The 72,089-nt window shown below is 39.4% G+C and overlaps 2 long non-coding RNA genes across 4 annotated transcripts; one reads left to right on the forward strand and one right to left on the reverse strand.

Moving 5' to 3' along the window:
* Window positions 1–3,685: 3,685 nt before the first annotated feature.
* Window positions 3,686–18,646, reverse strand: LOC122230943. The gene is made up of 4 exons (XR_006207968.1): window positions 18,572–18,646; window positions 13,789–13,890; window positions 7,099–7,220; window positions 3,686–3,824 (listed from the first exon to the last, which is right to left on the reverse strand). It is a non-coding gene; the product is annotated as an uncharacterized LOC122230943 (long non-coding RNA).
* A 105-nt stretch (window positions 18,647–18,751) lies between these two features.
* Window positions 18,752–39,259, forward strand: LOC122230945. 3 transcript variants are annotated; one of them, XR_006207970.1, is made up of 5 exons: window positions 18,752–18,857; window positions 18,944–19,040; window positions 24,754–24,836; window positions 35,233–35,479; window positions 38,461–39,259. It is a non-coding gene; the product is annotated as an uncharacterized LOC122230945 (long non-coding RNA). The 3 variants fall into 3 exon arrangements; XR_006207973.1 differs by lacking the exon at window positions 24,754–24,836; XR_006207972.1 differs by lacking the exons at window positions 18,944–19,040; window positions 24,754–24,836 and having other exon boundaries at window positions 38,461–39,258.
* The last annotated feature ends 32,830 nt before the right edge of the window (window positions 39,260–72,089 follow it).

Here is a 72,089-nt window from a genome sequence, read left to right on the forward strand (position 1 = left end):
AAGAGAGAGATGGTTGGGTCTTCTGTAGCCCCTGCTAAATAGAATCTTTAAAGTGCATAGTACCTTTCCTTTAAAACCTTTGGTACTAACATATCATAAAGATGAATAGAGGCTGAATCACCAGATAAATCTTTAACATTGAAGATTTTATTCATGCATCAGCAACCAAGTTTTTATGCCTTCTGCTGTCTTGTCCTCCCCTCCCCCCTACTTGCCTCCTCCAAGCCCGTGCAGGGGTGCCTAGGACAGGGATCCCAGACAGACCCTTTCTTAAACTGACCTGACCACTTGCGGTAATTACAGTCCTAGAGTTCCACCATTTCTACTTCTTCTGTACTCTCTTCTAGAGCCTTAGTGTTATTTTTCCAACTGGATGACTTCAAATAGCCTTTATTTCAGCATTGCCAAAGTCAGAGGAATTAGCTGCTTCTGACCACCGCTTTATGCCAGGGAGATGCCTAAGTGAAAGGTTGAGCAGAATGATCTTTCTGTCATTATCACTCAGAGCATCCTCAAAGTCAGTCCTGACTGGAAAAGAAAGAAATACAAGCATGAGTAATAAAATTGTGCCTCTCTGAACAGCTGGAGAGAGAGTGCACAATTGGAGAAGCTCTATCATTCTCGGGATTCCAAGAAGACCGATTCCTTCCCAGGCTGTTTAAGTGTCTCCCCTGCTCCCTCTCAGAGATGCTATTAAGATGTGGAAACACCTCTCCACCTCCACATCCAGCACAGACTGTTGTTCTCCCAGAAGTTCGAGCAGCTACAAGGTCAAAGTCAACCCAGAACAAAATATTCCACTCAAGTTTCTGCCTTTATCTGGGCCATTGGCAGTCAGCCCAGCCATGAAAGAAATGTAGCCGGGATGAGGCAAGGGATTCCGTCAAAAAGGATTATAGAAGAAATGAGCTATGGGGGAGAGATTGTGTTTAGAGCTTTAAGCTGAAGGAGGATAGGCCTATCCTCAAATGAGAGCGGTTACCACCCGCAGAAGCCCTCAGGCATTCATTCACTTTCACAGGACTTTAGTGGAGGCTGGTGCTGGTCTTCGGCTGGTTTATCATGTGTGATAGCCCATTCCTCACCATAAATTCAAACATCTCCCTTAGATTCATTGACATTCAGGAACATGATTTTATACTCCTTTCATTTAACAACACTTATTCCAGGCTTACAGTGTTAACACAGGCAGGACCTACTCTAGGCTCTGAGCTTCTTCCTTGAAACCAGAAAGACAAGGACCTGTGTCACATGGAATTTTGCATTTTAGTGGGGGGTCATCGAGAATAAACAAAGAAACAAAGATATTAATAAGGTCATCTCATATTTTAATGGATAAGGAAAATAACATAGGGCTATGTGATACAATGACTGCAATAAAAATGATGACTTTTTGTTTGCCACTTTGTTTTTATTTGCTCTGGTTTTTCCTTAGGGATGAGTGATGGAGACTGTTTCTGCTGAGATGACCTTTGAACTTTGATGTCAATTAATAGGAACAGCCACCAAAGATATCTGTGGGCAGGAGACTGTACAAGGAGGGTACAAGAAGTAGAATATCTAAAATGGAACTAAAACTTACAATTTAAATATGAAAAAATAGACGAAAATGGACAGAAAAGAAAAGGCTTGACACATATAAAAATGGCCAAAGAAGGTAAGATATATGAAAAATAAGATATTACAAGTCTAAAATTTTATAGATATGAAGTCCATGATTTTCATATATGTTATATATATCACATGTATATCTCATAAGCATGTATATCTCCAAGTAAAACCCATTTAACAAAAATTATACGTATACTTGTAAAAAAATAAATTTAATTCTATTTCATAACTCACTTCTGTTTTCAGATTAAAGATATAACAATGAAGAGATACTAGTCACCAGATTTAAAACCCCGTGATGATCTTGCATATGCCAAGATACTGACTACAAGAGTAAATTCCCAGAAATCAGCAGATCTGTACAGAGGCAATTGCAAACTTTGTCCTTAAGGAATTCAAATTTTGACAAGATGTTTGCTATCTTATAAAGAGATATTAAAGACAAGACATAATGGCTATAAGTGAGCCATAAACAAAGTTGCCTGAAAGCATCAGGATGTAGTGATTCATTCCAAAAGAATTTGAGAGGCATAAAAAAGATATTTAATGGGGTACTATTCAAAGCCCATGGAGAGTGATCTCGTTGAGAATTGGAAATCTATTGTTATGGTAAAACATTAGGAGAGCTGACCACAATATTTCTAAATTATTTACCTTTCATCTTAACCAACTGATTGGCTTACCATTCAATCCAGAATCTAGGGTCTAGATTGCATAGCACCCAAAGTTCCTTTTGATGCTCTGATTCCACAAATATTTCTATTTTTTTATATTTTAACATTTAAAGATGGATTTTAAAATATTATTTGTAAAATAAATTAAGTACAAATAATAAAGTTGATTTTTGTTATACATGTTATTTTATTTATTCAATGTATATTTACGAGAATCTACTAGGTATTCAGTGGAAATACAAAAGAAGGATGTAACTTTTCTTTCATTTGCTTCTGGTGTATCTGGGAAGACAAGCAAATGCTGTAAATGCAAAACTTGGAAGACAAAACACTGCAAGTCACTGACAAATTGAATGATACACGTCAATGTTCACTCCAAGTTTTTAAATTGTGAACCATGAGACTTTAAGTGTGAAGTTTATTCAATGGCAGCTTACACAGTTAATTTGACACCAATTTGATGAGATGCATAATATTTTGCTACACGGCAAAAAGGCATAAATGCTAACTAACTGTATAAATGACTGTTCTTGGTATTTTTTAATATAAGCAAATAAAACTTTTATCAGTTTTCTCTTCTAACTTTTGAACACCTTCAACATCTATAATCAGTATTAACAAGCTCCCTGATAAAGGGTAAGCTCGGCCATGCAGACACCCTGAAAACCTCACGTGCTCTATTACAAGTTAAATTTATTCACCATGACCTTAGGGCACAGTTTACTTGTGAGTTCTCTCCACCTATAGCCCCAGCACCAGATCCAGCACCATTATCTCTAACTCTTGCCCTTGAAATGCTGGGAATGGTGGCCACCTCCTTGTGCAGGCAATATGGATCAGAGTAGACCTGAGCTTCAATAATGTGGGCTCCATCCTACGGCTGAACTTGGATGAGGCCAGGGTTACCAAAGCACAAATAATCCAGTCCTGAGTAGCTGAAGGATGTCACCTCTGACAATGCCACAGGACCGAATTTCCAAGCCTTGGGGAGAGGCTAAAATAGGTTTGACCTCTGTATTAGTCTGCTTGGGCTAGCATCACAAAATGCCACAGACTGGGGGCTTAGACAATAGAAATTTATTTCTCATAGTTCTGGAAGCTGGAGGTCGAACATGAAGGTCCAGCAGGGTTTGGATTCTGGTGGGAGTTCTCTACCTGGCTTGCAGATAACTGCCTTTTCATTGCAGCCCTCACATGGTCTTTCCTCTAAGCACAAGCTAAGAGAAAGAGGAAAAGAAGGAGGAGAGAGAGAGAGGCCATCAACTCATAAGGCCATCAACTCGATTGGGTTAGACCTACTTCCCCTAATGGCCTTATTTAACCTTAATTACCTCCTAAAGTCCCATCTCCAGATATAGTCACTTTGAGGGCTAGGGCTTCAACATACGACTTTTGGGAAGACACAATTCAGTCCTCGGGTGGCTTACATTTCAAGGAAAATTCATGCTCCCTTTTGTTTTACTTTCCTGCACTACTGTCCATTCTCCTCTCCACACCATCCATATTCTGGAAGCCTGAGGCTCTTCTTGAAAATTGCACCTGGTCAAAGTTATAAATCAGTATGAATGAGTTGAAGTCCAATTCCTCCAGGTTTTAGTAGGGAAGAAAAGAATAAATCAGAAATTGGGATATCTGAACTGAAATAGATACAACTAAGTCATGAAAAACATAAAAAGAATAGGCTAGGGTTTTGAAGAAAATTTCCTGTACTTCACTCTGAAGTACAGTGCCCACCTATTTCACACCTGTCATGTATAAGCAGAAACCATAACTTTGGGCATTATGCCGTGCTCGTTTAACCTAAGATATGCCTAAACAGAGAGGAATATCTTTTAGGGGAAAGTTTTGCCCACCCAAAGTTCCCTGAATCCTGGATACAGTGCAGGGAACACCTGGTTCTTACAGAGAAAGAAGAGCATCTCCCAAGTATGCTCTACAGCGCTGTGGTCCCTGCATGAGTACATGTAAGTATAGGAAAGAAGGATGGCCCGCAATATCTCTATTTTGATCATTCACAATAATGTCAGTGGAACAAAAGCACAGAGAATTCATAGCATGAGGAGACCTATAGAATTTTGGTCAACACGGTGTTTTCTAAACTTATTTGACCAGTCTTCTTCTTGTTATAGCTGTGGTAAGCATTATTTGTGATCACCGACACTCAGCTCTTCCCCCTCTTCTCCCTGAGCACACTTTTCAAGTCAGACAGGGTCATGTGACTGGTTCTGGCCAATGGGGCTGTGAGCAGAAGTGGCAGGAAAGGAGGTCAGAGTTCCCTTTTGACTATACTTCCCCCTCCTTGGAGAGATCAGAGGCTGTGAATGCTGAACACCAAGACAGTGCAGCAAAAGTAGATCAAAAAAGCCTGGATTGCTGAGTATCCCCATGGAGGATGAGAACCTTGGAGAAACATCCTATCCGCAGTAAGCTTTGCATTAGATGTACAAATTAAACCATTGAAATTAGAAGTAAATTTTGTTGCGAGGCAAAAAAAAAAAATTTGCTATTACAAGTTAACTTATCCTATCTTTTGCTAGTTTGCTATTATAAGTTAACTTATCCTATCCTGATTAACAGTCTGTAAAAGACTAGAAGACTCAGCGGGATGATATGTTTCTGAAAATAATGTATTAAGGAAAAACATCTAATTTGGGAAACCATTTTGTATCTTCAGTGCAAAAATAGCATATTCCATGAAAAAGGAACAGAAATCCATAAAGGAAAGTAATATAATATAAAAAGATAAGGGTGAGAAACACTGGGAACATGTTGAGATAAGAAAAGATTCTAATAAAATTGAAATTAGATACTAGAATTAAAATTCAACATGCTCTCCCATAAAGCAGGGGAAGAGGCAAATAAATGAACAAAAAGAGAATGTGGTAAATGTGAAAATCAAGGAAGAAAGAATAAATCAACAGAACTAATAACCAGTGACATAACTGAAGAAAATGTTTCTCAGTTGAAATTTTAAAAAAGTAAGTTGGCAGACTGAAAGAATTTGCCAATTAATGATGTATTTAGATATATTATGCTATATTTTAAATAAAAGGATAAAAAATATCATAAGATATTGACCTATCTCCAAACGGTGCTTTGGCTAGAAATGAGGACCCACAAAGTTTACTATTTAAAAGGCCTCCAAATCTACCAGAGAGGGCACTTTTAAGGTAACCCATATGTGGTTCTCCCTCTTCTCTAGTAACTAATCAACACAACTGAACAGCTTCCACTCAAGAGCTCTTGCTTCTGGACTGATCTGGCAGAGACTTGATGACAAGGTAGAGCATCTGACAGATGTACCGACAGAAATACGCTTTTTTTTTTTTTTTTTTTTTTTTTTGCTCCCACCACTTTCCACCTTCAACTCCATTCCTAGAACTTCCCCCTTTCTACCTAAATGTCCTTCTCTTTTCGGCATAGGATATCTGGCCTCAGTTTTGTGATTGCTTTATTGTGTGTCGTTATTTCTCATTGGGTATCATTATTTTTTCATTCTAATCAATAAAATGATCCAGAGGACTTATCTCTGGATGCTCAGAGAACTATTCTGGGTGCTCAGCTTTCCTCTTGGGACATTTGGCTAGTTTATCATTGTGCAGCATAATGTTGGGTCTTCTTGTACCTGATTCTTATGGGTGACCTACATTCTCCATCAGTTCTTCCTTCATATGGTATGGTTTCTCTACTTTTCTGGAACTCTGGTTTATTCCCAGTGCCTTACACCCATCCTTCATTATTTATACTATAGGAAAAATATCTGTCCTGTATAGGAATGTTTGTGCTTAAGAGATGAAACAGAAGCATGATACATGTCAACAAAAGTACACAGATGGTAAAAAATTAGGTGGGCCTCAAAGCTCTCATTGGCCATATGAAATGCTAGATGATAACAGAGCAATACGTGTGAAACCATTGAGAGGAAAATGTCATGAGCCAAGAATCTTATGTTCAGTCAAATTGTTCATGTGCAAAAACAAATAGTCCCTGTCATATAACTTCCTAAGAAAAACTTTCTGATATAATTCATTTGACCAAAAAAAATTAATAATCTCCAAATGGGGAAGTATCCTATAGGCTATAAATGAGTTAAACAGAGTTTAGTCTCGATGACTTTTGTAAATATGGTCAGTAGTTATAAGGCAAAATGTAAACATTAAAAATCTTTTCTGAGTAAAATACGGGGTGCAAAATGTAATCTTAGGTTCAATGCCCAGATTAGGTTACCAAAGACTGGGTCATTGCTAGGGTGGAGACAGAATAACTGACCATAAATTCTTCATCTTACATGTGGGCACCCAAAAGATACCATTACTTCTTGACTTTTCATACTGAGAAAAATACAGGGGTGTATTGTGGGATTGTTTATTTCTTTTGCTCATTTAGCAATAAGATTTGAGACACTAACTTGTTGCATATTGGAATTTACAAAGAACAAAAATGATATATGAAGGAATTTTGATTCAAAACCAATTCTTCTGACTTCTGGGTATTTCCCATCTTATCCTAATCTTCTTGATGACCCCATCCCTATCTCAGAACTAATTCCTCCTGAATCTTCCAGCTTCTAGTATATACCTACAGAATCAGCCTCACTCTTGCTTTTCTCTTCATTCACTTGGGAAAATAACTTTTTTGCCTGCACAGCCCTACCTCTGCCCTAAGCTTCTCAGTTGACAATCTTCCTTGTATTGTTTGCATTAACAGGTTGTCTATCTGTCTTCCTAGAATACAAGGCACACAGCACCCAGAAAAATTGCCCATTTCTCACAGGCACTTAATCCAGAGCAGTAATAAGCAGTATTCCACTCACCTGTTTCTGCACCTGTTTCCTATTTCTCCCAAGATGCTCTGATATCTATCTAGATCCTGATATAATATGTCCTTAAAATGGATCCTTCCAATAGTTAATGCTCCCCATCTCATCTCCTCACACTAATAAAAGCAAAAAAGAGAATAATGTTAACGGTGAACAACAACAGCCAAAGGAAACCCCAAAGCAGCATGCTGGCCATATTTTCTATTTGGATTATACTGTCTATTTGCCTAGATCATTATTTCTCCCAGGCTTAATGCCTTGAGGTATGTGCTAATTTGCCAAGCTGCTTTAATATTTAGTGAGGAGCCACAGCCGGCCAATAATTTTTAATAGCTTGTCCTCTATTGATTTCAACCCACACATTAAAGCGCCTAATAAAAATTTTAAAAGGATAGGTGAAGGGACATAAGGACAACAGAAAGTTAATAGCCTTGTCCACCTCCATTTGAAGAGAACAAGAGGATTACTTCAACTTCTGTGTGGTTTGTATAAGACAATTGCTTTCTGCAAGCATTTTCCAGCAAAGTTTTTTAAGGTGGGCTTACACAATGCGTAAGTACTTTATTTAATATGGTTGTATTCCTCAGCAAACTCTAAAATAAGTAATTTCTGATGAGTGTATAGATGGCTTTGTTTTATTTAAAAAAAAAATTCCTAGGGTGCCTAGGTGGCTCAGTAAGTTAAGTGTTCAACTCTTGGTTTCAGTTCAGATCATGAGCTCAAGGTTGGTGAGACGGAGCCCCGTACTAGCTCCACGATGACAGTGTGGAGCCTGCTTGAGGTTCTCTCCCTCTCTCTGTCTCTCTCAAAACAAACAAATAAACTTAAAAAAAAAATCCCGATAATTGAATGGCACTTCAAGTGTTGACTCCACCGCCACTACCACCATGTGATTCAACTGGGGGTTGCCACAGGTGAAGCAAAAGATGCAGCCTTCAAACTGGAGGAACGTATTTGCAGTTCCAGCCAAGTTCCCTGAAGCCCCGGCCTGAGGCTTCATGAAAGACAAGGCCTGTGCTTGTCCCCAGATTTGACTTGGGAAGAAGTAAGTGAGCTACCCAATATACATCATTTTAGAAAGAAAGGGTTGGGGTGCCTGGGTGGCTCAGTGGGTTAAGCATCCGACTCTTGGTTTTGGCTCAGGTCATGATCTCACGGTTCGTGGGTTCAAACCCCACATCGGGCTCTGTGCTGATAATGCAGAGCCTGCTTGGGATTTTCTCTCTGCTTCTCCCACGTGCTCTCTCTCTCTCTCTCACTTTCAGAATAAATAAATAAGCAAAAAAAAAAAATTGTAGGAAGAAAGGGTTCACTCTGAAGCAGCCTTCAAACTTAGTATAGGAAATGAGTGCCCTCAAAGGATTTCTTTTGGATTATAAATACGGAGGTTTACCCAAAACCAAACATAGATTAAATCCTCCTTCAAGCAAGAAACTCTCCATAAATTCTACACAATAAAGGATAGGCCCTGTCCTTCGTGAAACCTCTGGCCTGGACTTCAGGAACCAGGCACAAGCCCTGAAGACAAATGGCTCAAAGTGTAAATCAAAGGTCTTCTACAACTGCCTCTACAACTGCCTCTGGTAAGTTATTTAAAACCACTCTTTGTAGTTTTTTTTCTTATCTAAAAGATAGATTTAATAGATTATAGATTAAAGTAAAGATAACATATTAAGGCACCTTGTATACAGTAGGCACATTTTATTATGGGCAATACTATGTGCTTTAGACAGAAAAGTCTCAATGGATTCTAGAGGGAAATAATCACTGTAGTTTGGGATATAAAAGGAAAGATTCATAAGTAGAGTGACCATATCATTTCTCTTCCAAAACAGGACACTTTTGAAGGACAAAGAGGGAACTTATTCTAAATATAATGAGGTCACAGGCAAAATTGTGCATGTTCCAGACCAACCAGGAGGTATGGTCAGCAAATGCTTGATTTAAGGTTTGAGGAAAGAATGGAAATGAAGTGGCAGGAATGTCTGAGTTGCAAGGGCTGGGTGCCATGTAGGTTTTTTATGAACTGTGATTAAAAAAGCCTGATCAGTCCTTGTTAAAGAATTCTTTCAAAGGTATAGGATATGATAAGGATAGAAGTAGACAGAAGAAGGATCTAGGTTGAAAAATATTTTATTTGTATATTTTTTATTTATTTGAAAGAGAGAGAGAACACATGAGTGGAGGAGACAGGCAGAGAGAGAGAGAGAGAGAGAGAGAGAGAGAGAAAGAGAGAGAGAATCTCAAGCAGCCTCCATGCTCAGCAAAGCCCAATACAGGGCTTGATCCCATGAATGTGAGATCATGACCTTAGCCAAAATCAATAGTTGGACACTTAATCGACTGAGCCACCCAGGTGCTCTGCAAAATATTTGAAATTCCAAAATAACAACTTTGGTTTTATCTCTTAGACCATAAAGAGACGTTGGAAGTATTTCAGGAGAATAGCATAATGCAAAAATAGTATATTTAGATCAATGTGGCAGACTGGAAAAGGGAAAGAGTATAGAATCTAAAGGGATAGATACTGAAAGCACTATTCAGATATGAGGTGAGGTAGGGATGGTCTGGGACAGTAAAGAAATGGCTAAAGTAAGAAATGTTTGAGATGACTTAATCATAACTAATTATGAAAGAAGTAAGAGGGAGCTAACATTACTCCATGAGTTGAAAGTTATTTGATAGAAAGAGAAAGCCAATACGGTTGATAAAACTGATGACATTATATGTCACGTAGTTTTCAAAAGTATCTCAGCATGAAGAATAAAATACAGAAGAGATTTCTTTCTTGTTAATTTGTATTCCCCGAGAAGTTCTCAGCAGGTGATAATATCATCATAGATGAAGATGCCTTGACAAGATGCATCCCTGAGACCTTGACTTTGTAATATACATTGAATGACCATTGGAGAAAAGAGCTGGCGCTGGAGTTAGGCCTAGGAGTCCAGTTGGTCAGGAATGATCTGATCATACATCAAGGTCACCAAAGCCAGATAAGAAAGAGAAAGTTAAGTTTACTTATGGATACAAGGAGGGTAAGAAAGGAAAGATTCTATCTAGGAAATCAGGTAATAGAAATGAGGGACATATACAAAGACCTTGTGAAAAAGTTCTCTGGGCCAAGAGTGAAAAGATGTGGGGAGGGGGTATGAATAGAACAGGGAAGATGAAAGGTAAATCCAAAGGAATTTGACAGTTATTGACGAGTCACCTATAATTATCCTCATGAAAGGGATCAGAATGTGCCAATCCACATGTGTCACTTTGGCATAAAGCAATTGAGAATTAATAGATATAGGAAGAGTTCTCTGCCCTCCCTTTGTCTGTCTAAAATCAAGGCATAAATTTCCCTTTGAGGGAGGGGCCTTTCTCTCCCCCTCACTTCATTCCCTTCACCCCCATTCCGGGTAGAGAGGAGCAACTCTTGTCATTGAAGATGGAGAGTTGACACCAAGATGAGCTTGCATAAATGGACCTCACAAAAATAATTCTTAACTGCCATTAGCTCTCCCATATATTTCCTGGTATCTTCCCCACAATTTATTGTCCCTTGAAGCCCAAACCTTCTTCTTTTTGTTAAAGGGGTATATAAGCACCTAAGTCTAACCATTGCTTTGACTTTCATTTCTTTTCTGTAACTCCTGTGCATGAAAAAATTATAAAAAGTGTGTTCCTTTTCCCCTATTGATCTGTCTTTTCTTATTTAATTTTCAGTCCTCAGGTACAAAACTAAGAAGATAGAAAAACATTTTTCCTCCTCAACTCATTTTAACCATCTGTAAATCAAGGAAATTCCAACTTACCTAACTGAAAATCTCTTGCCCTTTCCAATAAATTGTACTGGAGCTCCCTCCTTATTTTATCTCCTGGCATGGGCAGGAAATGGTTTCAGAGGACAGATGACCTTGAAGTCACAGGAGACAAGGGGCTAATCGGGCTAGGTGGGAGAGAAGTCCTTGAAGAACAAAGAGCTTCTGACTCCAGCAGGATTGTCCGAAAGCAATTTGCCACATAATTTCTCCACAGGTAAAATCCCTAAGGGCCAACAAATTAGCTGAGAAGGGAATGACTGCATCTACTAATTCTTTTATTTTTATTTTTTTAAATTATCTGAATTGTGCCCTTTCTCTGAGCCAGTCCATTGGATCAGCTGGATAGAAAGTCATACTGAATGAAGGAGTCATAATGAAACATATTAAGATGCTGTCCTGTCCTACCCATCCCCCCTTTCAAAAATTAATTAATTAATTAATTAAACGCTGAAGGAATTGATGACCAGTGACAGTCTCTACAGAACAGTATGGAAATCAATTAAACAGAAGCTGAAAAATGCCTCAGGGTGTAATTGATAACATGATGAGGCAGGAAAAAAAATTACAAGTATGGAGTCAAATCCAAAAATTCTTACTTAGAGAAAACGCAGAGGCTTCTCATATCCCACAGGACCAATCTGGAAAGCTATTAGTGTTTGGAGAAGCGAGAACCAGAGAATAATTGTTGTTGTTTGTTTATTCTTGACAGTTTTAAAGGACAATTTCTCTTGGGGGAAAATTTCTGTTTCCCACTTAGAAGTTCCTTCTAAATGCAAACCATTCTGGAAAAGTTTTTTTAGCTCTTTCTTGAACTTTGGAAATGGATTTTGTGTAAACTTGTGGATCTGTGTATTTAACTGCTTCAGTAGATTATCATTCTTCAAATTCAGAGGTTTAAAAACATCACTGGATATGAAACACAATCAGAAAAGAAAAAAAAAAAAATCAATGTGACAAAGATTAGATGCCAGACCAGTGAATGAAAGGCCAGGATTTTGTCCATGGTGGTCTCTGAATTGAACAGCTGCCATTTTCAGTATTGAAACATATTCATTGTTGCTGTGATTTTTCATAAAATGTTAAAATGGTCCAAGTGCTTTCTTGAATTATAGCCCAGTCAGTTTAGGCCCTTAGATCTGGCTCCCAGATTTTCTTAGTGTGTTATCCACTAAGCCACACATACTGCTACAAAAATCTAAATTCTTATTAAAATTTTTAAAGTCGGTCAAAAGATTTTGGTTTTTGTAGAAGAACACAATTGTCTGTTGTTTCCCTTGCATTATTAAAGATTTAATGATTTCTAACATGAGAATTAAATTATTAATGCATTTGGTACTAACACTATATAGTATTTCAATTCTTAAAGAACTTTTCTGAATCATGAGGTTATTTCAGGGAAAATAACTCAGGAACATCAGATACCTGGAATGCATTGCTCTAAAATTAAGGTAAAATTATTGTACCCCATTAAAATTTGTAATCTCTTGTTAATGAAGTTTAAAAAGACAGCACATTTATCGCAGGGGAGCCTGGGGAAAGGAAGTAGTAATTATCAGAATATATGCACCAAATCATTATTCTACCTCATTCCTTATGCATTTAAACTGTCTCTCTCCACTACACAAGTCTTTTGTAATAAAAGCAGAAGATTTTGATAGCCTACTTAATGTAAATTTAGATGCAATTCACAGCTAGTTTTAAAAGAAGAAAAATCTTAAATTTTATTACCATAGTTCCCAGATTAATTAATGGCAGAAGGGTTAAAAATTCCAAATACATGTTGGTCTTGTTAACACATAATTGATTCCAACTCCTCAAAGACAGTTCTGCCTTTTTACGCCAGACATGTAGGTTGTAAAGTAAAGTAATGTTCGTGAGTAATACAGCATAGCAAGACAGGTCTATGCAGGCTTTGTTCATTGATACCTATCTAAAGTTCTTTTTAAAAAATTTTTTAATGTTTATTCATTTTTGAGAGAGAGAGAGACAAAGAGACAGAGAGAGAGAGACAGAGGGCAAGCAGGGGAGGGGCAGAGAGAGAGGGAGACACAGAATCTGAGACAGGCTCCAGGCTCTGAGCTATCAGCACAGACCCCGACGTAGGGCGCAAACCCATGAACTGTGAGATCATGACCTGAGCCAAAGTTGGCTGCTTACCCAACTGAACCACCCAGGCGCCCCTTTTCTAAAGTTATTTTTAATCATAATAAAAACAACAAATACTTGAGTGCCTACTGTGTGCCAAACATGTTATAAGCACTATCTTGTGTAAACCCGACAGCAATTTTATGTGATATGAATGAGCATTTTCTTCATTACACAAATAAAAATCGTGTGACTCAAAGAAGTAACTTGTTCAAATTAATTCAGCTGGTAAATAGTATACCTGGGGTTTGAATGAGCATAGCTGACACTTGAGTCTATGGCTTATCACTGTGCAAAACTGCAGTCATCTGATAAATTTCTTCTGCAAAGTCAGAAAACTTTTCAAATTGGACAAGCGATTTCACTAACATTTTTCTTTCATTACTACCTATAAATGAGGAACCCGCCAGCAAAACCAGGCAAGAGCTTATCAGCTGCTTCACTTTTAGCAGAATAAGACTGTCAAGATATGTCTATATATTTAAAGTCCTGTATCACTTCTTCATCATGCCTATAGCAATTTTATGATCTATATGAGAAAAAAGTTCCCATCTCTCCCCTCTGACTGGCTGGCCAATCCATAGTGCACTCCCCCGGTCATATCCCTATCTGGAAAAGCACAAGAACACAAAGACATTTCAAACACCATTACTGTGAAGCTTGCCTTAGCTTTCCCAAACAAAATGAGGCAGTTCCATGCCTCTGTATCTTACCACTCAGTTCTTACCTCCATCAGAGCAAAAACCACGGAACATTCTAAATTATCTGAGAGTGAATCATCTTCTTCGCTAGACCACACTCCAGGACTGTCTCTTAGTTTTCAGTGAATCTGTTGGTGAACACAGTAAATCTATTTTTCAATCTCTCATTTTTCTAAAACGTGTTGCAATCACTGATTATTATTGCAATTTTCTCCTCAAGAGCCGGCCTAAATTATTATTCTAAAAAACAAACAAACAAAAACAGTTCGTAGCTTTGTAAGTGGGAAAACCAAAAAATAGCCACAAGCAATTGATCACAAAGTCACAAATTGCCTGAAGTCTCTGCTTGAGGAAAGACTCTTGAATAATGGAGAAGTCACAGTACCGCCTGGTGTACCATTTCATACTACTCTGTACCATGAACGTTTCAAAGAAGTCTCATGATTGAGAAAATGCAAAATTAATATTTAGCCTTTTGCAAAGTAATTTCGAGAATAATTTCATTTTAATAGCCTAAAACAATGGTTATGAACGAGGAACCACTTTAGAAATTAATACATTGGTTGCTGAACCAAAAAAGTGATTAACTCTATATCATCAATTAAAATGTATGATAACACTGTATCACTTTCATGTAGAATAAACAATGAACATCTTGAAAACTGTAAATTATATACATCCCGTAGAACCTAAAATAAAAAGGAAATTAAAAGCTGCTTAGCAAAAGCAAACCCAGTTTTCCCTTAAGGAAAGACATAAAGAACTTTTTAAAAGACTAAAGATTCAGGGTGCCTGGGTGGCTCAGTCGGTTAAGCCTCTGACTCTTGATTTTGGCTCCGGTCATGATCTCACAGTTCATGGCATCAAGCCCCACATCAGGCTCTGTGCTGACAGTGTGGAGCCTATTTGGGATTCTCTCTCTCTCTCTCTCTCTCTCTCTCTCTCTCTACCCCTCCTCTGCTCAGGTGCCTGTGCTCTCTCTCTCTCAAAATAAAGAAACATTTATAAATAAATAAATAAGCAAGCAAGATTCATATTTGAGCTCTTTCCTGATAATTCCTCTGAATCATTTAGTCTTATTGAAATGTACAATTATTACTTATGTTAGAACATTCTCACATATATGTATGTGTGTGTGTGTTGATTTTTGGTTTTTGTAGCATCAGTGTAACCAGAGTTTTAAACTTTGTTATATCAAAAACGAATTATTTGAGATTTTAGACAGTTCCTATTCTGCCTGGAGCCATGTCATAAAGGGTGGACGCAGACAAGATGTCGATATTCCAGACATGGAAGGCTCTCTGTAGTACAATGTAGTCAGAAAATTATATCTAATGATGTTCTCAGAGAGATCCTGAGGATTCAGGAAAGCTATTTCCTACCTCAACAATTTCTGAGATGAGAAATCCCAAGCTGGATGAGCACTCCACTGCCACAGATGCTACCGGGAAAGGGCTCAGAAGGGAGTTCACTTTTGCCACTGTGATGAGGTCTTTGTCGAGTTTGTATGTTCATGTGTAGACACATGCATAGCACAGGTGTAAGTGCCTAAGTGTTGTCCATAGATAAGGGAAGAAGGAAAAATATGCAAGCAAGTGCATGAATGTAATGTTAATGTACGTTCAGTAGCAGATGGACAACACAAGAGGGCCAAAGAGAGGGAAGCAGGGTGAAATGACTGCGTGGTGTACTACTAACCTCCATTCTGTCTTTCAGCATGCACGGGGTCATATTTCTTACCTACTCAAATAAATCTTTTATTCAACACCAGAAGCAATAGTATGTGTGATAGGGAGAAATAATGAGCCGCTGCATATATCCCTGCCCTAATCCACAGAACCTGTATATGTTACCTTACGTGGCAAAATGGGCTTTGCAGATGTAGTTAAGACCTTGAGATGGGGAGATTACCTTGGATTATCTGGGTGAGCCCAATGTAATCGCAAGGGAAGCAGGAGGGGTAGAGATAGGGAAGAAGGTGTGAGGATGGCAGCACAGGTTGAAGGGATGTGGCCATGAGCAAAGGAACATGGGCTGCCTCTGAAAGTTAGGGAAGGCGAGGAATGGATTCTCTCACAGAGCCTCCAGAAGGAGCAAGGCTCTGCCGATACCTTGATTTAGCCCTGCCGATACCTTGAATTCTGACCTTCAGAACAGTCAGATAATAAATCTCTGTTGCTTTAAGTCACTAAGCTTGTGGTAATGTGTTAGAGCAGCCTTTGGATACTGTCTTTGTTAATTTTTTGGTTGTGATTGCCATCATTCTCTTCAAGATAAATATGCATTTTCTTTCCAGATGGAGTGCTCTTTGTTAGTACCTTTTGTACCGTAATGTAGAAAACTTAGTGTCAGAATATGCTCTTATACATCAGGGCATCTCCTTCAACTTAAAAGGCAAGAAATAGTTAAAAAGTCCTGAAATCTCATTCAGGAAATGCTATATGCTAACTCCTATGTCTTTGTAATACATGCTTTATCTCAGCTCAACTCTCATTCTCCTCCACACACCAAAAGAATAGGCAAAGAATTCAGATACTATGACAGACAACGATGCAAGGCAGTGTAAGTAGGGTGGCATCGAAACTCTGAACAGGACAGGGGTGGTGCATGGTTAAGTGGCAAACCGTGCCAGAAAAACTAGTAGATCACCAGAGATTTCCATCAGCCTTGCAGAACCAGTCATGAAGCCATCACAAAGTTCTGCTGCCTAAATATCGGGAACATGCAATGATAATGAAATAGAAAATTAATTTAAGTTCACAATGACCTTCAGGAGACTAACAGAAAAACCAGTGCACCAATGTGATCTGCAGCCCAGCAAGCCTTATTCCGATGGGAAATCAAATTAGCTGTTCTCTCGTTATCTTGGAACACTACCACAACTTGGTAGACCAATTGGCTACCTAGGCAGGTGGGTTCACTCAAGCTTTGAAAGATTTCTTCTAAGGTCTTCAGTGACCCTGATAAGAACACGTAGATTTGGGAGTCCTTGAAGGTACCAATAGTTTGGGTAATGACTTGTCCCTCAGAATAAGTGCTTTTCTTCATTTTATGTTTCTCTTCATCTTGGATCCAGCCCCATCACCTATCAACTCATTAGCAAATCAGCGGCCCTAATAGTAAAGTCTGCACTGAGAATTAATGTTAATATTCCCTATTCATGTGCTCTCCTACAAATGCACCAGGGATTATTCTTACCATTATGGTGATTGGTAATAGACCTCATGAGGAAAGGGGACAAATGAAAGGGTAAATGAATGATTTGAAAGGCCATGTAGAATTCTGGTACCTACCAGATGAATAGTTACATTTTTTCCTTACCCCTCTCCCAAAAGAGGTCTGTCTCTCCACTGGGATTTCTAACTCTAGGGGAAAAGATTGGATCTTGTTACAGGTTGGAAGGATACTTCCTCAGAGTCAGTAATAGTCCCTGTGTCTCAGAAGTTAGAACAACAGGGACAGAGAATATGCTGGATTGTCTGTGTGGGATACAACTTCGGTTGGACAAGAAAACCTACGTAGATTATAGTCAATTATATTCCTTGGGGCACCTGGCTGGCTCAGTCAATTAAGTGTCCAACCTTAGCTCAGGTCCTGATCTCATGGTTTGTGAGTTCAAGTCCTGCATCGGGCTCACTGCTGTCAACACAGAGGCCGCTTCAGATCCTCTGACCCTCTCTCTCTATGCCCCTCTCCCATGTACACACACACACACACTCTCTCTCTCAAATGTAAATAAACTTTAAAAAAAGTATAGCTATTATATTCTTTAAGATGGCTGAGTTTATTAAAGGGAACTTTCAATTACTTGGGCAGCTGAAAATTATCTGTTATAGGTCCTTTATGTGTCAGGCACTCTCTTCATATTGGACATACAGACATGATTAGGACATAACTCTCTACAGACACAGGTAAGGAGAGATACAATGTCATGAGTTTGAGTCATGGCTCCATCTCTGAGTAGCTGTCAGACTTTGAGAAAGTTCTAGTGTTTCTTTCTCATTTATAAAGTGAAGCTATTAAAATCCCTATCATCTGATTCGGGTAGTAGTTAGCTGTTGCTTCCACTGAGTAGCTCAGAAACCAGTGTGGGGATAAATGGACACACGGATCCCTAAATGCTACGAGGGAGGTATATGCACATAGAGGGAAGCACAGGAGACCTGGGTGAAAGGGGACTTGATAAAGAATTTGTGGATATGGTGGAAGGCCCTGCAATCAAGACAGCACCCTGATTTATCAGATTTAGGGACTAAAGTTCCCCTATGCTCACTTAGCCAGACAAGTTCTAATAGAGCATCCTATCTACACAGCCTAAAGGTGCAGGCTGACCATTCATGGTGCTCTTTCTTGTTTGAGAGTAAATTGGAACCAGTAAAATAATATACACTTATTTATTTATTCATTTATTCATTCAGCTATTATCTGTTCAGCGAAGTAACAAGCATCAGCCAGGCTGAGGGTTTTACTGAAATGCTAATGCTAAGACAGGAGTTCAGCTGCCCCTTACTCCAGGCATTGGTTGAGCCCAACTGAACTGATTAGCATAGATTACTTTCTCCTTTCTCCACATAAACCTGCTGGTGTAGATTCAATGTTAATCAAAATATACTTCAAACAATAAAATTGGACCAACTTAAGTAGAGAAACTGAGAAATAATTCCTGTAATTATAATAAAATTGCGATCTACTTAAGAAATTTAAATTACATTGGGATTCTCTAACCGGCTGCCCTTTGTTGACCATTTTATTAAGTGGCATAATTCGATCTGTATTAGTAGGCCTACATTTATCAAATGAGAAGCTTACTGTCAGATCAGTGTATATCGTATCCATGAAGCAACACTCCTTACTAAATTGCCTTAGTCTTTTGTATAATTTGAGTGATATTCAGGGCATATGACTTATTGGAATGTTTTATGGTCTTCTAGAATCCTAAATCCTTGTATCTATGCAACAGTTGTGTTGAGAGTCCGCTTCTCCCTTCTACCCAGTCCTACTTTTCTCACTTCTTTACAGGGTAAAGAAGTGCTCCCAAGAGCATTTCCCAGGACGCGCTCCGCAGGCAACTTTACATCTCAAAGTCTATCTCCAGGTAACCCAACCTAGCATGGGATTGTCAATCAAAATGACCCCTTTGGGAAGCTTTACACAAAGTTTAATCATTCTGTCCTTGCTCAGAACCTACGGAGAATTCCATTTGATGATCTGTTTTTAGAACTACAAGCACATTTTGTGCGAGATCTACCCCAAAGTGCCAAATTTTTACCATCTGGGGGTACGTATGTATATTTTTTGGAAATAACCAGAAGTTATTCTAAGCTGAGTCTAAAAAATAAGTTTTGTGATTAAGCTAGAGTCTACTATTTAGGATACAAAATTAAGTGCAGCTAAAATGTGTTGGGTATAATTTGCCTAAATGGCGATCAGATTGGTTTGAAAACAATATCTAAAAAGATGCTAAAAAATGTTTTTTAACGAGAGCAACATCAGTGAAATAAATGTGTAGACTCCCAAGAGAATTACTTAGAATGATAAATCTCATGTCCATGGATAGCTTCCACCATTCATATTAAAAATGCCAGTTCCAACATTTTATAGTTATGATGAAGTTGCAACTATAAGACACTAGTTAGAGCCTATTATTCCCCCTCTAATTATACTTTAAGGACTAAAGAGCTCAATGGAAAAATGGGACTTTTAAGACCTATGTTGTAGGTTCTGAAGAAATGAGGAGGTATAAGGAGAATTTGGTACTTTTTCCAATACAAGGGCTTGAGCATATTTGTAGGTTAACGGCAGGAATTCTGTCTTATCCATCTGCCAATCTCAGTGCTAACCCAGTGCCTTATGCATAGTAAATTGTTGTGCAAGTAACTAAGTTATTCAATTACAAGAAAAATGCTAGAGATAAGCAGCCTTTCTGGGTTGCAGCTGGTAAACAATATCAGAAATGATAAATAAAATATTATAAAGATAATATTATTCCTTATATTTGTGTAGCTTATTTTGTGTATCTGTGTAGCATCCCTGTATTTTCCTTCAAATTCATATTCCCTTTAGTTATTAGCTGAGCCCTAAAAATTTAAAAGAACTCTATGCTTGTTTGCATAATACAAGGGGCTGACTTCAGCCAGTGTTAATAGTAAAAGAACCCAAGAAATAAAGTAGGTAGAGGTTATTGCAAAGACGAAAGAAAGGCTGAGTTATCCCTAGGGCCTGAGAGTGGAAGAAGGGAAACATAAGGACGCTCCTCAGCCTGAAAACAGGCCCCAGGCTTCTCAAAGTAGAAAATGCTCACAGCTCACCAAACATGAAGTACTGATGTGGCTATAACCAACAGCATACAGTTAAGTGTCAAAAAGGATAGAGATGACAATTTGTGCTGCGCAGAGTAGGAAGGGCGGAGATCAATATACACCAGAAAAATCTTCGGGAGAGAAAAAGAGAAAGAGCTGTGGTTGGCAAGAAAGATCGGCAGATCATCAAGGACTGTACAGGATGCGCTAGAGGGAGGGAGCATTCCCAGCAGCAAATGAAGGCTCGGGGGCAGAAAGGACCCTGACAGTCTGGGGCTGTCCCACTGCAGCCACATCCTATTCATAAGGCATTGATAGAAAGTATGTGTACCAGACCTGGACCAGTCACTGGAAAAGCCATAGATGTGTATAGATGAGCATTCCCTCCAGAGTCTCCACAGCAGGGCTGCAGAGAAAAAAACGATACACAAAAACCATTGACCTTAAATGTAATTATCAGGGAACAGGGACTCAGAAAAGTAAGACACAAATCTGAGAAAGCCTCATGGAGGAAAGAACGCAAGCTAAGCCTTGAGAGGTGCTCAGGATTTTGATAGGTTGCTCTGAGCAGAAGGAAGAGCACCAGGGGCACCAAAAATAAGCATGATTTGTGTTCTGCAGGACAGAAAGGTCACACCGGATAGTAGGAAAAAGTGTGACTGAATACAATGAATATAGGGGCCAAACTGATGAGAGAGTCAGGGATCCGGGAAACAAGCTCCTATGCACGAGGGACACTCCCTGGTGACTGTTATCACTTTTCTTGTAGAACAACCTGCTGGCAGCTATTGCTTTTTCTTGCAGAGCAAAGCACCAGCCAAGAAGCAAGCCTAGACCCTTCAAATTAGTCCAAGACAAGATGGCTGCCAAGTGTGACTTTTCACAGACGTTTCCCCTCATTACAATGCTAAAAATCATCCCCAGAGGTGAAGACTTAACATGCAAATGCAATATATGATGTATGAATAAGCATGTTTTGTCAACTGTTCCTGTGTGCCCAACTCCCTGTATTTTCCCGCTGTTGTTCAGGGAGTCCATCTGGCACCTTTGTCGTGATTGTGTCTCCCTTCCACTGCAGCTGTTGCCCCAGTTAAGACTTGCCAGTGCTTTTAAATTTGGGGTCCAACCTTGTTTGTATAATTGCTGGGTCTAAGGATCCAAACCTGGTAACAAAATGACAGGGCTTTAAGAGAACAAGAGGACTTGGATTTGACGTAGATGGCGAGCAATCATGTCATGGAGGGTCTCCAGTTGGGAGACAGGAAAGCAGGCAGCTGCATTTGCCCAAATCAAAATTGATGAGGACCCACACTAGGCAGCAGACATGGGAGCAGAAAGGGAGATTCTAGCAAACATTTCAGAAAGCTCAACAGGATGACAAATTAAGGAAAAGAGTGGAAATAGAGATGACTCCAAAGGGACGCTGCTCACAGAAACTAGATTATTGGGAAGGGAACTCAGTCTAGGAAATATATAAAAAATTTGGTTTAAAATATATTAAATTTGGCAAGGACACAGGCTCTGGAGCCAGAAGATCTTGCCTGTTTATTTCAGCCAGAGGCTCAGTCGCCTCACAGCCTCATGGAGATCCGTCTTCAGCACCTTTTTCACTGTAACTCTGTAGTCTGGTCTGTCATCCAACTGATCTCACAAAACCTCCAGGCTTAGACATGGAGCCAGGAGCAAAGCTGGCAAGACAGACTCTTCCTTAGTGTGGACGAGGCAGAGTTTTGCCAAAGCTTGTGCACTATTATTATTTTTTTGTCCAGATCATATATAGTAAACAATCACGAAATACTATTATTAGGTTCATTATAGCACATCTACTATGTTCTAAGTATTGACCTAGACTCCTTTTCTATCATATCTCACTTAAACACTAACCCAGTGTCAAAGATATTAACCCAATTGTTTGTTAAGCCGATTTGTTACAGAAAATAAAACAACTTTAGGGAGACTGAATTTCAAATTCACGAACTATAAAAGTGGAGCTTCTAACCCAGCTTTTTCTAAATCCAAAGACTGTGGTCCTTCACTCAAAGGCCCACACAGAGCGTGCTGGTCAAAACATAATTAAGAATACTTGCATATGGTATGATTTAAAATATATTCTGGGGAGCACCTGGGTGGCTCAGTCAGTTGAGTGGCCGACTTTGTCTCACGTCATGATCTCCCCGTCCATGAGTTCCCGCCTCACGTTGGGCTCTGTGCTAACAGCTTAGAGCCTGGACCCTGCTTTGGATTCTGTGTCCCCCTCTCTCTCTGCCCCTCCTCTGATCATGCTCTGTCCTGTCTCTGTCTCTCAAAAATGAATCAACATTAAAAAACATGTTTAATTAAAAAAATAAAATAAAAATATAATATAATAAAGTATATTCTGGGAACACAGATGAGAGGGAAGCAATTAATTGGCCAAAAATTCTACAATTTCATTCTTGAGAACTACCAAGACTAAATGGCTGCCATCTAGTTTTAAGGATTTACTGACATCTAAATTTTTAGTTTTAGAACATCTGTAATATTTATCATTAACTATTTTAATAACACTAATCTGTGTTTCAAAAGGTAATTTAGTAATAATCCACATTACATATTCATCCATAAAATCAAAATATATAGCCCAATAGAGATGGACAAAGGACATTTTATAAAGGAAAAATACAAATGGTCAAAAACTTAATGAATAAAGTTGTAATATCATTAATAACAAAAAAAAAACCCTGAAATTAAGGGAGATACCATTTTTTATCTCCCAAATAGGAGAGAGTTCTTTTTGGAATCCAATTGATGAGAATGAGTGAAAATTATCACTCTCATATACTGTTGATTAAAGTACAAATTGATATCATCTTTCTAAAAGACAAATTGCAATCAGAATCACCAGAATGTACGAACCCTTTGACCCAGAAATTTCTTAAGTACAAGTACCTTCATCGTGATGTTATTTAAAGTAGTAAAAAATTTTAAACAGCCTAATATCCAATAATAATTAATGATCAAACAAAGTTGGAGGAAGCATACAATGGAATGCACTGCGGTTATTAAAAATCACATTGTGTAAGAATATAAAATGACCTGGAAAAATGATTATAGCCCATCATTAAATAAAGAAAAGCATGTCTCAAAATAATGTTAGTATAATTCAATTTTGCTGATCTGAGCGGCAACTTCATCCTGGATCTTAAGAACGATTTTTTTTTTTTAGTAATGGTAATATTTTCTTCACTGTGCTTCCCTGCGACTTCCACATTTTCCATAACAAACGTAAATGTTTTTTAATGATCAGACAAAAGTCATTTAAAAATCTGATTTTGTTAAATTATCCATTATAGATTAGCAGGGAAGCAAGGCCCCAATCCAGTTCCTCCAGCAGGACATTTGTTCCCTCTCTCCCTAAGCTCTCTCTACTCTCCCCCCTTACATTCCAGCCCTCCCCTTCTAAGAAGCGCACAGCTGGTTGCAGCCATTGTCCTGATCACAAACCTTTCCACAAGAATGCCATATCTTGGGTCACATTTGCCTCTTCTCCAACCCAACCCATTTATTCATTTTAAATCCAGCAAACAGTTATTGAACATCTATTCTGTGCCAGGCAATATATATTGATGCCTATGACACAAAGTGAAATAGGACATAGTCTGACTGTTACAGAGTCAGATGTGAATACATTGTATACACTTTGACTGGAGTTTAACGGGCACACGGGGGAAAAAATTCAAAATCAGATCCAGGAGGTGAAGACAAGCAGGGAGGAATGCTCAGAGGCAGTGATACTAATCCTACAAAAAAAATAGGAACCATCAGGAAAAGATATGGTAGGCAGAGGGGTACGCCTGTGTGAGGCAGAGGTGAAAAAAAAGCATATTTTCACAGGAGAGAGCCAAACGATAAGAGAATAAACTGAGGGTTGATGGGGGGGTGGGAGGGAGGGGAGGGTGGGTGATGGGTGTTGAGGAGGGCACCTGTTGGGATGAGCACTGGGTGTTGTATGGAAACCAATTTGACAATAAATTTCATATTTAAAAAAAGTATATTTCCTGGGAACCTCAAGAATCTCCATTTGGCTACACTATAGTGTCTAAGGGCAAGTGTCCTTGGAAAAAAAGATGCCTCCGCCAAACAATTTGAGGAAACACCGTATGGTTATAAACTGTTATCACCTCTGGTAGACTAATAGTGCACATTAACATATGAAAGGCCTTCAGTGGGAAAAAAGAACCCCTCTCCCTCTTTCCCCCTGTATTCCTGGAAACAAACTTTGGAAATATCGTACAGAGAAGAGAGGAGTCTAAAACACAAAGACCTTGCACATTAAACTAAGGGATTGGCTCTTTATCCTGAAAACTCTATGAAGGATGTGGACATTTACAGTTTTCAAACAAAGGAGTCACATAAGCAGTTTTGTGATTCAGAAAACACTGCTATGGCAGCAGTAAAGAGCATTACAGTAGAGGGAGTAGAGGCAGGGCGGAAACCAGTTCTCAGGAAGCTGTTACAGTGGTCAAGAGGAGAAGGAATATGGTCCTGAAACTAAGACTAGAGAAATGGCCATGGTCAAGAAAGAGATGGTGGTTTACAGAGAATCTGGCTTAAGGCAGAATATAGGAATTAGTAACAGATGGGAAGCATGGCGGAATCAGGGTCAATGCAGAAAATATCTAAGATGTTATCTGTGTCTTTGTTTCCTCCTAGGGTCACTGGAGGATGCAAAGTTAGGATTGGAGCAACAGTGTAACAAATTAAGTCTTGGACATGTCTCACACATTACAGAAAATGTGAGCTGGAGGCTGACAGAAAGATCTATGAACAATATGGATTAGGGGATCACCAGAGTATCGGTCATAAATGAAACCATGGGCTTTGGTGGGAAACATAAAGGGGAGAGGGCAGTGTTAAGGACATAATCCTGGGGAATATCAAAAGTTTGGCCCAAAATAATAAATCTATACGTGGTAAAGAGAGGTCAGAGGGGAAGCATGGAAACCTTAAGAGAGAAATGCCAGAGGAGCCAATGAAGGAGAGGCTTTTTAAAATTTTTTAATGTTTATCTATTTTTGAGAGAGAGAGAAACAGAACACAAGTGAGCAGGGGATGAGCAGAGAGAGAGAGGGAGACACAGAATCTGAAGCAGGCTCCAGGCTCTGAGCCATCAGCTCAGAGCCCAATGTGGGGCACAAACCCACAAACCACAAGATTTTGACCTGAGCCTAAGTGGGATGCTTAACCAACTGAGCCACCCAGGCTCCCCAAGGAGAGTTTTTAATTTGAGGTTGTGACCATTAGGATCAAATATAAGGCAGATCTAGTGAGATATGAACTGGGATGAGTCTGCTGGCTTCCATGATTGTGGATAATCGGGGGCCTGTGTCAGAGCCTTGTCGCAGCGGGTGGGATTGGAAGTCAGACCACAGGGTCAGAGTGAGTAAGAGACAGAGCAGGGCTGGGTTTGTCCCTCAAAGAGCTGACACAGAGAATGTTTAGGGCTTAATAAAATGTTGGCGTTTTGGCTCTCACATGAGGGATAACTGACTATATGTTTCTATGTTAAGAGTGAGGGAGGCATAAGAAGGGGGTGTCAGTAGTAAAGGGAGGCTAAAGAAAAAAGAGAGGAGTTGATGGAGGAGTCTCTGGGGGAGCAGAGGGCATGAATTCACAGTGCCGACGCTGGAGAGTAGGAGAGTCCCTGCTCCTTTGAATTTGGGAGGAGGGCAGCTTATAGGTAGCAGGGAAGGAATGAAAGAACGTGGTCATCCAAAGATTTCAACTTACCCAGAGCAAAGTTTTGTAAAAGTGCTTGGAAGGCATGAAGGGGCTCGACGGAAGAAGGTTGAGTTTCAGAGAAGAATCAGTTCATCACCCAGAAGAAGCACAATGAAGATTCCAGCAATGCCAAATTTGCCTTTAAAGCTTCAGAAATTGCAATCAACTCAGCATTTTTAAAAGTTGATATTAGTTTTAAAATATAGGAGCACAGTTATCAAGACAAGGTTCTTCAGCTATAAGTATATGCTTACTTATATATACGGATTTTTGCACACATTTTTAAACAGGACATTTTTCTTAGGCACAGAGACTGGGAGAAATGTAAATATCAGAGCTTAGTGAACTTCCCTTTCGCTTTCTCCTCCCCCAAATCTGGGATCATTTAAGGCTTAAGAAAACCACAAATACAACAGAGACTATACTTTTCATTTACTACTCTTGTTAATAGTACTTTCAAATTTCCATGTAGTAAAGTGAAGTGCTATCCATTATTAGAGCCATGTTTCTTCATTTTCACCATTGATTGATTTCCTCTTAGGATCTCTCTCTAAGATAGTTTAAAAATTAAGATATCGACTAGGTGGGTGCAGATGAATTCATACCATCTGACATTGCCGCAGAAATCTAAACAACCAGGTGGATTCTTCCACCATGGCCTGAAGACAGAAAAGAACAACAGAAACTCCACACCTGGAGTAAAGATGCTAAGCCCATTTCAGAACTATTTTTGGTTCCTTGATTACAGTGAAATATGATAAGTACATGTTTTTCGAAGAGGAACAAAGTGCTCGCAGTATGAAGGCAAATCAAGAAAGGCGGTGCTTCTAAAATGAACTATAAACTCCACAACCACCACTTCTACCCTGTCCTTAGGTAAATACCGCAATGCTTTGTTCAAAGGATGGATTGTGTTAGCTGAATTGAAGAGGTTCAGATCCAGGAATCCAAGTGTAAGAGGAAAGCCCTAAAGAGCAGTTGTTCTGAGAAGACCAGGGCCTGGAGAAGAGCTTCAAGTCTCCACAATTCAGATCTGCTCATCCTCCCTACAAATTCAGATTTTGACATCTGAATGCAAGATTGCCATTTTGCCATTGCAACCCTACATATTTTTTAACTAAATGTGTCCTCTTGTGGGCTATTTTGATAGCTATATTTATTTTAATGCATTGTCTATATATCCCTTACATTATTCGGAATCCACAGGGGAGTTAACAATTTATCGAAAACCTTTAGGATGAAAGAAATACTCACATTTAATTTATTGGATTTGTGAATCTTCGTTTTTACATATGTTATTAAGGTTGTTGAAAGACAGGCTTATCTGTAACTATAAATGCCTAGGAGCTAGGTACCATATTTTCTCATTGAATTTTGATAAATGTCGTTTGATTTGCACTGAAACTTTTGGAAGACCATCTTCTTCCAGTATCAGTGAGAAGGCTTTAAAACCAGATTTGAAGAAGTCAGGAGCCATGAAAAGTCCAGGCAGCCAGAAACACAACTTCAATTGTGCCTTCTAAGGAACGTGGCCAGGAGGCTGCGGTCACCGTTGTGGTTTACTGTGCATCATCACCATGGGCATGGATACCACGAGCACCTACTGAATACAGGATGCTGCTACCATAGAGGCCTGCAACTTACCAGAGCACCATCGCTGCGAGTCAGCCAGACTTCCAAGCTGTTCTCAGGTATTTACATTATAGGCTCTGGATTCTATGCCTTGGTGAGGGCACTGGATGGACCAGGCGTGTTCATGTGTTTACCTTCTAGCAGCCAAGGAGCTACTAAACCTAATATCTGTCTCCCTTCAACTTCTATGGGATTCTTTCCAAGTAGAAAAGCTAGGTGGTTGCTGGGCAGCTAATCCCAACAAATATCCACTACCAAGTACTACTTGGCACCTGGTAAGTATTTCTAAAAACTGTTTTGGGGGATGGTATAGAAACGTATTATTTTTTTTACCTTTTAAAAAAGGGTAGGAATTTTGTTCCAGAAAATGAGAGAGAAATAATGCTAGTTCTCTTTGCTTTTTAATGCCTCAAATATATTTCTAAATGACACTGCAAAGGCATGTTGACTGTATGGAAACATTTTGTAAAAAAAAAAAAAAAAAAAGGTCAGTTTTCACACAAGCAATCTTCATAATTTGCACTTTAAGGAGAAAATAAAGGCATAGTAACTACATTAGAATAAAGGCTTTAATGAGCTAATGCATCCTAAGTTAGCCCTTGTGGACCTTGAAGAGAGAGGATGGAGCAACTGTGATACTCCCTGTTCCACCCCTCCCTTTAGGGGCCTCAAGGCCTAAGCAGACTTCTACAGAGAAGACACTCCGAAGTTGTGCTCAACCTGACCTACAGTAGAGGATAGACAAGGAGGAACCGTGTTCTCATATTCAAAGGAAGAGAAGTCATGTCTCCTCCACGGTCCCTGGACTTGTCAGTTCATTCACTTGTTCATTTATCAATGACACACTTTATTTTTTTTTAAGTTTATTTATTTATTTTGAGAGAGAGAGAGAGAGAGAGAGAGAGCACAAGGGAGGTGCAGAGAGAGAGAGGGAGGGAGAGAATCCCAAGCAGGCTTTGCACTGCCAGTGTAGAGCCTGACATGGGGTTCAATCTCACAAACTGTGAGATCAGGACTTGAGCCAAAATCAAGAGTTAGATAGTTAACCAACTGAGCCACCCAGGCACCCCTCTATGATACACTTTCAATGTGTTCATCATGTTGCGCCTCATGCCATGCATTGGTGAGCAAGGTAGACAGAATCTGTCCTTTTCCTTCTGGCTGGCTTCTTTTCAGAGATGCCTGGCCCTCTCCTACAGATACAGATGTGTATTTCTTTGTAAGTGCATATGGCACACTCTTAGGGAGTGAATACAAATGAAGCAGAAGGTCTACACATTGATAGATTTGGATCAGGAGAATGCTCAGTTCAATCTGAAGAACAGTGTCACCTGACATAACCTTAAACAGGTCTTTTTCTCACTTGATCGGGTGATAAACTTACATCAGATCAGGAAGACAGAAACCACTTTTGAAATTCAAGTTGCTTATATGAGCCATCCTTTTTACCCCTGACAGTTGGCATTGGTTAAGAGAATAAGTCCAATCAAGTCAGAACGCTCAGTCCCAACTCTCATGATAAATTGTCACTTCCGCCGTCTCTGTGTGCTGATGGCTCTGGATTATGGTAATGAGTAGAGCACGTGATGAAGGTGGTGTGAGGCATCGATAGTTTCTTTTCTTCTTTATAATCTTTCTTTTTAAAGAATTATCATATTTGAGCGATTCTTCATAAATGTCCTTAAAGGCTTTGTCCTGTGCTAGACACTAATCAAAACATTAGTCATTGAACTGCAGAACACATTTTCTTTTTTCTTTTTAATTTTTTATTTATTTTTGAAGGAGAGAGAGACCAAGCATGAGCAGGGGAGGAGCAGAGAGAGAGAGGGAGACATAGAATCCGAAGCAGGCTCCAGGCTCTGAGCTCTGAGTTGTCAGCAGAGCCCGATGCGGGGCTCAAACTCACAAACTGTGAGATCATGACCTGAGCCGAAGTCGGACGCTTAGCCGACTGAGCCACCCAGGCGCCCCTGCAGAACACATTTTCAAAAGTAGTCTGTACTGATATAGACTTGCTACAAAAATGGACAAGATAGGCAAACTAGAAAGAACGGATCTACATATATTAACTGATCAATAATGTGAGAAAGAACTGATCTTTAGTGTAAAACTAAGGGTACTAACCAGTAATCATGATGATAATGACAACTGCTAATGTTTACTGAGTGCTTCCTACATCCCCACATTATTCTAAGCTCCCGTGCCGTATAATTCCAGCCTTACCACCACCCAATGACGTATAAAGTGAAAGTACTCAGTGCCCTTGCGGCTGGAAGACTGCACCACACTGACTCTCCATTTAATTACAGAGCTAATGGAGAAGGTGGTATTTTAGCCAATGTTGATGGGATTAGGGGCTTCCGTGTCACGAAATTTCCAGAGATGTGGAAGGCAGGCAGGCCAGAAAATGCGACCACTGAAAAGAAAGAGAAGTACTATGTACGATGACATAAGGAAAACTAGGCAAGATAGTTTTCCCAGCTCCCAAATAGGGAGCTCAACCGTGCCTTGAGATAAAGGTAAGAGGGAAGGGTCTCTGGAGAAAACGATAGGGATTGATCATTTGCACTGAAACAGAAAAGAGACCAGCAAGACAAATGAAGAGAGAAATGCAGCTGGTGTGATCGCCAGAGAGGCTTGAGTGGCGAACATGAGCAGTTCAGGTTTTCATGGACCAGGTCAGGGAATCAGAGCCTCGTAGATGTAAATGATCAGATGGGAAAAGAATAGACACAGGGATGTAAAGAGACAGAACCAGCAGGCTAGTGTGACAGATTGGACGTGGGCAGGGAAAAACAACAAAAGAAGATGGCTCCAGGGCAAAACTGGAAAGAGGGACTTTGATGTCTGCAGAAATTTGTCTGCAAACTGCCCTTTCTCTGTCCCTTGTTCTTATCGATCTGGCCCTGTACCAACAGCAAGCACCCGAATTTTCAACATGTCCTAGCACCTTCTTCCATGTGTTCTGATCCTTTCATTGCTGGCATTGCTTAGCTATCAGCAGCTGCCATTCCCTGCCCCATGTTATTTACATCAAATCCTGTCATTCAAGGATCATTCAGCCAGATTCTACCCTCCACAGAAGAGACGCAGACCTCAAGGCCACAATTGGTTCAGATGGCTGCAGAGTTCACTGAAAGAGAAATGTGCAGCCCAAGGAGCCAAACACATCTCAGCAGTGTCTGGAGACACAAACAGTCCATCTGGGAAGGACCAAAGAACTGAGAGGCCAAGATGCTTGCGGTAGGCTGAATAACGGTATCCAAAGACAACCACGTCTGGATTCCTGGAGTTTGTAATTATTATATGGCAAAAAGAACCTTGCAGGGTGATTATATTAAGGATCTGGATATAGAGAGCTTGCCAGGATCTTCCACAAATGTAATCACAAGTGTCCTTGTATGAGAGAGAAAGAGGGAAGATTTGAGTAGAGACGAGAAGGCAATGTGACAGAGCAGATTGGAGTGATGTGGTCACAAGCCAGGGAACGTGTGCAGCCATCAGAAGCTGGAAGAGACAAGGACCTGATTCTTTTTGGGAGCCTCCAGAAGGAACCAGCCCTGCTGGCACCTTGGTTTTAGACCTCTAACATCATTTTGGACCTCTGTCCTCCACCACTGTAAGAAAATAAATGTCTGTTCTTTTAGCAATTTGTTAATGAAGTCATGGAAACTAATATTTAAAGAAACTAACTATAAAAGAAACTAACTCCTCTCTCAGCTGGTGAGAGAGACAGTGAAGCCCAATTATTAAACAAAAAAAATTCCTCTAGCTGTGCCAACTTTTCAATATTGATCCAAAGAAGACAGCTTCCATGTTTTCCTTGAGAACCAGAAGAATACTTGAATGTATCTATTTCCAGCAGGGCCCCAGACATTTTTAATCCCACTTGCTTTCCTTTGGTCCGTACCTATTGTCCAACCCCAAGTAGTCAACTAGCTAATTACTTTGTTTTTCTGCAAGCACTGCCTGTTCTGCAACTCCCTACCTTTGCTCATGCAGGAACTCCCAATAGAACTGTCCTATCCTTTGTTCTCCATTTTTTTAAACTTTTCTTTCTTCTTTCTTTCTCTTTCTTTCTTTCTTTCTTTCTTTCTTTCTTTCTTTCTTTCTTTCTTTCCTTTTCTTTCTTTCTTTCTTTCTTTCTTTCTTTCTTTCTTTCTTTCCTTTTCTTTCTTTCTTTCTTTCTTTCTTTCTTTCTTTCTTTCTTTCTTCTTTCCTTCTTTTTCTCTTTCTTTCTTTCTTTCTTTCTTTCTTTCTTTCTTTCTTTCTTTCTTTCTTATTTCTCTCTTTTTAGAGTGAGAGAGAGCTTGCACGTGTGTACACAAACTGGGGAGGAGCAGAGGGAGAGGGAGAAAGAGAAGGCTAAGCAGGCTCCACACTCAGCATGGAGCCCAATGCAGGGCTCAGTCTCATGATGATGAGATCATGACCTGAGCCGAAATCAAGAGGCAGATGCTTAACTGACTGAGCCGCCCAGGCGCCTCTTGTTCTCCATTTTTAAAATGCCTTTCCATCCTATGACACAGCAGAAAACTTCCTTTTCAATCCATCCGTGTATCTATAGAATGAGTTGCTCTCTCCTTTGCAGTCCCATGGCTTGAGAACATTGAGCACCAATCACATTTATTCATTATTGACTTATCAGAAGATGAGCTCCCGGAACATGGAGACTTCGCATCCACCTTCTCAGTAACACGTTTGCTATGTGTTGGGTATGGAAGGGGTGGTCGTAACTGACACAGAATTGAATGAAGACATGAGCCTTTCTGGTCTCCCCCCATGCCCACATTCCACGCTCTGCTTTTATCTTTTACCTTCCCCCACTTTAAAAATCAAGTTCACATACCCCGTGGATATCTTTAAGTTAAATGGAAAACTATTTCCTTAAGTTTAGTTATAAAATTCACATTACAAGAAAAATGAGTAACTGCAGTGATAGCATGTGAGGATAAACCAAAATAATTGATAATTCTGTCCTTTTGAAAACCTCCTATAAAACTGAATTTTGTTTCAGATGAAATTTGATCCCTTTGGTCACAACAATATTAACCCACTGCCTCTTTCTATTCTTAATAGTTCTATTTGGTCTGACACACATATAGTTCTAGGTATAAATAAGTAGGTATATAAATATGTCCTATACATGCTGTGCATGTGTCCTGTATCTGGTACATGTAGTCACATGAGGCATGTGTTCTGTGTATGGGTAGGTGCATTTGTGAATCCAGATTAATGGTGAAGAAAGCATGAGTTTAATTTACTGTTCTGTCATTTATTCATTGCATGACCTTAGATAAATTCTTCAGAATGAGGTTCAGCATCTATAACTGTAAAATGGGGATAGATAAATAGCTACATTTTAGGTCTATTATAAGAACTATCAAAGTATGTAATAGAGTCTAGCATGTAGTGAATTTTCAGTAAATGGTATCTATTATTAATATTCCTCCCTAAATGTTCCCTATATTCGGGATTATGTTTCTATAACAACACTACCTTATGTAGTCCTCAAAGCAAATGGGTTACTGTGAAAAGATCATTAAGAAGTTGAGTAGATATGCCAGTGTCTTCAATCCTTCCTACTGCCCCTGACTCAACTGGACACCTACCCAACGAGATTCAGCCCTGCGTTTCCACTTTTCTCTAAGTCATTTCAGATCTAATCTTCCCCACTGTCATTCTGATTACAAGTAGCTTATTTGCATCACACAGTAAGTGATTCGAAAGTGCCTAATATTTTAGACCTTATCCTCTAGGAATTCAAATCTGGAAAGGTCAGAGTGATGGGACAGACTATTTTACTGGGGTCAGAAAAGCAGGGCTCATCAAAAACAAGAGGATCGATGCAGGGGAACATAAAAGACAAAAAGCTGAGCGGGAGCCAAGACTCACTAATGAGCACAGCCTGCCGCCTTCTTCCCCAACTTCCTGCCTGCTAACAAGGCTGGGCTAGTCCAGGTCCTTGATCTGTCTGATGTAGAATCTGGACAATGGGTTGAGAGGACCAAACAGAAGACTGAGAAGAAACCTGTAAGAATAGTCGAGAGGTTTCACTAGGTACATAATGAAGGACTCCTGCCAGGGGAACAGAGTGAAGAAAATCTCAGGCTGAGCAGTGAAGGAAGTTTGGAGTTTGTGATGAGAAAGGCTGCAGGGTCTTGGACAATTAAAAAGGAGCAGTCAATGTAGAATCGGATCCCCTTGAAAGTTCTTTAATAGAGGCAGGTAAAAAAAAATGGATTTCCTTTTTATTTCTATGTTAACACTAACTGACCTTCTCCAACTTGACCTCCTTAAGACACCAGAAGCCCCTGGGTTTTTTGTAGGGTTACGTAAGAAAACAGAAAATGCATTAATTAGTGCTTGGTGCGAGCCAAGCAGTTCAAGAACCTTGTAGGGCTCTGACACTCTCCCTCCACCCTGATGCCAGCTACCAGCCAGTGTGGACTCTGGGGAGTTCGTCTCTTTCATGGTCAATACTCTGACGCTTTCCTCTTAAACAGCATGAAATCTACGTTCCTGATTTAATTCTGCAGTTCCAAATTCTTAGTCCCAGCCTCGAGTCCTAACTACAGCCTTTAAATTGCATTCAAGTATGACTCAGCTGCTTTTCAAAAACTGACCTTTGGCTTTCTTGCTTCTTTGGCTCCCATTCTAGTGCTTGCAATTGCCCTGCTCCAGCTTAGTCTAAAAGCGGCCCCAGGATTCTTTCCTCAGATGGAGGAAGTTTAGACAGTGTGGATGTCTTAATTAATCAAGGAAGGCCTCCTGGAGGGGAAAGAATTTGAATGAGGGCTTCGGAATGTTGGAGGGATCTGGACACAACTTTAAAGTAGTTGTGTTGATCGGAGTTTGAATTTACAGGGGTGCAAAAAGTTAAAATGGGTTGATAATAGGGCTTGCAAAGTCGCCTCAGTGAGGAGAATGAAAGCCACTGAGGAAACATTAAGAAAAATTCACATTCTGGTCTCTTTGGAAGTGTGTTTTTTTTTTTTTTCCTTGACTGACATGTAGTCCACCCCTCTCTGGGAACTTTGCTCCTTGGCCAGGAGGCAGTAGGTGAACCCCATTTTTCTCTACCATCAAACCTGCAAGTGATTAATTAAAACTAAGAACTGGATGGTCTTCGGGTCTGGTAAAAGAGATAGCAGGCTGGAGAAAAAGCAGCAGCTGTCTCCATTTTTCTACAGAACTCTTGCTGGAACAATTTTTCCCCTTTCTTTTTATTAAAATTTTTGCCAAAAGGCTGCTGCTCTGTCTGCCCATCTTTTAGCCAGGCATTTTGAGTGGGAGTGATTGAAGTGGGCAATTAGATTCTCCTCTGAGTTCCTCTTCATTTTCCTTTGGAGATATTTATCTCTTCCTGGTACAAAAAAAAAAAAAAAAAAAAAAGGATTTTTGAACAAGGAGAAATAAACTCATTTCATTTGATCCTATTTGGATTCAGGAGATATCACGGAGATATGTGTTTCCTGATACAGTGATGATTTTTGAGAAGGAAACACAGGAACATTTTGATTAGGGAGCATGAGAGAAATTTATGAATATCTTCTTAGTCTCCCGTCCACTATACAGGGCTTCTAGTTGTGTCCCATGTACTTTCCCAGTGAAAGAGAAAAATGTTCAAAACTACATGTTTCCAAATATCCTAATTATCGGCTTTCTACATTGAATTCTCAGCGAATGTAAATACCACATCAACGTATTCATCCATTCATCCCTAACTTTGTCAATAATTATGCCAAAATGTAAATGACATCTCTACCCCCACCACAGGTGCAGAAGTGCCTACTCAATGTTCTTCCCTCCGACTCCAAATCTGATACACCAAGAACTCACTACTCTGAATTGCTAGAACATTTAATGAGAATGGTATACTCTTGAATGGATACTGCCAAATGCTGCCTAGGTTTACTAAAGGAAGAATTGGAACTTGGTCACAGCAACACCCAAAGCACCCTGACATCTCAAAACAGACTTCACAGACTTCAGAAGCTTCCCTGTCGAGACCAAAACATATTTCGTGAGTTGACTCTGGCTTTGTTGCCCTTCATTTCCCAAATGATCTTGGTGCATGATTTTAATTTACTAAATTAAAATCCAGTAAACAGGTATTTCCATCTTAAATTACCAGGGCCATTTTAAAGAAATCGTAGAAGAGATGCATTGCTGTTTTATCAGTTGGTGTTAACTTTGTACAGTTCGCTGGTCATCCCATCCTCCAGTGTTGAATCGTGTGAAGAAGTGGGTGATCCTGCTAAGTCTTTAAATCATCCTTTCAGTACCTGATGCTCCCTGTAGGCTCACACTGGAAATATCTGTATCCTGTGCCCAGTACCCTCTCCATGGCCCATTGGAGGCACATGATCGAAGGTCATCACTGCAGCCTCTATAGAGAGGGAGGGTAGCGCTCAGTCATGTAGAAATGTCCTTAAGGCTCTCTCACGCTGAAAGTCCTGCTCATGAAGTGCTAAACTTTCTTTCTTTCTGGGAAGTCATCATTTTACAGGTGAAATTACACACAGACTATTGCTGGAGTGAATTTCTAATCTCAGCCTGACCCTTCTCTTACCACTCCACCTTGAGCTGCCCCATCTTCTAACATCAGCCACCCTGTGCTTAAGGAATGTAAATCAATTTAAAAATAAGTACAAGCCAATCAATTGCTAGGGTAAATCTGTTGTCACAATTATTTTGAAACAAATAGCACCCAACATAAGGCTTTGCCTGGAAGACTTTTGATAAACGTGGATTGAATCAGCAAACATTCTAAAATAAATGAATATTAATGATTTTTGCATCTATCCAGGGTTTGGGTTATCTGTCATAGTAGATTATTTTCACCATTTCTCCCTTCTATTGGTTAGGTAATTGAAAATGTACTATAATCTGAGTTGCCCTAAGAACACACAAAATGGTAATCAGAATGTCAGGAAGGAGAATGGATTATCTGCTTTGCAAAATCTGTGTTTTATCTTACAGGGCTCTCTGGGTTGTTGTTGTTGTTGTTGTTGTTGTTGTTGTTAAATTTTTTAGTGTTTGTTTATTTTTGAGAGAGAGATGGAGCACAAGCAGGGGAGGGGCAGAGAGAGAGGGAGACACGGAATCCAAAGCAGGCTCCAGGCTCTGAGCTGTCGGCACAGACCCCAACGCAGGGTGCGAACCCATGAACTGTGAGATCGTGACCTGAGCCAAAGTGGGATGCTTAACTTACTGTATGCAAGGTTGGGTAACCCTAGAGGGCAATCAACTGTGATATTAAGGATTTCTTGTAACTTTTAGTGGTACTACTAAAAAAAAAAAGGTAGGAAGGAAATAACATTTATTTAGTAACTGCAACGTACCTTTGCTTTCACATATGTTAGTTCACTTAATACTCAACCCAATTTTGGAAAGTATGTAATGTTATTTCCACTTTAAAAACAAATGAACTGAGACTCAGAGAAGCCGTTGAGCATCAATTTGCTCATTCAAGCCTCAAAACAACTCTGTGAACTAAGTAGTACACCTGACCCCATTTTACAGGTTCAGAAAACTGATTTCACAGTATTAATGGCTTACCCAAAACCACACGGCATGTAAATGAGATGGTATGAATAGAAATTAATGATTGGAAAAATAGGTCAAAGAAAAATATAAGAAACAAAGATCCTTTGGCCATGAAATCTCCGGGGCCATGTGTGGTTTTGCTCACTATTTTATCCCAGGGCCTGACTCTTAGTAGTAGATGCTCAGTAAAAATTTGTTGAATGGAAGAGTAAATGCACACATAGTTATGGTTTCAGTCTGTGATACAGAGGATTGTAGCCAATTGTCCTTCATCGTCGCTAAGAACAGCCTGGGAGGTTTAGATAAGATGAAAAACTTCCTGATACTGAAATGTATTTCTGGAGGATATTAAAATTTATATTCTGAAAGTATATAAAACTAAGATTTCTCCTGATCAAAATTCAATAAATTTGATATGCTCCCACCTACAGAATAAGGGATTGATTAAGTTCATCCCTCATCCTTTTGAGATAATCATTTATTCTTCACTGTGAAAGACCCTATCCTAGCACATAAAGGAAGGGCAAGCATTCCTGAACAAAAGCAGTTTCTGAGAAGAAATTCTTGCCAAACATATTTCATTCAGAGTGATCCACAAAGAGGGCGCATGTGTTCCCTAATTGCAGGTCTGTTGATTAAGAAGGTTACAGCAAATCACTTTGGGGTTATTCAAAACTATAAATTTCACAATTCCTTTAGTTGTATTTATAAAGCTGCATGAGCTAAAAACATCTGTGGCCTCCATCTAATTTTAATGAGAGATTTCCACAGACTTTGTGATCCTCAAACAATAACATGGTCATTTACTAACACAGGTAACCCTTGAACAACATGGTTTGAACTGCACGGGTCCACTTACACATGGCTTTTTATTGATTGATTGATTGATTGATTGATAAATTCTGGTACAGCACTATAAATGTATTTTCTTTTCCTTATGACTTTCTTAAAAACATTTTCTTTTCTCTAGCTTCCTTTATTATAAGAATATAGTATTTAACACATGCAACATACAAAATATATGTTAATTGACCATTTCTGTTATTGTTAAGGCAGTCAACAGTAGGCTCTTAGTAGTTAAGTTTTGGGGAACTCAAAAGTTATACGTGGGTTTTCAACTATGCAGGAGGTCAGCATATTAACCCCTGCATTGTTCAAGGATCAAGCATGCTGATCTGGAAAAGTAATGCTTTAAAGGAAATATGAATATTAAGGTGCTGTTATCAAAGCTAGCATCTTCCAAAAGTGAATGTGGTTCAAGCATCTTTCATTCCCTTTGTCTGTGGTGCAACCTGGATCACATCTTTCCTGATAGTGATACATTCCTAGGTCTGGCATGGCATCTCCAGGGGGTAGAGCTTCAGCAAAATTTGCCAAATGCATGCATGCATGAATGAATGAATGAGTGAATTCCAAGATGACCAAATACATTATATTTTTTCTGATTTTTTTTAGGTAAGAAATATGAGTCCAGGGCAAATTAAAACTTTGCCTATAGCCACAAGCAAGACAGTAGCAGAATACTAAGTATGAAAAGGAATGAAATCTGTAGAATCAGCCCCATCGTACTAGCTTTTAAATCTGCCTTTCTGTGGGAAGCTTCTCAATCAGCCAAGGCTGAGTTGGGAAAGAGCAGTTGAGGTGTTTCATTGACTTTTACTATTGAATATGGATTTCACAGGCAATAGAAAAGCCAAGAAGCCTATCTGGGGACAGTCAAGAGACTAGAAAAGGCAAGAGGTGTTCAGGAAGAAGATGGTGTTTGCAGAGCCAAGGTGCTGTGCTGCTTGGAGAACGTTGGAATGACAGGGACCTGCCCAGTGGAACCTGGAGTCATGCAGGAAACTCAGCAGCTACTGGAGTGAATGCCCGTCCAAACAAAGGAACGGAAAGAGAGACAGTGATTTATTCCCTCAACTTGCCCTTCAGTTCTCCACCGTGCCTCTGCAGTGGCCTCCTTGGGAGCCAGGAGACAAGACAGCTTTGGAAATATCGCTCCCTGACACACAGTAGAGGACAGAGAAGGGCAGAGGATGCATCGGAGGGAAAACAGGCGAACAACTCCTACACCTTCTCTGATGCCTTCTGACGGAGTTAGTGTCTTCCTCCTATGGACCCTTACAGCGCATTAGGCAGAGAATTATTAGGACACTCACGCTATCACATAGTCACGCTTTGTTTACATATCTGCCTCAACTTCTTTCTTTTCGTTCCTCCAGCACTATTCTGGGATATTGCAATTTTTGAATAAAATATTTTTGAGTGAATGAATAAATAAATGATTGATTTCATTCAATTTCAGCAAATGTTAATTGAGCCCTTCCATTAGGCCACGAAGTTCCAATTGATTCCACCTAGGTCACCTCATTCATAGAATGTTCTGAAGGCATTCTGGCCTCCCACCCTCTCCTATCCCAAACAGTCAATTCTCACCAATCACACTATTGGTTGGCAGTGTGTGTGATGATGCATCAGCACAGACACCTTATTTCCATGGTTATGAATATTAAAATCCAACCTATATTAAGCCTGACATTACACATTACACTTGGGACTGTGTGGTTACAAGGATGAAAACTCATGGCCTCTCCACAAAGAGAGTTTACTCTGGTAGTGGCACAGAGGGACCATCGAGAGATCATTTTCATGCCTTTGCTAAGTTAGAGTTATGCAAGGATTCTATGGAGTCAGAGTTGGCATTTCACCCAGGCTGAAAATTCAGGGAAGCTTCTGAAATCTTGAAAGGTAAGATTGAATCAGGTGAAAATAGAAAGGGAACAGCGAGAGCACAAGCAGAGTTGTAAAATTGACTTCAGCATGTTGTCCTGTATGGCTAGAGATGAAGTGTGGGCGTGGAGGCTGGGACAAGTCACAAAAATATTGTAAACACTTAGTTTGCAGGCAATGGGGAGACACTCAAGAGACGCTCGTGTCGCATGGCTCGTTCTGGCTGCACTGTGGGAGAGAGATTTAAAGCAGATTGGATGCAGTAAAGGGTCATACAAATCCTACAGAAACGGGCAGACAAGTACCCAGAGCCCATCTGCAAGAATGCATTCATAACAGCATTGCCTCTCCTAATGCAAACCTGAAGACTAACTAAATGTCCACTTTTTAAAGTTTTTGTTAAAAACTTATTTCAAACTTTTATAATATTACGTCAAAAAGTGATTTTGTATCTGTGTTTGTGTGTGTGTGTGTTCTCTATACTATTTTTGGAACAGATTTCACAATTCAGCAAGGATGGATTCAAGGTCTACAAGCCCTAGGTGCTGGATATGAAAGTCAAATCTTAGGGCTGTGAGGGAGACAGACAACCCTGTGTGAGGCACCTCACCCAGTTTGGGCCAACTCATTATATGAGACTGCTAGCATCCTATGGTTCTCTCTGGTTACAGAACTGCAACTCTTTTTTCCCCTGAGATTTATAGCATGTGCTTTCTTAAAGTGTGGGGGTGTGTCTGGTTATACCCGCCATTCTTTCTCTCATTGTAATCATGTTGTGATGATGTGGTCACTCTCTCCCAAGTTCTCGCAAATTCCCCACAGAATCAGAAGTAAATTCTTATTTCCAGATATTGGGAGTTTAATCCACACTCATGGGCACACTATGTTTTCTATGGACTGAGAGAGAGACATTTTTCACCCAAAATAAAATTAAGTGTTTATTATGTGCTCTGGAAATGGTGACTATCTTAGCAATTTTGTATCTGTGGTGGCATGCATGGCATCTGGCCCATAGTACATGGTCAGTTAATGGTTAGCGAATTTGAAAATCAAGTTCTATTTCACAAATTCAATTTCTTAACTGAATAGGCAGACCTCCCCATTTCCAACCGTCTTATTTCTCACCTTAGTGCTAAATTTTGTATTTTTAAACAATTTTTAAATCTATTCTTACTATCTCCCACCAGGATGGACATGCTGTGCCATATGCTAAAATGATTCCAATGTTCTATGAGCTATTATGAGTTGAAGTGTGCCTCTTAGAAAGAATATTGAAGTCCTAACCCCCAGGATCTGTGATTGTGGCCTTATTAGGAACAAGGTCTTTGTAGATTATCAAGTTAGGATGAAGTTATTAGAGTGGGTCTTAAGCCAATAGACTGATAATATTACAAAAGGGAGAAATTTGGATACAGACGTGCTCACAGGAAGACCGCCATGTGAAGAAGAGATCAGTGATGCTCCTATAAGCCAAGAGACACCAAAGATCATCTGCAAACTGCCGGAAGCAAGGAGAGAGGCAAGGAACAGATCCCCCCTCTCCGACCTCAGTAAGAATCAACTCCATCCATCCCTTGATCTTGAACTTCCAGCCTCCAGCGACAATGGTGAGATAATAAATGTCTGTTGTTTAAGTCATGTAGCGTGTGGTACACTGTTATGGTAGCTCCAGGAAAGGACTACACGGCTCTTTGGGACTACCAATTATAGTTCTTATCTATACTTCTCACTTTAGTTAAATACTCATGTATCCATATCCATCTGTGATTGTGAAGTTTTTGATATCAAATATTATGTCTTAGTCATCCTCGTATCTTGATAGCCCCAGCACATGCTCATTACTGATTTGAATTAATCGTGTTCTTAATTTACCCCCCTAGACTCCCGTCCATCTCAACTGTTTTTCCTTGGAACAGTGTGTGGTCTTCTATTATTTTGGTTCACTGAATCATAGTGATAGCTATGAGATAATTTCTGCTTCCTTGTGTTAACATTTCAAGCTCATTTTGCTTGAATTCCTTATTGTTCTGCACTTACATGTAACAAGTTCAGCCACAAGTTATTGCTCTTGCCCAGTTTCCCTGCTGTTTTCTCATGAGCATAAATGGACACCTCTTGCACTTCCATTTGTTGTTTTTGTTATGTTTTAGTTTTTGCTCTTACCTAGTCTCATTTATAGAATTGTGATTTATAGTTTCATTTGCTTAACAATTTCTTCTTTCTACTTCTTAAATTAAAGCATCTTAATTTTAAATCCCTGATATATGCAAAGCACTGTACTAGATGCTGAAGATGCAGGGATGAATGAGATATGGTCCTTGCTCTCAGGAGATCAGTCAGCTACTTTCCTCAACAATATTTTCTTCCTAGTTCTCGTGGAATGTGATCTGCTACTTACCATTTTCTTATCATAAACCACACACCAGAGGATCAAATTCTTTTATTTTCTTACTTATATCCTGCTGTCCAATTATGTCCTGTATCTTTTTATCTCTTTTTCAAAGTCATGACTTTGGAAGAAGAAATAATATATTATGCCAATAAGCCCATTAACTTCTTATTCAAATCTTCCAAATCACTAGGAATACATCTTAAGTTCATTTTTGCAGAAACATCCATTTCCAGCTAAGTATACAAAAAGCAAATGCATTGGGTAGTTGAAAATAGGGGACACATTGGGTTTTGTCAGACAGCTTTTCACTCTCATCTTATTACCTACATATTTCTTGGTGAGGAGTCATCAAACATTATCATCACTCTGTGTGTGTGTGTGTGTGTGTGTGTGTGTGTGTGTGTGTGTGTGAGAGAGAAAGAGAGAGAGAGAGTGTGTGTGTGTTTGGGTGGCAGAGGGAGTGAATGTGGGTCACTTCCTCCTGAGGTTCTAGCAGGATTCTACTCACTGGCTAATACTTAGAAATTCTTCTTAATATTCCCAGAAAAAGAGAACATTGTTTCCTCTTCAAGCAGAGTTTTAAGTCATGCTATAAAGTTGATCATTTTTTTTCTTGTCTTTTTCCCCCAACGTCACATTCATTCACTCCTATACCTCTCAACACTGGTATTGATTTTCCTGGTACTCCCTTGTACTTCTTTAGAATATATTTTTATTTTTAGCATGCTTCCTGAATTATTTTCTTTTCATCTTCTCTAGGGATATTTCATTCTCCTTAATATGCTGGAGCACAGAGGTACATTCCTGGCATCCTTTAACCTTCTTCTAAAAGAAAGATTAGTATGCATTTAGAGCACACATAACTGATGACTATCTCAGCAGAGAAGACAAACATAGCACATATTCTACAGGTTACTAGAACAGGACTCTTAGTTCCCACAGTAACCATAACCAGAGGAGGCCAACTTTCAAGGCTACCACATAAAGAGATCTCAGAATGCCCATGTTGAAACAGAAATACATCTGCTCGGCACAATACACATGGAAGGGAACTTCCAAGTAGATGTTGTCATAGTCTATCATGTAGGAAGACCCTAACTGAGAAAGATATTTTAAAACAATGGCATTTCAAAGTCAAAATTTAACTGGTAGATGGAGTTATAATCCCCAAAATTTACCTGCAGAGGTATAACTTTTTTTACCCTTACAATATTCTTTTCTTGGAGAAAGGAGACATTCACTAACTATTTATAATGCCTTTCGCATGAAAGATAAGGCCCGGATTTCTTTCCTTGTGTTTCAAGAACTTCTCCCTCAGTGCCCTAGATTACTTAACTTCTTTTGGGCACAAATACATTCTAGCCCTCCTTCAACACTCCACTGGCCACACATTTCCCACCTCCCCACCTTTCCAAACTCAGCCATTGCCTGAGTGTGTCTCCCCAAACCACCTCCTTGAACTGAAAGCTTCTGAGGCTAGTACACGATGCTTTTTCCCACTGGTCCGTGTGCACAAAGCAAGGCACTTTCTGCTCTAATTAGTCAGGCTTGGACTCAAACTCTGAGTTTCTTCTATTCTTCACTCTTCATTGTCTTTAACATTGCAAAGCCCATTATAGTAGACCTATTCCCAATGGTTTTTCTTGTTTATTTGTGTCCTCTTATGGGAAAGTACATATTATATTGTAAGTTCTTAGAAAATGAGGATAATAACACCTCCAAAATCTTCTCCACATGACCCACACAAAATAAATTGTTGGAAGTAATGATGCCTCCTGTGTGTAGGAATGAGAGGGTCCTTCTCAAATAGACAACTGTATTTTGAAGACCTTTTTAAAAAACTGCATTGTACTATCTCAACTATATAGTTTTCAATTATTCTACACAATTGTTCATAGGAGCCTTTTAAGCTAAATCTGACCAATCTACAACTTGTCTATTATTTATTTGATTTTCACAGGGTCCCTAACCTATCTATGGAAAATAAGGTAAATAAATAAATGCATATATCATATGATTAGTCAAGAAGATTATGTTAAGAGACTTGATCTTCAGCTCCAAACCCACTGGGAATCTCCCCCTCATGGCCCCCAAATATCTGAAATTAAATATTGTCATAAAGTCTTCATGTCTTGTCAGTGTGGTTTCCCTGGCCTGCCATATATTCCCCTCTCTTTGTTCAGGTCCACTAGGGAGATCTTATTTACTCTTCAGGATACTGTTGAGACAGGATCTCCTTTGTGAATTGTTTCCTGACATTCCCTAGCCCTCCTAAACACTTGGGAACTGGTCTATCATTGGTACTCTGTAGTTCTTTTTATGAATGCCTCTGTTGGTTCGCTTCTCTGTCCCAATTTGTCTATGTTCTTTTTGAACACAGAGACTATTTCTATTCAGCCCATCTACTCACTTATTCAGTTAACAATTTCTTTAGTACATTATCATGTTCAGACACTGTCCCATGGGAGGGATTAAGCAGGGAGCAAGAAAGCCATGGGTTCTTCATAAAAGACCTTGTGGTCTAGAGGGCAGGGCAAGTAATAGGCAAGAAATAATATCAAAGTATATGATATCCTCGAAACCTGGCAATATAAGCTCTCAAAAAATGCTGATAAAATAAGTTATTTTTTTCCGGAATCAATAAGCACTCAGAAACATGGGACAGAAGGTACTGCATAAAGTCGATAGTCACATAAAGAAAATATTTTATCACAGGACCTGGTTGGTATGAAGTTATAAGAAAGTGGTGATGGATTCTTGGCACATATCCTACTTGGCATCAGGCAGAGAAAGGTAGATAATCAATTGTCAAATGCTTCATTCATATTTTTGTTGTTGTTGTTGCCCAACCAACGGTATTTTCCACCAAAATTTAGGAATGTGAACATGCCACACTGGCTGCAGCTAGAGACAGAACTCCAGCCAGAGAAAAAGAAAGACTCCAAGCCAATACAAAAACACTTTAATTAGTCGTTTCATTTCAAGATGTTGAATCAGCTCCAACCTGAGGAAACCAAGGCCTTCAGAGTCAGAACAGCTTAAAGAAGAAGAAAAAGATGTTTCATTTATTTAGAACTTTGATCTGAATCCAATTTGGAAAGAAAAACCTAAAACCTTTTATAATAATAAACTGGAGATAATAGAATGCTGTTTTCGTTTATGTAAGAAGACATAGGCTTTGCATGAAATCTATTTTAAGATCTTTAAAATTTTATAATCAGGGTAGGTGATTAAATAGTTATATTAAATGGTTTAGCTAATATTCAGCATTACTTCCCTTGAAATATTCTGTTTAAAGTAAGCTGTTTGCATGCTCCTTATTAAAAGCACGATTTTAAAAATCTTGGGGCTGAATAATTTTCTACTGGCAGATAGTTCTGAAATAGAGAATATATCTGAAAGAATTTGGAATTGGTTTTTAATTTTTTTTAAATAGCAAAAAAATGTGATCAAGGGGAACTTTTAATTCTTAGATTGCAAGAATGAATTGATACTAATCTAAATAGAGACTTAGAAGGAAGGTGTTTAAACATGATCTCCTGCCTGCAAAACCTCAGTCTTACCTTGAAAACTAAAAGATGGTAAATATTGATCTTTATTATGCTTGAACTGGGAGAAGAAAAGAAGAATAAAGGAAGAAAGGAGAAGAGACCTGCTCACAGAGGATGTTTCAGGTTAATAAAAAAAAAAAACCTGAAAGCAATTTATAAGACATTTAGACCCAGGGCGCCAGGGTAGCTCAGTCAGTTAAGTGTCCAGCTCTTGATTATGGCTCAGGTCATGATTTCATGGTTTGTGAGTTTGAGCCCCACGTCAGGTGCGTGGGGCTCTGTGCTGTCAGCGCAGAGCTTGTTAGGGATTCTCTCTACCTCTCACTCTGCCCCTTCCCCACTCATGATCTCTTCTCAAAATAAATAAATAAGCTTAAAAAAAAAATTTAGACCATTCTAATTATTTTATCAACATCCCAGCAGGTGTAAGATTTCAAAATTAATTATAAAAACCCAAAAGGATTATTTTCTTGTCTACACTATCCATTATCTAATTAATTTAAATTCAATGAAATTATATCAAATACTTCATTCACAACATCTCTCCTTACATAGCCAACATCATCCCCCACACCAAAAGGCAGACTCTGGGGAATGAGAAGTCCTTCCATTATGAAATTTTCATCTTTCTTCATTCATTAATAACCATCTTCCAAATATTTGCAGTTCTCCAAATATGTCATGTTTTTAATGCTTGCTTACTTTAGTATATGTTGTCCCACCTGTCTGGTCAATCCTAACTCTTCCTTCAAGCTTTCAATGTCCCTTCCTCTAGAAAACCTTCCTGATATTTCTTCTTCCTCTGTGCTCTCACAGCAGCTTCCCCATTAGTTTATCAGGTTTGGTTCATTTACATGACCATTTCTTTTAGTAGACCCCAAAGGACATAAACTAGGTTCCTTTCATGTCTGTATTTGCAGAGCCTTGGGGGCTCCTGTAACTGAATTAATAAGTTGACAAGAGAAATAGAGGTGGAACTGGAGACCTCAGACCTTGAGCAATATGTTCACCTTGTAAGCTTATCTTCCAACCTGTTGGCCACAAACACTTTCTAAACAGAAAATCTCTCTAGATGTTTTGCAACACAAAAAGCAAAGGCATATTTGGGCAGAATCAAATTCACTTCTTCCATACCCATTCAATGAACAGAATAGATGGTAAAAAAATAGTATCAAAAGAATACTAGTTTATACTTTTCTGAAGTAGAAATTACCTCGTTAAGCATAGACCCATTAACCCTTAGATTTTAAAGAATGAATCGTTTTCATCTTTTCATCAATTAAAAAGGCACTATTTAGAACATTATATGCCCTTAAAAATTTTCGTTGGCATGATGAAACATATCCAAGAAATAAAATGACATAATACATACCTTACAAATACATCAGAGAATAATATAAAATGATGCCATGACAAGTAACGTATAAAATCAGTATTATCATTTTCAATCCCATAATAATTCCTAATGGCCAGTAAAACTTCTGCAAAGCTGCGTTTTGCTATCTTTATTTGCTTGTTTTGTAAAATATGGGTCGAGGGGGGAGTCATATTAACAAAGCCCTGTATGCCTTTTTAAAACATGTTCTCAAAAGCAGAAAAAAACATTTTACTCAAAGAAAGCAAATCTGGAAGAGAATTACATGCAAACGTGGAAGCTGAACTTTGAAGCCCCACATCTCACTTTTATGATGGAGTCTCACAAGCGTCCCCACACTCAGGGCAGGGAAGCATCACATTTCGTCATGCTCTTATGCCAGCACTCATATGGCTAGCATCTACGGGGCCATCATTAGCCTCCTGCACCTGCTATCGTTCGATATCCGTCAGTCTGCTTTTCGCACCAGCAATGTTGCCTTCTCCATGGCTCACAGCGCACCTTCTCCTCTGTCTTCGCCTACCAATCCACTCACTGCCGCCATCACCTGGTGCACAAACTTCTACAAGAACCAGCCTCCTGGGCTCCTCAACTGCTCCAATCTATTCTTTCTTCTGAAGCAAGCATGATCGCTTAAAACTACAAACCTGACCATATCCAGGCTTAAGGCCTTTTAATGGCTTACCTAGGACGTTTAGATAAAAACCTGAGTCTTCAAAGATGTTGCAAGCTTCCTTTTGACTCTTCGTGTCTATCTCTCGTGCCATATCCTACTCCAAGCCCTTCTTACTCCTCATCTCCAGGAGCTCTGGTTGTCTCAGTTCCCTGGAGGAGCCAGGCCTGTTGCTGCCACAGAGCCTGTGCAGGTACTGCCTCCTCTGCCTGGAAATCTCACCCACACCTCTACACCACGTCTAACTAACTGTTTTTCCTACCTCAGATCTCTGCTTGAACTTCTCACCCTAACACCATGAGATGATGACCAGTCCTTCCAATACATGCTATGCTCCCCTAATGCCTTATTCTTTGTCTTGTCAGCATTATCATACCTTTGTAATTTTCCATTGACCTGTGTGCTTATCTCCTGTCTTTCCCTCTAGCCTGTGAGATGGGGACTGTGGGTATCTTTACTCTCCATTTTTCACCAATATCCAACTGGGCTTGCCATGTAGGTAGTACCTAGTAAAAATGTGTTGAATGAAAAACTGGACTTATCCATGTAAATATATCAAATCCAGTGGACAAAGGGCATGAGATACCCAAGTCAACATGTAGTCAAAAGCAGATTCAGTTGATTTTTGTTATTTGCAGTAGTCATATTCTATAAAGTTAGCCTAAACACTGAATTAGTGAATACTGAACTGTTGTTCCTAAGGGGAATACAAATTAGGTTCCCAGGAGCCTCTGGCCATTTTCATCAACCAATCAATAAATAATCTTGCTTTACATGCATTTAAGACACTTTAATATACATAGTTGATTCCTTAATGTTGAACTCACAGAAAACGACAGTGAAACTCGTGCCTGAACAAAGCTTATTTAACACACGTCTTTTCTCCACAAGGCTCATCCCAGCCTTCCCGTACTTGAAAACATTAGACAGTACTTCACGTTTGGGGCCTATGAAACATCAAAATCAGCAGTGGTGAAAAACAGGGCACTGACTAGATGTGAAATGGATACTTGTCTACAGTATGGGAGCTAAAACAGGAGGGCAGGGTGTCACCTTGTTTGACCTCAGCAGGGAATGCACCTTTTCAGTGACTCAAATGTTTGCAAATGAGTGAAAACACACTGCAAATATTGATTTGGGGGTGACAAATAAATTTTAGTGAGCAGGCAAATTTGCAAGCAAATACAGGATCCGCAAAGAATGAGGACCACTGTATTTGTTAAAAGGCTTGTTGCCCATGTGGAGCACGGTTATATGGGTGAGCACACATACGTTCTGGAGCATGGAGAACTGACAACAATGTGTCAGTGTATCCTATGCAGTTTATAGCCCTCTATAGGAGTACAACAAATATGAAATTGCTATATCCAATTAGAGAGGATTAAGCCAAGACTCTTATTCAACCGATTTAACCACTTAATAAAGGTTCTAATGCATCCAGTTAGGGAAAAACACTATATTGAATTCTTACAAATATCTAAGATGTGGATGTATGCCAATAGATCATTAGTTATACCCATCTTCTTTGCAAGAACCTCAATGTTTTCTGATCACAAAATATCTTAAAAATAAATGAATATATGATTCCTGAACAGTTTCAATATAACAGAACCAACTCCAAATTCATTTGGTAACTAAATAATCATGTCAATAGATCATATGCAAATAAATCTTAAGCCTAAAGGACATTTTTAACACCCTGGTTACTCTAAGTAAATCCACGTGAGAATTTTCGTATCTAGAGTGAAAATGGCGAGTTCTGGGCTTTTCGCCAATTTCATCTTGAGTGTGAAATTTCTGACTTGCAATCTGAAATTCTTGGAATCATATAAGCATTTTTTTTTTGCAGTTGAGAATGGTTTTCCCATCCACAAAATTACCTATTTCCCTTTACTTAACATTTATGGAGGAATAAAATGTACATGCATGAAGAGAACCTTCTGAGAGTCAGGACCTCAGCCTATCTCCAGTCCCATGCCCCTCTCCTAATTGCTGGTTTCCCCTTTAGTGCATAAGCACACCGTGGTCTATGAAATGTCACAGCACATAACAAGGCAGGAAGCCAGTGCCACTAAATCTACATCCCAAGATATTTGAGGTAAAGAGAGACATGGCTACCAGAGAGAGGAAGAGAACCCTCTCCTTTGCTCTTCTTCCAGCTTGTCTCAAGATCCCTTCCTTTGGGGGTAATCATAGGGATCAGTCTTCCAGAATCTTCATGACCTCTCTCAAACTTTTTGCCTAAGCAACCTCCTAAGTTACTTTTATTTCCCCCTTCAGGGTATTTTTTACCTATGTATCTGAGGAACAGAGAAGAAACATGTAAGGGAAGGAGGGTTATTTGCCATCATTTCTTTACCAGGGAATCATTCACCCCCTCAGTAGGAAGAAAGGAAGGAGGACACATCTTCTCCCTCACCTTGATAAGTGTGACCTCCAGCCCCTGAAGCTTCAAAGGGTAGGAACTGGTACCCCATTTTCCTTTGGGGATCTGCCAGCATATTCATCCAGCATCTGAGAAAGAAAACCTTCACTGAATAAAGTTTGAAGGGATTGTGAGAAGCAAAATAAAGTTATGTTTGTCTTAAATGCAATTGTTGTTTGTTCAGCTTACCTGTTCCACTCACACACACACAGACAACAGGAAGGATAAGGTAAAGTAGGAAACCAACTCATGGTTTGCCAGTCAGAAATTTAGGAAACATTTTTAGAAGAGAATGTTCATAAGTTCTCAAACTGGTTTCTCTATGCAGACTTTTCTGAACTTAAGCCTTATATCTTTCATCCTAAGTGGCCCACAGGCATCTCTGAAGGAGCGTGTTCAAAGGGGAATACCCCCCCCCCCACCTCAAACCAATCTCCCTCCAGGGCTCCATACTCAGGTTCTTGCACTAACTTTCGTATTCAAACTTTTAGTAATAAATACATGGGAAATGGATAGAGTACTTAGTATTTTGCTGGGCACAAAATGTAATTATCCTTATCATGAGTTACTTAAGGGAAGGAAGGAAGGAAGGAAGGAAGGAAGGAAGGAAGGAAAGAAAGAAAGAAAGAAAGAAAGAAAGAAAGAAAGAAAGAAAGAAAGAACAAAAGGAGGGAGGGAGGAATTGAAGAAGAGGCAAGGTGCACACTTCACTCCTTCATACATACAGGTATGTGCCAGCTTATGCCCATGCTCATGGGCAAAGATCTTCAGGTTGACCACACATGAAGTCATGCAACTTAGTCACAACAGTCACTCTAAGAGCAGGTACTTCAGCACTGCAAATGGAATCTGGTCTTCAACTTAGTAAGTAAACACCTGTGGCAGGCAGGTGGCAGGTGCATTATGGGATTGAGGAAAGGGTGTTGGCAGAATATGTTTGAGATCCAGATGCATAACCTCCAACTTTGGGAATCTGAGTAAACTGTTCAATGTTTTTAAGCTTTAGTTTTCTTATCTGCCCAATGGAAATAACAGTCATAACTCTGGTTACCTCACCGGAAGGTACAAATGTAGATGTAGTGGATACTGGTCTAGATGCCCATGAGAGGACCAACAACTCATTTCTCCAGCTCCCAGAACTGTTAACTGCCGATGTCCCTTCAGGGAAATGTTCTTAGCCTTTCCCAAGATCTGCCTCCTCAGGGCCTGCCTACTCCAACAGCTTATTGATCCAGCTTCAAAATATCTCCAGATTCCAACTCTCCACCTTCACCACTTCTAGCACAAGCCATGCCCTCATCATGTCTCATCTAGGTTCTTGCAATAATTTTGTAATGTATATCCCTCATTCAACCCTATAGCCTGAACGATTTCTTTAAAACATGTCTTGTCATGTCCTCCATTACTTCCCTCTACCTTACATAAAAACCAAAGTTCTTGTACATGGCTACCAAACCCTACCTGATGTTTCAGCACTGGCTTGCCCTTCTCAGGAAACCTAATCTCATCTCGAGACCAACAACTCCTTCTTGTGCCCATAACTGCAGCCATGCCAACCTTCTTGCTTTTGCTCAAACCATACCAAGCATCCTCCAGGCTTAAGATCTTTCTGCTTGTGATTCCCTCTGCCTAGAATATTCTTACCCAACATGGCTCAATCCTTTCCTGCCCTCAAGTCTTTGTGCAAATGACTCCTAATCACAGAGGTCTTCTTTGACTACTCTTTTTTTTTCTTTTATTTTAGAGAGAGAGAGAGAGAGAGAGTGTGAGTGGGGAAGAGGAGCAGAGGAAGAGAGCTCCATCCCACCACCCTGGGATCATGACCTGAGCCAAAAATCAAGAGTCAGGCTCTCAATGGACTGAGTCACCCAGGCACCCCTGACACCTCATCCCCTTTTCCTGCTCTAGTTTCCTCTCTATTACCATCAAAATAATATATATTTGCTTACAAATTTATTTGTCATCTGTCTCCTCTCACTAGAATATAAACTCCATGATTGTAAGAATTTTTTTTTGTTCACTGCTATATCCTGAGCACCCAATATGGTGCCAAACACATAGTGAGTTCTCAAGCATATTTACTGATGAAATAAATTAATGAATAAAAGGTGACAGATTTCCCTAACAAACAGTAATTGACAATATTTTCTGAATAAATGTTCAACAGAATTTTGATCTATATGTTTGTGAATATATACCAACAAATTTGAACACAGTAGAAGAAGTTGAAAACAGTAAAGTGGTATCACACATTTAAAGACACATGAAAAAAATCTGTAGAGTTAGTTAATCAAGTGGCACCAATGAATTCTGTGAACTGACATTATCATCATCTCACTCCTAATTCATCTCATTTCTGTGAGACAGGGCCAAGGAACAACACATTTAAATTATTGTGACATCTCTTCTTCTTTGTCAAAGAAACTGATGAGGAAAGACTGAAATTCTACAGGGAGATGCTACCATATGTTTTTTTTCTCTACAATTTCTGAAATCACTAGAGTTTCTGAGCATCCAGACTATCATTGTTTTTCATAATTTACCCTAAGCCTGGGTTTCCTTTCTAAAAGACGATGAATGGTGGAAACAAATCCTCTGTTTTCTGCAATTTCCCTGGACTCACTGTGCCTCCTCCAGGTCCAGCTTCTCAGGATTTAGATTAGACTTTTCACCTAGTTGACAAAAGGCTTGGCTGGATTCATTAACAGAGGCATCTCCAGCTTTTGCTATTAGCCAACAATTTGTTGTGCTGTATTTGCCAATGATTGCTTTGCCCTACCAAATTGTTGGAGTTCACATAGTTGGCAGCAGTTTGAAGGCGATGAATCTCCCAGCAACACCTGACAGGAAAATAAATACACACCAGAAACTCTGGTCTCAGTGGCACTCAGTCTCTCCTGCTTTGCCAAGTCTCTCTGTTTGCTAGCCAGTCCTTCTTTGAAAAGGGAGACACAGTATGAGACAAGAAAGAGTCATACTCACAACCTTCTAGGCATTGTAAGAAATGTGACTGGACCATCACAAGCCCTACTGGGGCTTTTGCAGAGACTCCTGGGATTAATCTCTTCTTGGCATGAGAGACAGGTCTGATTCAGAAACTGTGAATGGATTGTCCTCACAGGTCATCTCTCAGGCCCCGTGAGGCCTTCATTGTTATATGTCACTAAAGAAAGAGATTCAGTGATTTGAATAATAAGAAACTTCATTCCTGAGCCTTTGAGGGTGTAGGGCACTAAGAGAAAAGCAAAAAATTCCACTGCTAATACGGAAGAAGGCAAGGCAATGGAAAAGTACATTCAGTTGCCTCTAAAGGAGGTACAACACTGCAGTGTAGTAATTTTGTAGTCTTAGGAAGCCTTTTAGAAACTTCTTATTGGAATAGTAAAAGATGTCTCTACAAGACTGACAGCAGAAGCAAAAGTTTTCATGTTGGGGTCCCTCTCTACAATTTCAGAGGGCTCACAAAGAATCTGATCTTTCTAAAGTTGGCAGATCTTCAATGGGAAAGCAGCCCTGTCTCTCCTCCAGCCCCTGGACATGCAGGTAGCTTCAGGCCTATTTATGTGTTGATTGACAAGTACACACACTGTCTAGATAAGTAGGGAAGCATCTCTTGCAATGATGCTTCAAAAGGAGCAGCTGTCTGAAAAGATGAATCAATGCCAGGATAGTTCAAGAGCCAATCCAAATACCAGTAACCAAAGTAAACATTAACAGATGAAGTGAATATTTGAAGGAGGAGACTTACTCTAGGAGTCCACAGTGCACTAAAGATAGACAACTTGATACATACTTCTTCTTATTTATTTTTTATTAAGAAATCATCCAGCTAAGAATTATCACCTTTAAGGAAGTATCTTGGTTTCTGTTATTTAGACATGTCATATTATGTTTTCAAAATTCGGAAGAAAAACAATCACTTAGCTTGCCCATTTTCTTAAATTCCTTAGCATGACATTCAGTGCTCTTAATGATTTTGTGCCACATGCTTCCACCATTCCATTTACCTCCATTCCCCTTATCCATACATGTTATCTAGTAAAATCTAAGTGTCTGTCATTGCATAAACTTTTGTCTATTCCCTTCCCTCTGCCTGGAATTTGCTTTCCTGCAACCACACTGGATAAAACCCTAATTATTATTCAATCCCCAACTCAATTGACATCTTCTTCGGGGAAACCCTCCCAAATGTCTTTCTAAGCATAATTTATTCCTGAAAGTATGATCCTCTAGTATATTGTAATAGCCCTACTATATAGCATTGGCCATACTATGTAAGTGCCTTTTGTTCATGGGCTTCTCTTTTCTACTCTATAGACTATGATATTTTTTGGTGGAATTATCTGTATCTCACTCTTCTGATATTCCTGTTGTTCCCTCATTAAATGTTTGATGAAAAAAATGTACGAAAGAAAAAAGCCAGAATTTTTCTCTTTGCTCTCTTTCTTTCTCACTCTTTTGTTTTACACAAGAGAAAACTCCAGTCCAGAGAGATTCAGAGTCTTGCCCTAGATAACATTATCAAAGCTAAAAATGGAGAATTAAATCAAAAGATCCTCAGTGGATCCATTAGCATGTCTAATATTAGGGAAACGATAGTGCGTTTTTTACCCCCGACAAGAATCAGGCATATACTGGGAAGGACCACAGATGGTATAAAGAATAACGAAACCAATACTGTCCACTAAAATTCTGAAACTTTTGTCTAAATATCCACTGAAAGCCCCCGCATACTTTGAAAAATATATCAATGCCTAGCAAAAGGGAATATTCCTTCTGGATCTGACCTCTTCTTTCCCCCAAAGTGCCAACACACACTGACAGACACTACCAAATTCATGTGCTGATCAGGCTGTAATGGTAACGATACCATCAAAGAGGAACGAAGGGGTCAACTTACAGGAGTGGGAACATCATCTGGGACTGGAAGGTGGAGACAGAGATTTTGACTCTACTTTCCTCTATTTCTGTGTTATAATCCTTCAAGTCCATGCAAGTGATCAATCTTTAGCACAATCTTTAGCAAGTGGGCTGAGAAAAAAGGAATATTCTGAGATTAATAATTTACATAAATTTAATGGGTATAAAATCTTGGAGGATTCTTTTTATTTTAAAGTTTATTTATTTATTTTGAGAGAGATACAGAGAAAGTGAGCAGGGAAGGGGCAGAGAGAAAGGGAGAGAGAGAATCCTAAGCAGACACATACTGCCATCATGGAGCCTGATGTAGGGCTCTATCTCATGAACTGCAAGATCATGACTGAACCCAGAATCAAGAGTCAGACACTTAACCCACTGAGTCACCCAGGCACCCTATTGGAAGACTCTAATAATACTATGTTTATGTCTCTCACTGAACTAGAAACAAAGACAAAGGCCGAGATGATTTCTCATTGGGACAATCCCCCCAGCTTCCAAGGCCCTAGACATTGCGGGGACTGGTGAGCAAAGAGTTTTACTTTAGACCAGTAAGCATCCCCATGTGAGTGGCTTTCTGGAAGCTACAGAAAGTGAGAAAGTGTAATTTCATCATTATCATTATCACATCAACATGCCCATTGATGTGTTTATAATGTACAGTAGCATTCCTAAAGCATTTGGCCATAATAGCTGGGTCAATTCACAGGGCAGTCAAGATTCTCCAAGAGTGCTATGGAACAGGATGCTAATGGCATGTAGCAGTGATAGAATGTCAAAATGATGATAGTTTAGGATACGTGCGATATCAGCAAGTTTGATGGCAAAAGGGAATGTGGAACTTTGCATCTGTAGGAAGACAGAACGGCTTAGTTTAGCTAAAATGGCATTTTATTCCATGATCATCATCATCATCATTCTGTCCCCAAGTAATCATTATCAGGAGTCACAGGGTCAGGAGTACTTCAAACACACACACACACACACACACACACACACACACACACACACTGACTTAAATAATCTCAGACTCTGCTCTGCTCAGCTCCTATTGGATTTTGAGTAGGTGGAGTTAAAAGTACAATCAACCCTTGAACAACAGCAGTTTGGACTGCATGGGTCTACTTACATGTAGTTTTTTCCCCCAATAAATACAGTACAGTACTGTAAATGTATTTGTCTTCCTTAAGGTTTTCTTAATAACTTTTTTCTCTAACTTATTCTAAGAATACAATATATAATACATACAACATACAAAATTTGTGTTGATTGTCTATTTATGTTATTGATTAGTAAGGCTTCCAGTCAACAGTAGGCAATTAGTAGTTAAGTTTTAGGGGAATCAAAAATTATATTTGCTCAAAAATTATATACTGCTCAGGAGGTTTGGTGCCACTCACCTATGCTTTGTTCCAGGGTCAACTACCCTAGAAATATATATATTGAGTTTGGGCCATGGAATTAGGGATCACAGCAAGAGTGATAAGGCTAATTTGTGTACATCAGAATAAAGGGAATCTCTTTTTCATCATATATAAAGTCTTAACAGCATCAGCTCACTTTCCTCTGAGCTTACATGTTCTGGCTTCTGTTGTCTTTCCATTTGCATCCTTTACCCTAGTGTCTCAGCCATTTCTACGACTTCTATCTATTGACGATATCCTAATATCTGAGGTCTAGACTCCTAATTCGAACTGCCTACTGGTATCGGATAGTGGTGTTCTACAGACACCTCAAATCCAACGCATTCAAAAGCATAGGACTGCACAGAATCCAAGTTTGTTAGTTTTGTTCTTAGCAGTTAGATTATGTGATTATGTCCAATGACAACAAATTCAGGTCAGTTTTCTCAAACTTCTAGCACACACGAGCTAACTACTTCATTGGCATACACAGACTAATAATTTTTACATTTTTTAGGGATTCATCAAAACTTTAGACAATTAAAACTAAAACATTTTAAATAGGTACTAACAATATTTCTTATTTCAGGAAGAAGGATGATATTGTCTCAAATTTGTAATAGTTTATTTAACATAATGTTAATGTTTATATATTTCTGAGAGAAAGAGACAGAGAGACAGAGTGAGAGCAGGAGTGAGGGGGAGAGAGGGAGATACAGAATCTGAAGCAGGCTCCAGGCTCTGAGCTGTCAGCACAGAACCCAACGTGAGGCTTGAACTCGTAAACTCCAAGATCATAACCTGAGCTAAAGTTGGACGCCCAACCGACTGAACCACCCAGGTGTCACTGTAACAGGTTATTAAAAAGAATTGTTTTTGTCTGTTTTACCTGAGGCCACAAGACAATGATCAGTATTCTTTTATTCTGAAATGATGTGCTAAACTATTTCCAAATGTGTTTATTAAGGCTAGGAAGATCTGAGATCGAAAAGAAAATTTCATTGGAAAATATTATTGAAGTGCTGTGACATTTCCTTCTTTATGCACAGAAGGAAATGGAGAGATATTCTACCTACCTCACTTCAAAGATCATCAGAAAAGAGATAACTCATGGAACTTGATATGCGACTTAGAGTTTGGGGGATAAAGTAAACTTGTATATGACTCACAACAGAAAAATATAAAGGAAAGAAGTCTAAGTGAAGTAGAGTGAAGATTGTAATTACACATTTAAATTCCCATTTATGAGGGACACCTGTGTGGTTCAGTTGGTTAAGCATCTGACTTCAGCTCAAGTCATGATCTCAGGGCTCGTGAGTTCAAGCCCCATGCTGGGCTCTGTACTGACAGCTCAGAGCCTGGAGCCTGCTTTGGATCCTGTGTCTCCCTCTCTCTCTGCCCCTCCTCCACTCACACTCTGTCTCTCTCTCTCAAAAATAAAATAAAAACATTAAAAAAACTTTTTAGAGTAAAAAATAAATTCACATTTATGATAGATCAAGTGTTTCCAGTAGATAATAATTTTATTTTAAAGAAAAAAATAGGTATGCAAGATAGTGAAATAACCAAAACAAAGGGGGAGGGGGCACAAAAGGTTCAAATATGCAAGAAGAGCAAATGACTAAAAAGCAAGAGAAGTTAAAAAAAAAACAACTGAAACACTTAAGGGGAACTGAAATTGGAGTTATCAGACATGGGTTTTAGTTTATTGGTAATTCTTATTTAACAGGTGGCAACACAGTGAGTTTCACCAGATAACATAATCTATAAGAAGAATAAAATGAGAATTAAAGACATTAAAAATTAAAATAGCCTAAATGAAAACTTTGATAGATGAGTTAAATGATACATTCAACAGGGCACAAGGAAGATTTAGTGAACTGGAAAAGGATCAATAGAAAATATATGCACTGAAACCACACAGAAAAATAAGGAATGGCAAGTAAGAGAAAAAGCTGAGAGAAACCTGAGACACTGTGAACCAAATCTTACAAGTGATAGTGTCAAAAGGAGAGGAGAAATAATGGGTCAGAAACAATATGTGAAGAGAGACTGGCTGTGAATTTTGCAAAACTGACAAATGACCTAAAACAATGGAGACAAAGATTTTAGAGGCTCTACCAATGTCAAGAAGTATAAATACAAAGAGAACCACACCTAGAAAACTGCTGAAGACTCAAGTCTATGAGGCAAGCCTCATTACCTTCAAAGAGCAATAATAAGATTGATGGCTGACTTTTCGACTGTATGCATTGTCCAGAAGACAGTGAAATGACATTTTTTAAGTGCTTAAAGAAAAAAAAAAACCCAACCTGGAATCCTATAGCTAGAGGAAATAGACTTCATAAATGAAATTCAAACAAACAAACAAACAAACATAAAAATCAATTCCAAGTGGATTGCAAACCTAAATGGAAATTTAAAAAAAAAAGAAAGGAAGGAAGGAAGGAAGGAAGGAAGGAAGGAAGGAAGGAAGGAAGGAATAGCAGGCATGCAGGCAAGCAGGAAGGAAATTAACTTCTAAAAATGAATTTAGGAGAACATCTTCAAGACAGTGAGGGTGGGCATATTTTCTTACACAGTTCACAAAAGTTACTAACTATCAAGGAAAATACTGAAAAACTAGTTTCGTAAAATTAGACTTCATAAAACTGGGAAATGTGTTCATCAAAATACCAGTAAGAGAGTGAAAAGATGAGCCCCAGACAAGAAGACACAGCAAAACCTTGGTCTGCAAGCATAATTTGTTCCAGAAACATGCTTGTAATCCAAAGCACTTGTATATCAAAGTGAATTTCCTCACAAGAAATAATGGAGACTCACATAATTCATTCCACAACCCAAAAATATTCATATAAAAATAATTACAAAACTGTAATATAATGCAAAGTAATAAAGGAAATACAAAATATAAAGAAAAACAAACAAATTAACCTGCACTTACCTTTGAAAACCTTCATGACTGGTGTGTGGGAGACAAGAGAGAGGAGAGTTATTGTGTAGGATGACTTTCACTATCACTAACAGAATCACTGCTATCTATTGGTTCAGTGGAATCCTTTTTTCTGCATGGGGGCCATTGTATATGCTCGCACAGATTTTAACTCCAGTACAGTATTAATAAACTCTTGCCAGGTATTGTATGTAATGTAACTGGCAATAAGGCAGCAGAGGAAATGGCCTATACATGCAGGCAGTCTGACCTAGAATGAAGCAAAACATTCCTAAGCTTACTCTTGTATGGAAAAGCAAAGGACTGTCCACACGTGCTTTGAAGTGACAAAAAATACTCTAGTGCCAGTTGTGGGCACCTTCCAATGTTCCGAAAAGTCACTGATTTCTGCCAACCACCTCATTCCTGAGACTGGGCATCTGAGCATGGGAGATGATCCCCCCCAACCCGCAGCAAGAAAGAGAAGAACCATTGGTTCAGTTGTGATCACATGACATCCGGCATCATGTACTACTTGTATTGCAAGACATTGCTCGTTTATCAAATTAAAATTTATTAGAAATGTTGGAACACTCACAGAACAAGTTACTCAAATCCAAGGTTTTACTGTATTTGCAATCAGTATGTGTGACACTACATTCGTATCTATAACCCCTAAAGAATCCCTACACAGTGAGAAAAATCCAAGAGCCCAAAATATAAGTAACAGTCAGAAGTCTTGCTTAAGTATTTCAGAAAAGATGATATCCAAACGTTATTAAGCATTTAAAAAGGTGCTCAATGTCACTAGTTATCAGAGACATTGAATTAAAACAATAATAACAGAACCACTAGAATGGCAAAAAATGAAAAAGACAATAAATACAAAATGTTACAAGGATGAGGGAAAACTGGAATCATCAGTGCATTTAAATGGTTCCAATGAATTTAGAAAACTGGCAAGCTCTTCTGAAACTCAACACATACAATCTCCATTACCCAGAAATTCTACTTTTAGGTATAAACTCCACAGAAGTACACACCAGCAGACATACAAGGAATGATTATAGCAACATTATTTGTAATAGCCAAAAAATAGGAAAGTGCAAATGTCCTGCACTTCATTTGCTCTGCTGGAGCAGACTCTTGTTTCCGCATCTGTTTGCATCCCGCTCCATCCCCATCCCCATGAAACAAGGATTACCAGCTAGTCAGAGATGCTATGCTGAACAAAGAGATGTAGGATGGATTCATCAGAAGAGATCTAAGTTGTCTAAATGAAAGGCCAAAATTAAAAGCCTCTTTAAACACACATATCCTCCTGACCAGCTATTGAGCCATCTAGCAATCTAGCTGAGGGAACCTTTGGATGAGACTGAGAGACAGGGGCTCTACATCTCTAAAGAACTGATGTGTATCTATGAACAGTTTACCTGGGAAATGTGGCTTTCCAGTGATAATTACACAGTAGATAGCAGATATATTTACCAAGCATTTCTACAATAAGCATACAAATTATAGGAGATACATTGTCAATTACTCTGTTTATTAATAATGGAAGTTAATGAATATAAGAAAAAAAGAAAATTCAAATTGTAATATGTAAAGAAGCAATTTTTTTTCTTTTTATTCTATCTAGACCATAGTACACCCTATAGTTATTTGGAAAAAAGGTTTAATGCATAGACACATTATTACGCATTGATATGATGTTCTAAATATCTTATTTTTAACATTTATCAAATACAAGCTTCTCTCCCCACTTTACTTTTGCTCAGCACCTACTGGATTCATAGTCTACAAAGAGAGAGGCATGCATACCCCCTCCCTCTTTAGCTACATGAGCCCACTCAGAAGCATAGAAATCACCCACAGTGGCTGAACTTAGAATTCAGACAAAGTTTTCCTATATCCCCTGCAACTCTCAAAAGCATATTCCCAAATGCACACGGATGATGACCCAGAAAGTGATTCCTGATTCTCTTCAACCAGGAGATGGCTTAAGTTGTCTTCCATCGGTCCGAAGGGGAAGGACCTTTACACAGGGAGATAGGGGGTAATGTTCCAAAAGAGGGCTAAAACATTGACTCACGTGCATCAGGGACTTGGTGAAATCACAATGAATTACACCTCCTTCAAACCTTCGTTCCACTCTTTCCAATTATGGAAACTTGGGTAAGGAAATTCCTAAATTTCGGGGATTCACATCTGTCAAAAGGGGACAAAAAATCTTGCCTTGAGAGGTTTCTGAGAAAATTAAATGCAACAACTCACAGAAAATATTTAGCCTGGCAGGGCTTGATACAGAGTAAGCATTGAATGACTATTAGGAATATTATCTTTATTGGTTCTGTTGTTGTGATCACAGTAAGGATTAATATTATTTTATGATCTCAGACACCTAAAGGTAATTTCCATACTAACGCACAGCAGTATTGTTCGATATCCTTCTGGAAAGAAATAGGTCTCCTGTATTCGATAGCTTTTCGTACTTACTTATTAACTCACTGTGAATTTGTTTTGTTTCTCTTTTTACAATGTCCATCGGATCAGAAACACATTTTGAATGAAAAACAGTAATGATAATCAACATGTACTAAGTGAGCCAAACATACGTCTAAGGGCTTTCCAAGCATTATCTCACAACCTCCTCATGATACAGGTACTTGTGTTATCCCCACATGATAAATTCACTAAAAGAGTTCCACTTTATTTCTTCTATCTTACCGCCCAGACCAAGGTTTGTTGTTTGGCCTCCAGGAGTGAAAATCCTTTTATATTGCTCTGCTGGTGGTATGCACGAGGTACATGGATGACCCCAAGAAGGGGGTGCCGGGCAGTGACTGTAGAGGTCAATGAACGAGTCCTACAGGACAGGAACCAGGTCTTAAAGCATGAGTGAAGGGCAAGCAGAGCCAAATCAGAATAGGCCAGAGAAGCATAGTTTCTGTGAAGACTGGAAATACTGCAGGGGCTGGAGGTGAGGACGTAAGGAAGAGGGGAAAGGCAGGCTCGGAGGTAAAGGGGCAGCTGGGGTCAACTGTGAAAGACCAGCACACCCAATGCCAGTGCTTGGACTTGACATCATAGCGATTGTGGCAATGGGGAACACTGGAAGGATTTGAGCGGGGTTTTACGTGACCCTCTCCCATACACTTCCTCTAAGATAGGCCATCAGAGGCACTGTGGACATTTGTAATACTGGACACCAACATATACCGAATACAGAATATATGAAATATAGATTACATGAAAGATGAAAAGCTCTTGCATGTCAGTGGTAGTGGAGCTGGAAAAATGAGACAGATCTAGAGAGAGGAGGTCAAATGGGCAAGGTTTAGTGGCTGATGGGATGTGGCTGGTGAACAGCAGGGGTGAAACCAACAAGATTCCCAGTCTCAAGGAGGAAACGAATGGTGATGAGGATAAACAAAATGAGAACACAGGACAGGAAATAGATTTTTTTTCTTTTTGTTAATGAGGAAGATAATCGTTTCAGTCTTGGGCATGTTGGGAGGGAGAGAGAAATCATAAGAATTTGCACAATTCCTAATTACCCGGTTGGCAAATACTTAAAGATAAAAAACAATGCGGAGGGGGCTCCCAATAGGACTATAGAAGAGTCTCCTGGTGGTTGGAACCTTGCCTTGGATTAGACAGCCTTGGGTGTGTGGCCACTGCCACACAAAAGCCACACAAGGCTGTGTAGAATTGTGGGTAAAATGTTAAATGCTTATACTTGTCAACCACAAAATCCTACTTCTGGGAATTTCACAAAGGCAAATAATCAGGAGGGCTCAGGATATGTGAACAAGAAGCTCCCTGTAGCATTGTTTGTAGCAGCAAAAGCTGGAATTAAGTGTTCAAAAATAAGACACAAGTCATGGCACAACTACAAGGTAGAATACTACACAGCCAGTAAAATGATATATGGTCATGTCTATTTACATGGAGAGACGCCCGCCATTTTGAGGAAAAGGCAGGCTTCTCATCCACATAAGAAGATCAGTGCTATCTCACTCATTCACATGCTGCCTCCCTGACCAGTGTTCTCTGAGCCTACCTCCCACGTCACTGTAATTTCACTCCATTTATATCCTTATTATTCATCAGGCTTCTTAATCATCATGAGCATCTGTATACCTACTATCAAATAGCAACCTTGTGGGAATCATGGTGACATTTAAATGAGGTAATTTGTAGTAAATGAGATCGTACCTCAATATGTGATATGCCTGATGCAAAATAAGTACTGAATAATTGCCAACTGTAATTATTCTTATTCTCTCTTCCTAATAACTCCGTGCTAAGTATTTGTTTTTCTCTTCCTAATATCACTTTGAGAAATCCCCAAAGTCCCTTGTAAATAGTAGGTAACACTTGTGGTTGAAAATAATGAAATATACACCAACATTTCGGGAAAACCAGATTGTTTGTTAAGGTAACCAAGAAATGGTCTATTAAATTCCTTTTTATTATGAACATATTATTTATCATATATAAAATATATATGTGATAAGCATATTAGTAGTTTATTAAAAATAAGAGGAGTAATGGAGTTTTCCCTTATTTAAATACTGTAAGTTTGCCCATCCTTAAAAGAGGATTTGGATAATACTAACTTGTGCTTTGACATTAATCTTTAAAATATTTTCTGTTGTGGGGCGCCTGGGTGGCTCAGTCGGTTAAGCGGCCGACTTCAGCTCAGGTCACGATCTCGCGGTCCGTGAGTTCGAGCCCCGCGTCAGGCTCTGGGCTGATGGCTAGGAGCCTGGAGCCTGCTTCCGATTCTGTGTCTCCCTCTCTCTCTGCCCCTCCCCCATTCATGCTCTGTCTCTCTGTCTCAAAAATAAATAAAATGTTAAAAAATAAAATAAAATATTTTCTGTTGAGGGCGCCTAGGTGGCTCAGTCCATTGAGCGTCTGACTTTAGTTCAGGTCATGATCTTACGATCCGTGGGTTTAAGCCCCGTGTCAGGCTCTGGGCTGACAGCTCATAGCCTGGAGCCTGCTTTGGATTCTGTGTCTGCTCCCACCCCCACCCCTGTCCCTACCCCCTCATGCTCTATCTCTCTCTGTCTCTCAAAAATAAATGAACATTTAAAGAATTTAAATATTTTCTGTTGATAAAGAAAAAAACCTCATTCTGGAAGGTTTGAAAAATACATGCCTATCTTCAAAGTTGATACCATTCTGATGGGTCACAGGGTGCTTTACTAGTGAATGTAACATGGTTTCTGAAGCAAATTAACATGGAACCACACACAGCCCATAATCTGCTACTTAATGGAAGTCTAAATATATTATGATTTTTTTAATTTCAAAAAAACTAAAGAGGAATACATGTTCACACACACACACACACACACACACACACACGCCCTCCTACACACATACAATTCATGCCATAAAAAAAAAAATTAGACAAAATATACAGGGTTCACCCCATCCTTTTAACACGCAGTGAGGTAGCCCAAGAATCACCAGGCTGGCTCAGCATCATCGCGACAGCTAGCTTCTTGGAGGACAAGAAAATGAAAGAGCATTTGAAAGCAACATTTGGGAATCTGAAAATTTCAAACTAAGTAGAATCTTTAGAAGTGGAAGTAGAATCTTTTCACACATGCCTCCCTTCTCCCTTCTTCCTAGTAGCCTTAGAGCCAGTTATCTTCAGCTTCCATTTGAAATATTACATTGTTATGAAGTAATGGGAGTCAGAGCTGTGTAGCAATATGTGAGCCCATCAACTAACCATTTACCCGGGAAGGGGTGCGGCACCATGGGGCTCCTGCACTAGCAAGAATACACGATAATCTTAATAAAAAACCTCTTACTCTTATATGTGGGGGAAAATTAGCTCTTCTATGTTAATTGTACTTTATTTACATGCTCTCAAATTGCTCATTTCACAGTATTTTTAACAATATCCACTTAAAATTTTTTTTTCAAATCATGTATTTTCCATACAGAAAAGGTCTTGTAATTTTCAATATAAAAAGATAAAATTAAGTAGGTTCCTGAAAGATGTTGGTCCAGAAGACAAAAAGTGCTATTAAGGCAAATAATGAGAAGTAAGCAATCATAAAGCAGGATCAACTGATACCAACACACACACACACACACACACACACACACACACACCCCGATGTTAAAAAATGGGAAGTGCTATTAGTTGACATTATGCAAAAAAAGAGAGAATTTACTCTGTGATACTTTTCACTCTTTCACAAATTTCCTTCACGGATTCATTTTGCACTGCCCTCTTATTCCTTTTTTGAGGTCTTAGTTATATAAAGACCAGCATTAGTCAAATGTAGTGGTTTTGAATAACGCACATTCCTTTTCCTGTATTTTTCCTTTCCCTTCTCCTTTGTGACTCTTGTATTTTTGTGTATCTCTTCTATTGTAATGACATGAATACCTAATTGTTCTCCCATAAGAGAAATGACATGTTAATGAGAATGTGCCAAATATAAATGTATGCGTGTAAAGTGTTCTTTCTGTGGAATTTGGGGAGTCAGAAGGGCAATCCCTGTTAGGTACAGGGGAGAAATTCTGCTTCTGGTTTCAGGAGAGAGGAACCTGCATTTTTAGTTCCTGGAAATCTATCAGAAGCCATTTTGCATGGCCATAGCAAGGCCGCTTGATAAGGCTGCGATAGAAAACGCACTCCTTTGGCAGAATTTCTGATACACTATGACAATGGAGCAGTCTGCATGAAATTTGGGGAAGAATTGGCAGCCACATGTGTATCTAAGAAAGCCCATCCTAATTTGAGGACAGACTTTGTTAATAAACCAGGACATAAAGGTTTATCTTCCGCTTGCAAAATAAAAAATAACTACAATGTCAATAAAATGCCTTTGGTTAAGCTCTGCTTGCATTAAAGTATTGCCCACAGCACCATATCTTTTATGCTGGTGGATAGCTATGCTTCAACTCCTCAAGATCTTAAGCAACATACATTTAACAGCATGACACGTTAAAGGGAGAACAAATTTCTTTTCTTCACACCAGATGGGAATAAGGAACGTGAATGTTGTGCACAATGAAACACTATCTATAAATCTAGCATTTTATCATCCCATTTCAGACTATAAAATTAGAAGATTCATCAGTTACACCTCCACTCATGAAATATACCTGCTGAGGTATGGGGTCCCCGTGGGAAGACTGATACGGAGAACACATTCAGTGGGGTGAAGTCGTACATCAGTGAGCGTGATGGGTTAGCAGGAGCTGTGACCCTTGTAGCCAGCTGCATTTGCGTTATGCGACAGGATGTCAGGAGCGTGCCAGGAAACAGAGTTATTAGAAATCCGCTTATTACCAACTCTGTAATTCATGGGTCTTATTCTGATTCCTAGTTTCTGATTTCCTAGTTTCTCTACATCAAAGATATCCCCAAACAACATTAAGATAATACTCAAAATTGACTAAATGAGATTTTCCCATTATTAGGATGCCATTGTGTTGGGGGGAAAAATAAGCAGTTTTTCCTGTACTCCATCTCTCCCTCTCCTTCTCTTTCCCAGTGTCTAATTCTAATCCATATCCACACTCTTTGTCCTCATGAGTGTAACAGTGACATGTAAGGTGTTGAAAATTTTTAGGGCACTTCCACCTTCATTGGCTCATGCGATCCTTGAGCCACCTGGAGAGGTTGGGCACAAATGGCCTAATGACTTGCCCAAAAGCTGGGATAAAAACGCAAATATTCTCAATACTTTTCCAGTGTTGTTTTTTCTCTCTCTTGATGAGCATCCAATTATTCCGGTGACATTAGCAAACTCAGTAAAATACATGTCAGAGATTCTTTGTTTTCTGTGTTCTTTTTCTTTTTTCTTTTTGACAAAATATCTGTAGAACCCAAGAAAAATACTGTAGAGTTCTCTTGCCATTTCCTCTCTGAGTCCTAATAGATGGGCTTTTTGGCTATTTGGACCTGGAAGGTTTACCCTCATTTACAAGGTTTGAGAACATACACAAATTAATTAACCATACATAATAAACTACTCCAGAACGTAGTAGCTTAAAAAACAATAAGCACGTGCCGTCTTTGATAGTTCTCTGGGTCAGGAATTTGGGAACAGCTTAGCTGGGCAGTTTGACTTGGAGGAGCCATTCATGAAATTGCAGTCAGATATCCACCAGAACTGCAATTATCTGAAGACAAGCCGGCCAGCTGCCAAGATGGCCTGCTGGCATGACTGCCCCTTGGTTCTGGCTGTTGGTAGGATGCTTCCGGTTCTGTCCACATGAACTTCTCCCAGGGCTGCTTGAGTGTCCCCACAAGCCGAGTAAATAAATAAGCCACAAGGGCAGGTGGAAGCCAAAATGCCATTTATGACCCAACCTCCAGAGCCCCACACCATCATCTCCACTGTGTTCTACTGATCACACAAACCAGCCTAGATTCAACATGCGGTAACACCTCATGTGGGAGGAAGCAGTGGGTGCATCTTGGAGGCTGGTATGATTACGGTGGATTTCTCTGTGTGAACTGCTGAGTATTCCAGTGCTCCCAAGAACCCAGAATGTCCTGGGGAGTGTATGTGCTGACAGGATTGATGTCATGTCCAACTGATACTTTCTTTCAAGATCCCCTCATTCTTACTTTTTCCTGGGAGCTGTCCTTCCAATACTTGGTTACCATGGAGACCATCCTGGATCATCTCTGACTCCCAATCATGATTTGTTGGTTTGGGAGTAGACAACTGACCCAAGAGGTAGAGGGGTTTGAAAATATCATCCCCCAGGGCTACTATTGAAGTGGGCATCTGACTTGAGCTAGATCCATATAATCATTCCCTAGGATTTGAACCGAGGTCAAAACAAACTTAAGGGAGGTCTCCCTTCTTCTCACGGTTGAAGCATAAAATATAAAACTTCATTACACAAGAAACTAGTCACTAGTGAGAAAGAAGGTCAATAGTGAGCAAGCAGAGATTACTGAAGAAGACAGAAAGCTGGGCTTCTGACTCCAGGTGAGCCCGTACCCTCCTCATATCTTAGCTTGTCTCCTTTACCATCCTTTGGATTCTGCAAACCAATACATTTCCCCTGATGCATACACTAATCTAACAGACTTGCAAAATTGTTCACACTACAACTCAGATGCAGAGAAAATCTAAATTGTGTCTGGCCTTAGTTAGGAGAAAACGTACTTTACTTCCCTTGATCTTGGACAATCGCTCACTGTCTCCTACATCTGCAAGGCTCTCTTCTAATGGGTTTTGGGCTGAATAAAGGAGAGAGAGCTCACATGGCCTTCTGGATCTGGAACACAGAGGTTCTATAATGACTCTGGCCACTGTTCAGGTGTCCCTAGTCCATCTGATCACAGCTTACCCTGACAGCATCCACAGCTACAGCCCCTGGAGGGTGGAACTCATGACTTAGCCTCTCTGCTTGCACTGCAGTAACAGCCCCACTTTGCCAGCTGACGACGAGGCCTGCCCCCAGCCCTTGTTGGCTACAGACAATATTGAGCCCTCTGCTGCATTATCTCTGCGACTGGACTGAGGGTCTTTCCATAGCTGTTACAGTCTCCTAGGGTATCAAACAGAAAACCATGTCCTCAGCATTTCCCTCATTCAGCTCACCAGCATATGCCCAGCCTGTCTCCTGTCTCCTTTCTGTTATGGACCCAAAGCAGAAAGGAATGGTTTCTCCATCTCTCTTCCCCTTGAGCTTCCCTTACATAAAACTCTAAGATCTTCTCCTCAAGCCTGACTTTCAAGCCTGTTATGTTACTAAAATGGTGACAAGTCATTTTCCTCTGATCCTAGGACAACGAAAGAAGGCTTTAAGGGGAATAAGGGCTTGAGAGGAACATTTAAAATAAGCTTACTATTTTTTAAAAATTTTTTAATGTTTATTCTTGAGAGAGAGACAGAATGTGAGCAGGGGAGGGGCAGAGAGAGAGGGAGACACAGAACCCAAAGCAGGCTCCAGGCTCCAAGCTGTCAGCACAGAGCCCAACACAGGGCTCGAACTCACGGACCATGAGATCATGATGTGAGCTGAAGTCAGATGCTTAACCGACTGAGCCACCCAGGCGCCCCTAAAATAAGCTTACTATTTTAAAAAACACCTTCTTTAAGCAATATGAGTTTTATAACATAAACCCAGAGTCCTAACCAAATGCTATCATGTGGTAGTAAAACAGCCTAGTGACATTCACTCAGCCACTCAATTAGTCAACAATCTAGGAACTCCAAGTATGACTTATCTCCCACCATTAAGTTGCTCATGCTCTAGGAAAAGAATCAGGTACTTGTATATAAAAAAAAAAAGAAAAGGAAAACAGAATGAATTCATTATTATCCTTAAGAGAAGGGCGTTCAAAAGGCTACCCATAGACAGTCAGGTTATTCCACGAAGAAGGAGTGACATCTCCTTCACAGTATTGGGATAAGTTGGCTTAGCTCTGTAGCCTATAAAGCTATTCCTTCCCCAGGTTGCTGATACAATTTATTAAATTTAAATATTTGCTTCATAAGCCTGAATCCTAAGTAGGACAGGAATCATAAATGATTTTATTATGCCTTGTGTTTGGACCGCACAGATGTGCATAGCACAGTTCTACCCATGATCCTGATTTTTGTTTGCTTTAATATAAAATGCAAGCGAAATGATAGAATGTACTGGCAAGGACTCAGGGACACAGGCGCACCCATACACTGCTCAGGGATGCTAGTGTGATTCTTCTCTTAGAAGTTCCAGTAGCTCTCAGGTTTCCCCTTGTATGACTGTCAACACTGCTGTTTACATATGTAATGGCTGTCTCTGTGAGGACATGATTTGTGTCATCTTACTCACTGCTTACATATCCATTTCACAGCACCATCTTGGCCATAGACTAAATGTCCAGTTAGTAAATGTGTGTTGAATGCATGATGAATGAACACAAAATTTTAGGATGGCAAGTTGGCTATGTGTGTCAGAAGTTCTTAAAGTCCTTAGAGATTTATCCTGAGGAAATCATAGTGGATGTATGCAAACAATTGTTATAGAAGTGTTCAGGACGATGTGGTTTATTCTAGGAGAAAGTCAGAAACAATTGAAATTTCCAATAATACGGTCTTGTTTAAATGAATTATGGCACCATCTTAGAAACGGCTACCATGCAACCATTAAAGATGGCAATATTCATAATAAAATTATCACAGTTTGGTAAATCTGTGTTTACTGCGTGCGCGCGCGCGTGTGTGTGTGTGTGTGTGTGTGTGTGTACATGCAAAGAAAAGAGATCAGAAGAATGGACAATTGTATGTTAATTGGGGTTATCTTAGATGGAAAGATTTCAGTCAACTCTTACTATTTTTTTTGTTTATCTTTATTTTCTCAATGTTTTAATCAAATGACATATATATCTGTTGTGTAAGAGTAAAGTAACGATACAAAAAATAGATTAATAATCTCACGGCAGGTGTGCCATAAAGCTGGCTAAGTGAATCCATCAGTGTGTCAGCACCCTTAACCCATAGGAATTCCAGGAAGATCTGTATCCAGGCATTTGGTATATGGGCTAAGAGAACAGAGTGTCTTCCAAAGCCACAAACATCAATTACCAGATTGTTCCTCCTGACTATGTGGGGAGAGATATGGGAGGAAGGAAGGGAAGATAACAGCATTTCCTCAGCAGAAGGAGTAATCGCCTCAAGCACAGCCACTGATAAGGGAAGCACCGTGTCTGTTCCCATGGAATCAGTCTGAATGTCTCCCCACACCTCCACCATGGCCACTGCTACTGTCTCCCCAGCCTGATTTATCTGCGTATTTCTCATCACCCTGATCTCACTGAGTTCTAACTTAGGAACTCGTTTGTTGGATCTGTGCCTTCTTGTATGCAGCCACTTTTAACTCATCTTTTTCTAAAGGATTCATTTTTAGAAAATGAAATTAGGGATAAAATTCCTAATGAAATGATTGCTTCTGTAAGTGATAGAAAGGAAATGCCCTGACAAACCCTACAAGATAATTGCTCTTTTGGTAATGTTTACCATCATTACCTATCCTGAATTTCAGATGCTACAGCTTTCACCCCCAAAACAGAGCAACACAATTAATCTGATTAAAAAGGAACCATTTATAGTTACAAATTGCCTTTCATCTTAGGTTGATCAAAGCACTCCACTGATGGTAACTTGTTCTGATTCATTATAATTTTTGTGTTGCTCATTACCATCAAACTAAGAGCTTTAATCCTTACAGTCCTGTTTTTTGTAAAAACTGAATTACAAATCGAGGTGTCGCACCAAAGTTACTTATGAATGTATTCTTTTTACACTCAGCTTCCGAGATGATAATCCTTTCTGCCAGGGTTCTAATTACAGTTCCCTTAATGGGGCCGGATCTCATGAAAACTTGTGCAAGGAAATTATAACGTGGTTTAGGAAGTTGGGGGAGAAAGGAGGAAGAGGAGGTTATTAAATTAAACTCTGTGTAGAAGCCTTGGATATGGATTTTGAGTCTTTTTAATGCAAAATGACTGACTCCTCTACACAGACCCTAACATGATGCTTGTGCAGACTGAAAGACAAAAGTACAAAAATCTCCTCCCAACTTAACCTTCCACGCTTGTTTTCCTTGCAAACTCACTAGGTGCATGGTTGCCAGGCCGCTGTCTGCCTGTTTCACACAAATTATGTTGTATCGACTGCAAAAAAAAAAAAAAAAAAAAG

The sequence above is a fragment of the Panthera tigris genome, chromosome A1, assembly GCF_018350195.1.
Source record: "Panthera tigris isolate Pti1 chromosome A1, P.tigris_Pti1_mat1.1, whole genome shotgun sequence".
Classification (NCBI taxonomy): domain Eukaryota; kingdom Metazoa; phylum Chordata; class Mammalia; order Carnivora; family Felidae; genus Panthera; species Panthera tigris.